The following is a 72,089-nucleotide window of genomic DNA, read 5'->3' as shown; positions in this document are numbered from 1 at the left end:
TATTTGAAAAGACGTTTTCAGTACACCTAAAAATTTACCATTATACTGGGAGACTATACATTAACAACTCTAATATATGAAAATCTTTATGAGTGCTGTAAAACAAGGGTTAATTGATTTTGACTAAGAAGAGGAACATGGAAGGCTTCATTCTGAGATGTCGTGTGTAATGAGTATGATATAATATGCCATACAAACTCCATATGAAAAAACTTTTGAAATAATTATACCTAAGACCTTTCCAAAGCCCCAGTATACCATCCAGGATTCCCAATAGTGGATATTTTAAATTGATAATTTTAGAATAAACTAAGTTACTTCAGTACTTCTTGGATTATTTTAAAAATTTTCCCTTTAGTTTTTTGGATTTTTGTTGTTTTTGTTGGAGATACTTACTAATTTCATTTTTTAAAAGATTTTAATTTGATATAGAAAGAGAAAGAGAGAGAGGGAACACAATCGGGGGAGTGAGTGGAAGAGGGAGAAGCAGGCCTCCCATTGAGCAGGGAGCCTGATGTGGGGCTCAATCCCAGGACCCAAGGATCATGACCTGAGCTGAATACAGATGCTTAACAACTGAGTCACCCTGATGCCCCAACTATTTTCAAGTAATAAGTGGGCAAGATGTGATGAATAGGAAAAAAAATCCCACCAAAAGTCATTATAGGATATCCAGTAAGGTTTACGTTATCCCCATGTAGTCTACAGTAACTTTTCTCCCTCCAAGAAGGCATCTGCTGAGATAGTTATGTTCCCCCTGTACCCATGTTGCATCTGCTATTGCATCCAATTATTTAGATTGGTAAAAGTCTTTTAGTTTTCCTATTCTTTCTTATAAGTTCTCTCATCTATTATTATGCATTTTTGGGGTTTGCAGAAATCAGTACAGCTGGCTTCCCCTTCCATGAAACTTCTCTTTGATATTGGCTCTGCTTGTGCCAAGAGTTCAAAGCAGTATGTTAGACTCTTGCCAGCCAGTGTTCCAGATAAGACACCTAACACCAGTGGCACCTATTTGTAGATCCTCCATGTTATCTGAGAATTTCACCTCCAGGCCCCTTCCTCATTCTAGAGCTAGTGATGGTGGGTGAGTAGGTACAACATTCAAACTCTACTGCTCCAACTTTGTTATTCTCTTCCAGTTACGTGTTGTTAGTATGTCCTTTGGGAAAGGACAAAAACAGTCTCAGAAACTTGTTTTTAAATATATTTCTTAGTATAAGACCAGTACTACAGAGTCCAACCTTGGTTTCACTCTGGCAACTCCTCAAATCAATGAACAACTCCAATCTATCTTGCTAAATACCAGTAATTTTAAGTGTGTAGAGAAAGAAGCTTGATGGCTGATATGTCAGAATATTATCTCATTAGGCATCTAACTTGGGCCTTGAAAGTTGAACTTTTTTCCTAGGGTAAATAAAAGAAAGTTCAATTTCAGCAGAAGTGTCACCATGCATAAAATATGAAGATGTGAAAATACATGGCATATTTGGGTAATAGTCTGTACACTTTGCCTGGGCTCATGTTAATCATCTCCTACATCAAATACTTCAATACTTTTCAATACTTCAATACAACAAATACTTTCAAATACTTAAAAATATGGCCAAAAATTCATGTCATGAAGGAAGTAGTTTTCAACCCTTTTATTAAGTCTATTAATCAATCCCAGTAGTCTCACCTCTATCAGTGACAAATAAGCATTAAAAAGAAATGATATATACTCTCTTTTTACTCCTCCTTCAGAACATGGCTTACTTTTAGCACAAGGGGAACAGAGTAAATCTGGACTGGCTTTTTCAGATTTAAGCATTATGAAAATAGCTTTGAAAAATGAATGTGGTGGAATTGGACTGCCAGTCTTGGGTTATTTACAATATGTCTTCTTTGATGTAGTTGCTGGTTTGTTTTGTTAGTTAACACAGGCAGAAAGAAAAAGAAAGGAAGTATTTGTCCTTGCCAATCTCTGAAAGAAAATGTAGGCCTGTACACTGATTGGTATCTGTGTCAGGTGAGAATGTGGGGCAGGGGATTTGTCATATTGTTTTTGTTGTTGTTGTTAAATTTTCATTAGAAATACTCAATGATTTTCTTATTTTATGTTCTATTCAGTTAGATTGCTCCATTTTTTTTGTAGGTGCATGTTATTTTAAACAACTTTCCAGTTCTTTATAGTAGAATCCTACTCATATTAAGTGTGATTGCCAGATAACAAATGAATGATACGCTTCTTGAAATAATACCCATTGGAAGTCAAATGGTTGTCAAATGAATTATTTTATCAACAAAATAGTGTATTCCTATAATTTAAATATTTATTTCAGTTGTTAAACATCAAATCACATGTTCAGTAATGATTTCAGTGTTTACAATGATGGAAAACAATTGTTCTGCAGAAGGACAAGAAAACACCAACACATTTCCTTTAGAAAAAGTCTCATAAGACAAGAGCAGCTGTCCATATAATCTCTTTTCTCCATGAGTCTACTTATTATTTATTTATAAATTAATTCTAATGTAAAATAGCTCTGTAGGAAATAGTATTCCATTTTGACAAAGTCTAGAATAAAAAATTATATCATACATTAATTATATGTATATTAAATATATTTAAACATGAAACTAAGTAGTTATATTGTGTAACTTAAATCAAGTAAATTATTTATAATTTATAAATTTATAACTAATTTATAATTATAGTTTATATTTTATATAGTTTATAATTTATATAATTATATAAATTATAATTTAAATTAAATTATGTAAGTAAAGACTTATATTGGAAGATTTTGCCTTTTATTTTAGTTGTCAGTGTTCTATTTTAGAACTATTAAATGCAATTTAGAACTAACCACTGATAGTCATAATAAAATAGTATGAACTATTTTCCTAAGTATGAACAATAATTTAATATCATAAATGAAACCTATAATACTTAGATTTTTATAATGAAAGGTGATACATTTTTGTGAGAACTTAAAGGTTCCTATATGTCAAAGGAAACTAGAAATAAGCAGAATTTTTTTCCCTTTGTTGTCAAAATGATGGGGGGAGCGGGGCGGTGTGTGGAATAAATTTGCTCCACAGAGAAAGAAAGAAGACAAAGGATGCCTGAACTGATAACTAGATAATTCCCTGACAATAAATAAAATGAGTAAGAATGTAGAAATTAAATTAATAAAAGTATGCATCTAAAATATAAGTCGGTAGGGGCACCTGGGTGGCTCAGTTGGTTAAGTGTTGACTCTTAGTTTCCCTTCAGATCATGATCTCATGACATGACATGGAGTCCCCTGTAAGGCTCTGCACTCAGTGAGAGTTTGCTTGTCCCTCTCCTTCTACTCCTACCCCTGCTCACACTCTGTCTCTCAAATAAATAAATAATTTAAAAAATAATAAAATAAAATATGAGTGGGTAAGTGAAAAATACATTTTTTGTTCCCCTGTTCTCCTTTTGCCTGCTTCCCACCCCTAATCTAGACACTAGTCAGCAATTTCTAGTATTATTCTTAGAAATGAGAATGAACTCAATCCAGTGAGATATAGGATGCTAATCAATTGACAGATCATATTCAAAATGAAATACAGAAAGAAAGAATGTCAGCTATGTGAGTCATTCTAAATCACTCTATGTATTTATTTTTCCGGGATAAAAGTCTTAAGTATGAAAAAATTCATGTGATATAAAAGTTGTTTACTCTTTTACTCATATAGATATTTAATGTTTATTTTATTTTTTAAAAAATTTTATTTATTTGGTTTGACAGAGATAGTGAGAGAGTACAAGCAGGGGGAGCAGCTGAAGGAGAATGGAGGTATTATAAATCCACCAGATAAACTCACTATACACATTTCATTACACTGAATATGTGAGAATTATTAAAGCCTATATGCAAAATTATTATACTGATTTGGATCATGTAGAGCTCAATAACATCAAAACAGGCACGTTATTTGTTGAAGCTTTATTTAAAATATAGTTGTGGGTATTTTTAGTTTCAATGTTTTTTGTTTTAAGTTTTTATTTTAATCCCAGTTGGTTAATATACAGGGTATATTAGATTCTGGTGTCCAATATGATGATTCAACACTTTCTTAATACTCCTGGTGCTCATCACGAGTGTACTCCTTAATCCATTTATGGATTAAGTAACATTGCATATGTAACATTCTGTGTCAACTATACTCAAAATAATAAAGAAAGGAGAAAAAATACACCTGTCTTAATCAAAAGACACACCACATCCACAGAAACATAAGGGTTTGCCTTTTGTAGACAAATACACATGCACACACATACACAATTAATGTATCCTTCTTGCACATAAACTTTAAATAAAATTTTGAATATTTATTGACTAATGTACATCTTTTAGATGAAAAATACCAATTTTTAGATCACACAGTTGAATAAAGGCAAGATTTGTAGAGATATTTTAGTTATATTGACATTGGTAAAGAGTTTACCAATATTAAAGAAATGAATATTTGAATGTGAATCTGCTTTCCATTTGTCCACATGATTTTTAATTAGACTGCATCTCAAAGCATCACATGGTTAACTGGGAAAGGCAAAATGAAATACTAATTACATATGCAGTCTTACATATGCAATAAAAAATAAAGAAAGAGAGAAATGTATCGATTAAATAATAATAATATAATACATGGTCTGGAAATTTAGATGAGCAGAGATCACTAAAACGATTTAGATATAATACCACCTTTTGTACAGTTTCTATGTACCTAATATCCTAAGATATAAAAAATGGCAAACTTCATCAACTGTCTGGTTCTTTTTTTAAAAAAATTTTAAAAAGATTGTATTTATTTATTTGACAGAGAGAGAGATCACACATAGGCAGAGAGGCAGGCAGAGAGAGAGGAGGAAGCAGGCTCCCTGCTGAGCAGAGACCCACCCCCCCCAACAAGGGTTTGGATCACAGGACCCTGGGATCATGACCTGAGCTGAAGGCAGAGGCTTTAACCCACTGAACCACCCAGGTGCCCCATCAACTATCTGGTTCTTAAAACAGATAGCAATTTGGATTAGAATTGGAATAAACACTCTGTCTCATTTTTTATTTCAAATTTTAATCAATTCCAACAGGAATTATATTCACAGTGTCATGGAGATTTCTACCCTTAAAGTGTTACGCCAACACCAATACCTATAAAATATGGTGTTAGGACTATTAAATTCAATTGGGGAAATATGTTACATTTGCATGTAATTCAGTGAACCATACTCAACTAGGTATAACCACCCATTAATCAATATAATGTAATGTTTTCAGAGCTTGACTAAGGGAAAATGAATTAATAAATTTTATCTGGCAATGATTACTTCTATAGTTTTTCTAATTTCATGTTACTCAATATTGTAAGTGTTATCATTTAAATTCAGATTTTATATAATGTTTTACAACTTTCTTAGTCTACTTCAATGCATCTAATATTTTGGTTTGTTCACTATATGTACATATGTATATATAGATATGGAAATACTGATAGACTCCTATTCTGAGCCTAATTAATATGTTTATAAAATATATTTATTCTTATCCCCTCTGTACTGAAATTCACTGCAAAATTACAAAGCTATTACTCACAGTCTTGTGTGATTATGCATAAGGGGTATCAGGTAAATATAATAATATTAAGTTAAGGTATGTCTGACAATCTGAGGGAGGATTTTAGGATAGAGGGCAAAGTAATTTCTTTTTGGGGGGTGGGGTAGGAGTAATAATAGAGAAAACCAATGTTAAAAAGAAAATCAGATTGTTTGCAAGATACAGCAGTAAACAGATTAAAGCAGGCAAGACAAGAAGAAAGATCTTGGAACCTTACAACAAATGATTTTTTACAACATTGTATTTCTGGACAAAATTTACTTACTTGTCCCTGTCATAAAATTAGCAAGTTTATAAACATCTTGCTTTAAGAGTGATGCCATGTCTAAAGGGCATATTAACTTATTATAAATGAATGAAGTCATTAATGAAGTCACTTAAATGAGTGGCTGAAGTTTTCATAAGAGACACATTAGTGTACTGCTGGTAATAGTATAAACAAATGCAATATATGATGAAAGCAATTTGGCATAATGTAACCAGATAATTAAAACTTTTGATCCTTTAAGCCAGTAGTAAACCTGTTAAAGATGATTTCTTAGTAAATGGAAATTTAACAATGTGTCAATTGAAAAGATACTTATAATAATATTTTTATAGTAAAAATTTTTTAGGGGCACCTGAGTAGCTCAGTGGGTTAAGCCTCTGCTTTCTGCTCAGGTCATGCTCTCAGGGTCCTGGGATCAAGGCCCTCCTTGGGCTCTCTGCTCAGTGGGGAGCCTACGTCCCCCCTCTCTCTCTCTGCCTGCCTCTCTGCCTACCTGTGACCTCTCTCTCTCTCTGTCAAATAAATAAATAAAATCTCAAAAAAATCTTTTATAGTAACAAATCGAAATGGAAGAAAAAATCAAATCAAACCAATGTACTACATAGAAATAATTCTTTATATATATAATATATATAATGTATATATAGAGAATATATATACATTATATATATTATTAGAATATATATATTCTCTATATATTTATATTCTCTATATATATATTCCTGAAAAAATATATATCCATTCCTGAAAATAATTTAATGATAGAGGAAAATTCTTTGAGGGAAAAATAAAAAACAGGACATAACATTTTGCACACAGTAACACATAAAATTTTGTTATTTTATAAACACACTTATATATATATTGAGCTAGAAAATTTACCTGAAGTCATAGGTAAAACAGATAATGGCATTTCAGTTCTGAATTCCTTTGATGGATTAATTTAACTATTCTTATTCTTTTTGACATCTTTGGTATGATTTCTACTTTCCTTTCAGTGTTTATTTAATAGTCATGTGACTCTAATCACAGTTTCTCCCTTCCGTTACGCAAATAGTTATTATAGGTCTTCTATGTTTGGGGAACATTTTAGTCCTGTTACAGTGATGAATAAGATAGATAAATGTGCAGGGGCTCATAATATCGTTTTCTGTAAGTGCCAGATAGTAAATATATCTGCCTCATAGTCTTTGGGGTTTTTGTGTTTGTTTTGTTTTCTTTAAACTTATTGCAAATGTAAATAAGCTCATGGGCCATACAAAAGAGACTGTAGGTCCAATCTGGCACATCAGGCTACAGTTTACCAACTTCTGCTTCAGTTCAGTGCTATCTCAGTGGTTGTTTTGGTTGTAATTGTAAAGACTGTGACACTTACCAGGAAAGGGTCAAACATAGAAGACATCCTACATGTAGTTAGTGTGAAAAACTGAAGATTAATCCTGTGTGTCCAGTAAGTCATTTGAATGCTTTGCTGCTCATCATACACATGAAATACTTCATCCTAATGACCTGGGTCTAAAATGTAACTTCATCCTACAAATAAATAGAAATTACTTTTAGAGATTTTAATATTTACTAGAATGTCTAAGAATAAAACTAGTATATTAAAAAAGAAGAATAACTCATTTTGTTGTGGCTGTTGGGAGTCATTACTAAAAATTGTTCATCAGAAACCCTGCACGTAGAAACTGAATTACAATAAAACACACTTGAATCGGGCTACATTTATAACTGTCATATTCACTCTCATTTTTTATTAGAAGCAAAAGTCTGTTTCTTCTAATATAGCATTATTTTATTTTAAATTACTCTTATTTTATTTTTCTTTGTAGTATAGTTGAAGAATCATATACTTACCCACTGACATATGCACACAGATTGAAAGTGTTATATCATTTCTGAATTTCATTTTTCAATGTTTTAATTATTATTATTATTTTTTAAGATTTTATTTATTTATTTGACAGACAGAGATTACAAGTAGGCAGAGAGGCAGTCAGAGAGAGAGGAGGAAGCAAGCTCCCTGCTGAGCAGAGAGCCCGATGTGGGCTCCATCCCAGCACCCTGGGATCATGACCTGGGTCAAAGGCAGAGGCTTTAACCCACTGAGCCACCCAGGCACCCCTGTTTTAATTATTTTAAAGTAAATCAGATTCTATCTAGGCTACTCTAAAATGAATGGGATTGGTGGAATTAAAAAAAAAAAGATGGATTTCTATGTTCCATCATTCTATATGTATATATTTAATAGATTATTTTTCTATAGTTACACAGAACTGATTATAGTTTGAATTCTTTACCCAATAAATTGGTCCATCAATGAGAAACAATAAGTGATCTTCTAATATTCAATTATTCAATTATAATGAGGCCTCACAAAATATTTTATCTTATTGTATGCTCATTTTTCTGAAACTTTCTGGTATTAGGTCTCTTTTCATTTCATCTATTCATTTATTTGAAGTTTATTCACTTTCTTTGTAGCATTTGTGAAATAAATACTTAATTATAATGTTTTATATATTAGAAACATGACAGTATCATAGAGTTTACTAACTTAAAATCATGCATAGTTTGCTAGGTAGACTTCTTCAATTAAATCCTCTCTAATGAATGATAAATAATTTTGGTTGATAATAAAAGTTATCAACTTTGAGGGCCCCTAGGTGGCTCAGTTGGTTAACCATCTGTCTTTGGCTTGGGTCATGACCTCAGGGCTCTGAGATCTAGCCCCACATTGGGCTCCCCTGTAGGGACCCTGATTATCCTTCTCCTTCTGCCTGATCCTTCTCCTGCTTGTTCTCTCTCTCTATGTAAATAAATAAATAAAATACTTAAAAATACATAAATGAATTTTAAAAAGTGATCACTTTTGATATGTAAGTGATAACTTTGACATTCTTTTCATTCTTAAATTTATTAAAAAAATGCATCCCTGAGCCAGAATAAATACCATCTCACAGTGAATTCAAGCTTGTTTCTCTCTACCTCAATATTTTATTACTTGGTTGGATACTTCCACATGAAATCATGAGGTCTTCATTGGGATTAGCTTAATATCCTTGCTTGAAGCCTTCTAGTGACCTCAAGAGAGATGGAATTACAAGAAAGTTCAGAGACAAAGAGCCATTAGGTGAAATAAGACTCATGTGGTTAAAAGTAATTACTATTATGAAATTTATAAGGTCAGGTTCTTTTAGAATTCTTTTTTGTTTCAGTTCCGATTGAAAAGAAAACAGTATAGTTCAAGGTACTCTTGAAACTATCCTTGTGATTCTCAGCTTCTGAGTCAATTTAATATCCATTCTAAAGAATGAAATCATGTTTCTTCTTCCAACACTTCTGTCACATATTTTCCTAGGTCCTAGCTATACATTAGGGGGGGAAAAAAGTTTTGATCTTATAGGAATTATAGTAGGAGGTGGAGATAAGGAAACATTTAATGCACATATAATTTTAAATTAAGTTTAATATTACATTTTTCTTTAAGTACATATGAGAGACTGGAAGCCCTAATAATTAGTCAGGGAAGGTTTCACTGAATCCATGACATCTGAGCTTAGATGGAAATACAGAAAGGGACCAGCCATAACAAGACCTCCTGTGCAGAGGGAACTGTCTATGCAAAGGCCCTAAGGCAGAAAATAATTGCAGTGTTCTAGAAACAGAAAGGCCTGTGAGGTTTCAGGTCAGTGACTGAATTTGAGAGTTGGGGGTAGGAAATGTGTTTGAGAAGGTAAAAGGTGAGACTACAAAGGTCATGGAAGAGCAAAGTAAGGAGTTTAAATTTTATTTTAAGTAAAATGGGAAGTTATCAATGTATATTGAGCAGTTAACTGTCATAATCCAGAAACAGTTTGGGGAAATTTTTATCACAGAGTAAGAATGGAAAAAGGAAAGGATTTAGTAGTCTACTATTATTGATCAAACAGAGAGTTTTGACTTAAGAGAAATGGTAGCTCTGTAACAGGAGTGAATTGAAATTTTGGTCATAAAGTCATTAAAATTTGCACATACATAAAAATACATAGGCTCCATAAAAATGAAAAATATCAGCTTATAAAGATTTGTAAAATGAACAAGTATTTAGATATAGATAATGAAGAAAAAGATAATTCAACAATAATTCCTAGGTTTGGGACCTGAAAAACTATGTGAGTGATGATGCAATTTACTAAGAAGAATACAGGACTCTTCTGCAACCCTTTCATCTTTTAGAGTGTGACTGCTATTCCATTGTCTTCTGATTTCCAGAATGGGAGATATTGGAACTGAAAGGCTATTTATTTTAGTATAGAGATAATTTGTTCTCTTCAATGAATGCTCCTAAGATTTTTCCCTTTTTTCCTAAGTTCATGAATTTTATCAGGATCTGACTATTTTTAAAACTTTCCACAGCAATCCTGTCTGGAACTAAACAGAACCTATGAACTAGAAGACTCATATCTGAAAGTAGTTTATTCCATAAATTATGGATAACAAGAACAGAAAATTTTCAACTAATACCAGAATAACTGAACAAATTAGGATTTATTATTACTTGAAGAAATAAATTTACAAATATATGTTTATTAAACTGCAAATAAATGATAAACAATGGGAAAGTTATCTTAATTCACAGGATTTATTTTTACATGTGTATTTTAAGTATTTTTTAAAAAGATTTTATTTATTTATTTGACAGTCAGAGATCACAATAGGTGGAGAGCAGGCAGAGAGAGAGAGGAGAAAGCAGGCTCCCAGCTGAGCAGAGAGCCTTATGCGGAATTTGATCCCAGTACCCTGAGATCATGACCTGAGTCGAAAGCAGGGGCTTAATCCATTGAGCCACCCAGGCACCCTGTATTTTAAGTATTTTGATACATAAAAATACACATATAAAAATCAAACTCTCTCTCTATTATCATATTAATATGTTGAAGATTACCAAAATTAGTAAGATCTTATTCAGTAAATGAAGACCATGGAAAAAAAATACCCATATAAAAATGATGAATATTTATGGGATCTTGTAACTTCATATGTATTTTAGAGATGTTGGAAATACTTGTTTTGGAGTTTAAAATTATAGTTCCCTGGAAGAGTTCTCAAAGAACACATTCCATGGAAGTAGTAAGTAGAAGAAGTTTATAGTGGTATGTTCTTTGTTTTCTTTTCTCTCCCAAAATTACATCAGCTATCTTCTTTATTAACTTTAAAGTTTTGCTGTATGAAGTTTAGACTATGAAACCACTTTTCAAAAAAAAAAAGATTTAGTCATTTTTTTTGAAGGGGGGACAGGAAAGGGGCAGAGAGACAGAATCCACTAGCAGACTCCCTGCTATACGGGAGCCTCAATGTGGGGCTTCATCTCATGACTCATGAGATCATGACCTGGGCCAAAACGATGAGTGAGATGCTTAACTGACTGAGCCACCCAGGCACCATGAAACTACTTTAATGGATTATGTTTCTCTTTTGTATTTGTTTTTATATATAATAATTACTCTGATATTTTCCCTGTATTTTTTTAAAGAAGCAGTTTTCAGAGACATCCCTTGTGAAAATAAATTAACTTATAAGTGGGTGGCTTATTTCTTTATTATTAGTATATTTAAATTTAGATAAGTGGGGAAGACCAAACTGTTATTAAGTATAACATGTTGGCATTTTTCCCCATGATTTCATAAAAAAAAATCAATAACATTGTATGTTGGAAAATAGCTAAGAATATGAAGTAGAACAAGTGTGGAAACAAATTTTTGAGAGCAATGCAAACCAGATTTCTCATTAAAATTGAAGAACCAAATTGGTTGGAAAGAAGTAGTATAAATAGAAGAAAAAACCCTGATTTATGAGAAAGGCCATAAAATATGGGCATTTGTTAAGTTTCCTCAACATTTATCCACCAAAATACCATCAGTTTCCCTTTAGGAAAGTCAATCATTTTCTGCTGTGTAGAATTCAAAGTATCAGTTTGGATGGCGGTAAGAATTGCTGTTGAGCTCACTCAGAGTTCCCTTGGTTAGTCTCAATTGGGAAAAGAAAATAAATTCTTCAACTCTTTGGACATAATAGTCACTTCATTTCAAGACAGGTGACACAATTCAAGCCAATGAAAGTAACAATCCCACTGTTTGCACAGAAGATTCAAGAAATATTATCTTTTATCATTTGGATGTGAAAGAAAAAATATGCTTATTAACTGAGGCGAACTTAAGATAAAATCAGAAATCATAGACAAGGGCACCTGGGTGGCTCAGTGGGTTAAGCCGCTGCCTTTGGCTCAGGTCATGATTCAAGGTCCTGGGATCGAGTCCCGCATTGGGCTCTCTGCTCAGCAGGGAACCTGCTTCCCTCTCTCTCTCTGCCTGCCTCTCTGTCTACTTGTGATCTCTCTCTGTCAAATAAATAAATAAAATCTTTAAAAAATAAAAAAAGAAAGAAATCATAGACAACAGTGAAGAGGAGAGAAATTCTTCCTCATTAGTATCTTTTAATAGCTGTATCAGAACTTTCCAGATCACCCTCCTGTATAATTTTCACAGCTTTTAATGTCTTTTTTTTTTTTTAAAGATTTTATTTATTTGAGAGAGAGTGCATGCAAGTGCCTGTGCAGGAGCACAAGTGGGGGAAGAAGGTGGTGTGGGCAGAGGGAGAGGGAGAGGGAGGCTTTGCACCCCATTGAGCAGGGAGCCCAAATCCAGGACCCTGGAATCATGACCTGAGCTGAAGACAGCCGCTTAACTGACTGAGCCACCCAGGTGCCCCTCAGAGTTGTAATATATTTTTTTAGGGTTAAAATATATTTGGCTAGGTTTTTGCTATTAAATGCATCCTAATTTATACAAAATTTCAGGTAGATAGAATATCTTTGAGGTGTCTGTCTATCATCTATCCAACAAGAGAATAGTATTGAAAAAAACCTCTGGGTCACATACCAGAGAAATAAGATAGGAATAATAACAGTACATTATAGAAATGAAAGAAAGGGGAGAAGTAGAAAGATACTGTGAAATAGAAGACAGAATTTAAAGCACATCATAAGAAACACAAGAAAGATAAATATGGAATATAATAAAGAGAATTACGATGTTATACAAAGAAGATAAAATATGACAGTCCTTCAATATATGTACTATTTTGAATGAATGGAAGAGGTATTCCTCCAACACTCCTTTATTTAATGAACTATATCTCATTTTACAGGAAAAAAATTCACGTATGATCATAATTCCAGCTTTTTAAAATGTTTAAGCTTGTCAAATATTTGTTTTATTTCTTAAAAGAAGTATTCAGGTTGATGATGAATAGAAATATAATAATGAGTAGAAATATAATTATTATATGCTTTTATATGGCATATATTTTATATATGTTTATTATATACTCTGTATATGTGTGTATATATACATACATACACATACATATATAGAGAGAAAGAGAGAGAGAGAGAGCTGAACTAGATTGTATATTGTAGTAAAGTTGTAAAATATAGTGGCTTACAATATTTTCTTCTCAATAAGGAAATGCTAAAAAAGAAATATCCTTCACTAACAAAATACCACTGTTCTATTCTAGGCATTAACAGACACCATTTTCCATATAGAGAATAAAATTAGAGCAAAGTGCCATATTTTCCAAGTATAAAAGATGACTAGGATAACTCCAGAGCACCAGTAGTTTCTTTGCTGTCAGCAAAATCAGCAGGGGTGCCAGACAAGAGCACTGAGGCTAGTTAAAAGCATAAATGTTTCTAGAAAAGACATATTTTGAAGTGAGATATTTTAGTTCAACATTCTTCAAAATTTACCTTCTAAATATGGACATAAGTAAGACTTGGCTTTAGAGATTACTAAATAGAATACGACAAGGAGATTGGAGACCTTGTATATGTAGTAAAATTATTAATGACAATAATTAAAGTCATTCTGTCAAGGGAGTCATACTTTAGGTGTTATCTTCAAGGTAATATACTTCAAGGTATATTGTATATCACTCTAAATTAGAGATAACCTTTGAGTATAAATGAGCATATTTTACCTGCAGAATCATGTTTTAAAATAAAGATATACAAACATATATACATTTAGATATACATAATCATATTATACTTTATATAGTATTTCATGGAATAACCCACATTTTAATAATTATAAAAACTTATTTTACAATTCATAAAGCATCAATAGATTACTAACAGGCAGTAGGACAATGAAAATAATTGTCCTATATAGTTATTTTTAAAATACGGTTATCATAAAGGAAAATATTTTAAACAAAAGAAGAAAAGTTTTTTAAAAAGACTGGTTATTATGATCTTAAGATTGAAAACTGCAAAATACTATTAATTTTAAATTTTGTATTGTTTAAGACAACTTAAACATTAGTAAAATATTATTATGGTCAAAAGTAATAATATGTGATCATCTACGAACGTTAGCTTAGGGACAACAAAAGTGAGGGGAGTGTGAGTTTTTGAAGAGTCTAATATAATTTGGGAAATTAATTTTAAGTGTGTACCCAGCAAAATATTATTTTTAAAGAAAAAAAAAGACAAAACTGGTTGTCTACTTCATATAGCAAATGTCTTAAATGTCAGAAACCAAATGTAAAGATTTCATTTATTTCATTTGCTTTTGTGATAGCATATCTAAACCTTCAAATTTTTCAATTCTTTCTTTTCTTTCTATATAGATTCCTGTAGGCAGTTTCATTTTAATCCAAGTTGTTTTGATGTAATTATTAGCAGTCATTAACTATTTACTTTCTTCTTATACTGATTAAGTACTAACTAGTATTTAATGCCAATAAATACTATTGCTTATTACTATTATCACCAATACTATAAAATAGGCATGTGTAAGTTAGAGTGGGAAGTAAGGATAAGGAGCATATGAATCTGCAGAGGTTGGGAAAGGTGCAGTAAGTATATAGATATGTACATGTTCATGCATATGATATTATGTATATATGTATATATTTGTGTAGAGAAATTTATAGAGGGGAAGATTTCATTTAGACATGTAGTCATAAAATAACTTCAGGGAGGAATTATGATATGAGAAATAACACATAAAATCATAAAGGGATAAGAAATATATTAGGACATCTTAGATTTAAAGGGGTCTCTAACCTTCTCCCATCCTCCTTGCAACACACCCAGTTATAAAGTTTCAGGTTAATTATGGCAAGGGTACAGAATGCAAGATCCTTAGTCGCTATACAGAACAGAGACTGATGCAGCACATATCTGTGAAACTTTCTAAGCCCGTTTTCCATATCACTGTCCTGTAGATAACACTTTCCTGCTAAAGTGGAAAAGGACGCTAATTTCTTGCTTTGTCTTGCTCTTTAAACTCTGGGTAATTTACCACTGAAATACTTTACAAAATTCCTCTTTGGACTTTCTCTACCAACATGAACTTCTGCTGGTTTACCAAAGCAACACCTTCATGTTTGAGAGGATAAGAAAATGTGGGGACATCATCAGTGCCCAGGAGTCTACACCTCAGAACTAAACCTCAGTCTTCACTCTCCAGTAGACTAAAAGCTGATCTTGCAATTTGTGACTGCACTCTAGATATTAAGTGATTGGAATGGCCGAATAGACTGAATAAGTAAGGAAAAGAGGTAAAGGAGTTGCATTTAAGTCTGCACATGATGGGAGCTACTGAAATTAATAATTTTATTATTAATAAAATTCAAAATTAAAATAACCTTCCCTCCTGGAGGTATAGAGGACAGAATGGCAGGACAGATTAGGAGTAAAGGGAGATTTGCAAGGATGCTATGCCTTGGTTCAGGTTGAGATGGTGGTAGTCTGAACTAAGGAATAGGTGTTGAAGGGCTGTTATGACTTTGTCAAATTAACAGTCATTAAGGTGCTGGGCGGTGAACCACGGTTCAACAACAGACCATAAGATAAATTCAAATAGAGATATTTCTTACTTAGAGATCCTGAGCAAGTACCTGGGATGCTTGGAGGGGCCATAAGAGGAAAACAAAGCAGAGTTCAGACAGACAGAGAAAGAGAGAAGACACAGAGCACATACCTTTATTAGGTTCTGTGGGTAGAGTGCTTTTGGGTTCCTGGGCTAATGAACAGAGTGAGATTTTGGTTAGCCCCATGGGGGGTCTTATCTTAGGGTGTGTAAGGGGATGGCCCTGGGAGGCAGGGAAGGCTATTGAACACAAGGGTGATTGGGGAAATCAAATCAGGAACTTACATATTTGAGACTGTCAACTGCTATCCAGGGCGTGCATTTGCTGAGGGGCTACTGTCAGTTTAAGGTCACTGCAGGCTGCTTAGCCAAACAAAATAGATGCTGAGGAAGCAATACTAAGCATAGCTTAGCTGAGCTCTGGACAAGGCAGGGAGCTATATGTGGTTGTGGGTAGAGAGAAGCTGGGATAGGCAGTCGTCAGAGATAGCCCCATTGGAAAGAGATTTTATTTTATTTTATGTATATATTTTTATTTGAATTCAATTATTTAACATATAGTGTATTATTAGCTTCAAATGTAGAGTTCAGTGATCCATCAGTCTTATATAATACCCAGTTCTCTTAACATCACATGCCATCCTAATGTCCATCACCCAGTTACCCCATCCACCTCTCCCCTCCAGCAATCCCCAGTTAGTTTCCTATGATTAAGAGTCTCTTATGGTTTGTCTCCATCTCTGATTTCATCATGTTTTATTTTTCCCTCCCTTCCCCTATGATCCTATTTTGTTTCTTAAATTGCACATATGCACGAGATCATATAACTGTCTTTCTTTGATTGACATATTTTGCTTAGCATAATGCCCTCTAGTTCCAACCACATCATTGCAAATGACAAGATTTCAATTTTTTGATGGCTGAGTAGTATATCTCACAACTTCTTTATCCATTCTTCTGTTGATGGACAACTGGGCTCTCTCCATAGTATGGCTATTGTGGATATTGCTGTTATAAACATTGGGGTGCAGGTGCCCCTTTAGATCACTACATTTGTATTTGTGGAGTAAATATCCAGTAGTATAGTTTCTGGTTGTAGGGTAGCTCCATCTTCAACTCCTTGATGAACCCCCACACTGTTTTCCAGAGAGGATTTAACACCTTACATTCCACCAAAAGTGTAAGAAGGTTACTCTTTCTCCACATCTGCACCAACATCTGTCATTTCCTGACTTGTTTATTATAACTATTCTGACTGGTATGAGATGATATCTTATTGTGGTTTTAATTTGTATTTCCCTGATGCCAAATGATATGGAGAATTTTTTCATATGTCTGTTGACCATTTTGTATGTCTTCTTTGCAGAAATGTCTGTTCATGTCTTCTGCCCTTTTCTTGATTGGATTATTTGTTCTTTGGGTGTTGAGGTTGTTAAGGTCTTTATAGATTTTAGATTCTAGCATTTTATCTGATGAGACATTTGCAAATATCTTCTCCCATTCTGTTATTTTTGGTTTTGTGGACTATTTCTTTTACTGTGCAAAAGCTTTTTATCTTGGTGAGGTCCCAATAGTTATTTTTTTGTTTTTGGTTCCCTTGCCTTTGGAGACATGTCTAGCAAGCAGTTGTGGCAGCTGAGGTTGAAGAAGTTGCTGCCTATGTTCTTCTCTAGGATTTTGATGGATTCCTTTCTCACATTTAGGTCTTTCATCCATTTTGAGTCTATTTTTGTGTATGAGGTATAGAAATGGTCCAGTTTCATTCTTCTGCATGTGGCTGTCCAATTTCCCCAACACCATTTGTTGAATAGACTGTCTTTTTTCCATTGGAGAGTCCTTCCTGCCTTGTTGCAAATTAGTTGACCATAGAGTTGAGGGTCTATTTCTGGGTTCTCTGTTCCATTGATCTATGCATCTGTTTTTGTGCTGGTACCATACTGTCTTGACGATTGCAGCTGTGTAATAGAGTTTGAAGTCCGGGATTGTGATGCCATCAGCTCCGGTTTTCTTTTTCAACATTCCTCTGGCTATTTGTGGTCTTTTCTGGTTCCATACAAATTTTAGGATTATTTGTTTCCACTCTGTGAAAAAAGTTGATGGTATTTTGATAGGGATTGCATTGAATGTATAGATTGCTCTAGGTAGCATGAATGTGTTCAAAATATTTGTTCTTCCAATCCATAAGCATGGACTGTTTTTCCATTTCTCTGTGGCTTCCTCAATTTTTTTCATGAGTATTCTATAGTTTTTTGAGTACAGATCCTTTGTCTCTTTTGTTAGGTTTATTCCTAGGTATCTTATGGTTTTCAGTGCGATCATAAGTGGGACCCATTTCTTAATTTCTCTTTCCTCTGTGTCATTGTTAATATATAGAAATGCAACTAATTTCTCCATGCATTCATTTTATATCCTGCCATGTCGCTGAATTTCTGTACGAGTTCTAGTAATTTTTAGGTGGAGTCTTTTGAGTTTTCACATAGAGTATCATGTTGTCTTCAAAAGTGAGACTTTGACTTCTTCTTTGCCAATTTGAATACCTGTATTTTTTTTTGCTGTCTGATTCCTGAGGCTAGGACTCCTAGTACTATATTGATCAACAATCGTGAGAGTGGACATCCCTGCCATGTTCCAGACCTTAGGGGAAAAGCGCTCAGATTTTCCCTATTGAGAATAATATTCTCTGTGGGCTTTCCACATATGTTTTTTATGATATTGAGGTATGTTCCCTCTATCCCTACACGGTGAAGAGTTTTAATCAAGTAAAGATGCTGTACTTTGTCAAATGCTTTTTCTGCATCTATTGAAAGGATCATATTGTTTTTGTCCTTGCTTGTATTAATGTAATGTACCACATTATTTGATTTGCAAATATTGAACCACCCTTGCAGCCCAAGAATAAATCCCACTTGGTCATGGTGAATAATCCTTTTGATGTACTGCTGGGTCTTATTGGCTACTTTTTTGGTGAGAATTTTTGCATCTATGTTCATCAAAGCTATTGGTCAGTAATTTTCCTTTTTGATGGGGTCTTTGTCTTCTTTCAGTCTGGAGGTGTGTTTGGGTCTAAAATGAAGCTCTAGCAGATAACGTATCAATGAGTCTTGCTTTTTTATCCAATCTGATACCCTGTGTCTTTTGATTGGGACATTTAGCCCATTTACATTCTGAGTAACTCTTGAAAGGTATGAATTTAGTGCCATTGTATTACCTGTGAAGTCCCTGTTTCTGTATGCTGTCTCTGTTCCTTTCTGGTCTATGTTACTTTCAGGCCTCTGTTCACTTACAGAATCTGCTTTAATATTTCTTACAGGTCTGTTTTACTGATCAGAATTTTTTTTTAGTTTCTATTTGTCTTGGAAACTTTTAATCTCTCCTTGTATTTTGAATGACATCTTAGCTGGATAAAATATTCTTGGCTGCATCTTTTTCTCATTTAACACCCTGAATATGTCGTGCCAGTCTTTTCTGGCTTGTCAGATCTCTGCAGATAGATCTGCTGCCAGTATAATGTTTCTACCTTTGTAGGTTACTGACCTCTTATCTTGACCTGTTTTCAGGATTTTATTTTTGTTTCTAAGATTTGCACATTTCACTATTATATGTCAGGGTGTTGATCTATTTTTATCAATTTTGAGGAGAACTCTATAAGCTGGCTACGAGGAAGTAATATAGCAGTGGAATGCAAAATCAGAACTTTTAGAAGTCTGCCCCAGTGAGGGGCATCCCTGCCTGAAAGGTGCTCAGGTGGTGAAATGGGGTGAAATCCTAGATAGGACAGTGTAGGTCAGGATCCCTGGGGTCACAGAAAGAATAGGGGTGCCTGAGTGTGGTAGAGTTCCCAGGCATTGGAGTGGGGAACCTGGCATAATCAGTGGGCCCAAGAAGCTGGTGATTCTTTAATTTTCTTCCTGTTTGACCAGAATAGGATTTTTGAAAACTATTTCTTAATGTACAACATTTAATTAATATTTCACAATATTGCAGAGTTAACAACTAGTGCACCTATCTCTCTATTGGAATTCTTAGTTATGCCATAATCAGTATTCATAAACTAAGCTATAGCTAAGTCTCTGTTCATTTTTGGACATTCTTTACATATGAGTAATTAATCCTGGGCATTGTTCATATTCCATCCCACCGTATTTTAAAAATTTGTTTACTCACGGTGCCTGGGTGGCTCAGTTGTTAACCATCTGCCTTCGGCTTAGGTCATGATCCTGGGGTCCTGGGATTGGGCACCGCACCAGCCTCTCTGCTCAGTGGGAAGCCTGCTTCTCCCTTTCCCACTCACCCTGCTAGTGTTCCCTCTCTCACTATAAGTGTCTCTCTGTGAAATAAATAAAATCTTTAAAAAAAATTTTTGTTTACTCAAAAGTACCAGAAATGCTAAAGATCCTGAAATTAAAATTAAGAACAAAATGGGAAATTTACTTATACATCTAACCTATATAATTTTTGCCATAATCTGTGTTTAGAACAAAGGGTTCTTATACAAGATTGTCTTCTCTTCTATTCTTTTTATCGTTATTATTGTATTACCACTTGTTGAAAATAATACCTTAGCTGATTCTAATTTCATCTTTATTTATCCATTCTAGTTCTCTTACTTTTCTCTTCTATGGAACTTTTTATTCTTGTAAAGTTTAATAGTTTAGAACCTTCTCCACAGACTACTTGGTTGTCTCAGACTTATGGTTGTAGTGGTCGTAGAAGAATTTGTATTATATTGGTGGATCCAAAATGTATTCTCTAGCCCTGAGTTTTGTATTAATTGTTCTAATTGCATACCTAGATAATCTAAGCTTATTTGTTAAAAATTAACTCACCATTTAATCCTACAGAAGTAATGATGGTCCTATAAACCCTTATTAGTATGCTTTGTCCCTTGGTAGTATACTTAAATTACCCAGATCAGATCTGAGAATAATTCTACACTTGATTCACTTATATCACTTTATTCAATAAACATTATCTTTTTTTATTTTGGCTCATCTGTTGCTCTCAATTTTATCACTTTTTCTGTAGTAACTACCACTTTATTATTTACCCTTTCTCTAAAAGTTTTTATTAATTACAAAGTCCAATAAGGTTGACCTATAGGTAATAACATCTCTATGCCCCTATTTAATAAGAAGTTGCCGAAGATAAGACTCTTTACTCTCAACAAGCTTAAAGATTTTAGGGTGAAAATTGTTCTAGGGGGAAATGAAGAGGAGAATAAAGGCAAAAGAAATGTAGATAAAATGAAATTCCCTTACAGTTTGCAGCCCATTGATAAAAGAACTGATACCAGCAGAGTCTGAGATTCCTAAGGGATCTCAGGTTAATAATGCCTCAAGGTTAATGTTTTGCTAGTGGCAAAAAAGCAACCTTAGCCTGACAATAGCCAGACCTTCAGGATCTTGTGTCTTCTTTAACATATAAAAAAACCTTTTGAAAGGCATCTGGGCTCCTTCCACAGTTTAGGAAGAAATCAGAGAGGGAGACAAACAATGAGAGACTCTGGAGTCCAAGAAACAAACTAAGGGTTTCAAAAGGGAGGAGGATTGGGTAGTCAGGTGATGGGTATTAAGGAGGGCAAAAGTTGGGTGTTATACGCAACTAATGAATCATTGAACACTACATCAAAAACTAATGATTTACTATACGGTGACTAACTGAAGATAAAAAAATCCTTTTGGAAATTTCTTTTATCTGTACTCTCCCTACTTAAAAGTATATAATCAATTGCTCCTACAATCAGTGCAGGTCTTTCTGCCCATGGGTACACTTATTCCTGTGCTTTAAGAAGGATACCTTTTTGCACAAAGTAAATAAATATGTAAAAAATAAATAATGGATGAACTATAATAAAAATTTTCTTTCTTAGATAAAAAATTAAAATAGTTGTTCTGGATTAACACATATTTCTCAAAACTCTCATTTGAGTTTCTAAGTTCCTTATATTTTTCCTTTCCATCATTTACAGCTGGCTTTCAGGGTGACTATTCTTATCTATATCACACTCACAGAAATGAAAAGAGCATGGAGAATCATTCATGGGACATTTTTAGTGGCAAAACCAGAAATGATGTTTGCCAGTTCAGTTCACATATAAAAAGTGATGACAAAATAGACTTAAAAACCATAGCTTCTTAATTGAGGATTTGAAACATAAAATAAATATAAAATATTAAACAAGAGTCGATGCAATAAACTACATGCAAATTCTCTGAAACCTGTGAAAACATGGCAATTTCAAGAAACTTCATTGAGCAAAACTCTGATCAGTCTAAGAATGAATAGAAACATCAACTTCTCTGTCTAGCCATTATGCCCAAGGTGTTCCTTCTAAGTGTTTTCTGCCTCAAATGAAAAAGAGAATTATGGGAGCACCTGGGTGGCTCAGTCAGTTAAGCACCTGACTCAGGTCCTGACCTCAGGGTCGTGATACTGAGCCCCCTATATGGATGGGCTACCTGCTTGGATTCTGTCTCTCCCTCTCTACCCTTTCCCCACTGTCTTTCTCTCTCTTAAAGAAGAAAAAGAAAAGAAAAAAGTGTGGGCATATCTGCCACCTTTACTGAAATCTTCAAGAAGATGTTTGTTTCACATTCAGCTTTTTTTTTTTTTTTATGTTTTTCTGGCACGTGGTAGGAGGTCCAAAAATATAGGTAGCATGAATTAATCCTATCAGACAAAATAATTGTAAAGAATATAAATTACAGATTATATTTTATAAACATTTTCAGGAATTTCAGGAATTTATAAACAATTTCAGCCACACTGACAATCTTGTATAGGATTTTATGCAACTACAAGGGTAATAGGTACAGAGGTTTAATCAACTGTCAGACTTCATTGAAAAGAACCCTGTTGCATTTCACTTTATGTTAATTATATCTCAATAAAAATAATTAAATACAGATCTCTATGCCTAGGCCAGAATTTGTGTACACTGAGATACAGTATGCAATGTGTGTCAGATGGAAGGAACTCTGGATTACATGGAGAAATAGGTGCTAATAAATAGATAGGTTACTTTTCACGGGTCTGTCAGCATTTTATAGTTCCATCATGTAAAAAAGCTAAAGTGTGGAATCAGGAACATTATAGTTTGAAAATGATAATTTTCTCCATTGTTTAATAAGATAAAGCAAATTCTGATTCAGACCAATTCTTGCTGACTCAACAAAGTCTTTTGTTAATATTAAGCATTTGTGGGGGGGGTGTCAAGGAAGAGCAGGTACATGGGGATTTACAGATGCAGCTGAGGTAACTTGCATACTCTTGATTTTGAACACAGGTATGTAAATCTAGAAGTGAAAATATGCTGTGATTTCTTTCTCTTTTTTTAAATACACAAAAATGATTAATAAAAGTGCTAGCTGACATTTTAATTATCTTGTAGTTTTAGACGTTTACAGAAGGATTTTGTGGCTTGAAAAGCAGGGACTATTTTCTTAGCTGTGTAGGAGAGCTGATTGATTTTCAACAAACAGATTTTCTTTGATGAAATCAACAGTAATTTTCTCTTCATAGACTATTTACCTGTCAGAGTGAGCAAACATTCTATCAAATGATTGCATCACTTTTCATTTCATTCTTAGTAGAAATAATATATTGTTGAGTGATAAGGTGGGAAAAAATTGTATAAAAAAAAACTACCTTCAACTAAGAGGCATTGATTGAATATATAATTCCATTACACATTTAATGCTCTCAATCATGTATCAACTATCATTTCATTCACTCAAACACTTTAACTTCTTTATCCCATATTGGAATGAGTTAAAAGGTAGTGAATATATGAGAGAGGAAAGTCATCAGTTAAAATCATTTGCATTTAGCTAAGAGCACAGTGACTGACATAGTGAGCACTACAGATTTTATAATAACATATTGCAAAAATATACATGTATGTAAAGATTTATGCATATATGAACTAGTACGTATGTATGTACAGACACACATATAGTGCACAATATATGTGCATATATATGCACCATATATATGTGTGTGTATATATTTAGTGCATATTTATGTATATGTACATACATACACAATTCACAGGCTTTATACACACACTTACATGTATTCAGAAATAGTATTAGTTAAATTTTATTTTCCAGTCAATTGAAAATTGCTGTTAACTGGCATTTACATAGAAATAGTATTATTATTTTTAAGATTATTTTAAGCATTGTAAAATCCATAGCTGGCATTTTCTCTGAACATTGAAAATCAACTGTATAAATTTTATAAATTTTAAGGAAGAGATATGTTATTAATATCACTTGGGAATATGTGTGACAATTACATATTTATTTAATTCCTTAAAACATCTTATTCCCCAATCTTTCTAAATAAAATGAAGTTCAAAATGAAGATTTAGTACATACACATATCTTCAAATTTTAATGCAGAGCTAGTCATGACTCGCTCCAGAAATAGCAACAGAGTAAAAATATATAATGTTGCAAGACTTAGTGGTTGGAGAAATCAAATTTTGGAATGGAAATTTGATTTTAAAGTAAATGCTAAAATCCTTGCTATGACAGATGGACTCAGCAGCTTCAGAGTGGGCCCCTGCTGTCTCTGTCACACTCTTGGCTGCCTTGTGTAGGCTCCAGCCCTTAAAGCAATAACGGTTCCTGTGGAGGCAGAGGGATAATGTACACCTCAAATAGATACAAATGGTATAAGCCTGACTAATTAATATGTACTGTCAGATTCTTACCCACTAGTAATTCACCTTAAAGTTATGTCAACTGTTAAAAAAAAAAAAAAGTTGGCTAAGCTATAATAAAATGCCATATGAAAAAAAATTGCTCTATAACTTTTATACAGATACTACATCTTTAAATAAACTTCTTCTCTCTAGCTCTCCACTCCTATCTGTAGTGCTTCAATTCTTCACAAATAATAGGTCTTTAAAACAGAGGAATTCATGTGTTACTGTTGCAGTGAATGAAACTGTAGCTTATATTTAGCAGTTTGGGAAATAGCAGTGACTGTACCTATTTCTGAGGGAAAATAGAATTAGCTTATACAGAATTGTTTCATGTTTTTAAACTTCTTTTTAATATTTTCAATCGTGTTTACCATCTAAAACACAGAACTTATTACTTGACACACTAATGATAACTTGAACTATATCCCATACAATATCAAACAATTTGCCAATAAGTAGAAAGCAGAAAATCAAAATAAAACAAAATAGAATTCTTGGCATCTCTGTGGAAAAACTAAGTGGTACCTCGATAGAATCTATCTTTTTATAAAGTAGTTGCCTATAATTATGTAGATGTTATCAAAGATGTGAGAGGCAAGGTGTAAGGAGAAAAAAATTAGCCCCTCTCTGAAATAAATACTTAATAGTACTTTAATTGATCTTTCTTTTACTATTTTAATAAATTATGATATAATATGGTCACATACCTAGAATGTGACACAAAAATGATGAATATACTTGATAGGTAAATAGTAGTCACAAGGCAAAAGTAGTGTTCTGAGCACTGATATCTTCCGCACAGGCACTTTTCAATCCTTCCAGCATCCCACAGAGTGTGATGGGGCACACAATGAAAGGACATATGTTCTAGTGGCAGATTCTGTGCTATCTTTCTCATTCTCTTACAGGGTACTCAGATACTTAAATAGGGTATTCATGAGAACAATATCGCCAGTGGGGAGAGAATAGCTTACTTGGGTATCAGGCAATATAGGTTTAGATACCAACTGTTTATAGTAGTTGTTTGAAAAACATTAGGTACCCAGCACCCAGGGGATGAGTATGTGAAAACCTGAGTTCAAATGAAATTGTCCAGGCAACCCTGAGTAAGCTTTCTGGGTCAATTTCAGACATTATTGAAACCCCTGAAGTGATCTGCTGTCTTTAGAGATTACATCAAAATGAACATAGAGGTACTTATTATAATCTAAAATAAATGTTTTGATATTTAAAAGCAAAAAACTTGGGATGCCTAGCTGGCTCTGTCAGTGAGACATGGGGCTGTTGATCTCAGGTTGTGAGTTGGAGCACCACTTTGAATTTTGAGATTACTTAAAAATAAAAATCCCTTAAAAATAATAATAAAATAAAAGCACAAAACCTAAAAGTCTGTATGTTTATATTTTCAGAAAAAAAATACTAAAAACACACAAATATTATTAGACAGTTTAAGTAATGACATCTTTACAACCTATTATTCTACACTACTAATTAAAAAAATAGTCCCTTGAACCACCTTCAACATTATCCAATTTATATTTTATATTTATGATTGTATTATTACAGAAATTAAAATATGAGAGCTTATATATATATTTTTAAGTTATTCATTTATCTATTAAACTGAAACATTTATTTTCTCTTATACATGTTCATCAGTATTACTATTTCTATAATGGCAACACTCATAACTACATGTTAATTACATTATTTTTATTTATTGACTATTAATAAAATAAATGCCGTTTAATTGTTTTCCCATTTCAAACATTCAAAAAGAAGAAATTTAAAAAAATAAAATAACCTCGAGACCCTGAAGAAATAAAGGAATATATATTTCTTCCCAGGTATTGCTGCTTACCTAAAAAAAGGAAAAGGTATAAAAAATCTTGCTTATGTGACTTTCCTATCCCTTCATCTGATATATTAAGAAAGTAATTTAAAATTGTATAAAAGTGAAAAGGAAAAAAAGAGAGTGAGATGTGCTGTCTTTAGAGATTACAACAAAATAACCATAAGGTTAAATTTATTAATATCTAAAATAAGAATTTTGATTTTAAAAACACAAACTTAAGTAAATTAAAAATACATGAATATTATAAAGGCATTATTGTCTTATTTTCTGTATCATGCATTGCTGTGAGTCATGACTGGGCTTTCTGAAACCCAAAAATATAATCCTTACCTCTTCTTTTACATAGAATTAACCAAGACTTTTTTTTTAAATAAATTGAAGTAGAATTTAATTGTTAGCTATAAAACCAGCCACACACCTTGACTGTCTCTTTAAAATTAATTGATTGATTAAACCTCAAATATAAAAGACACAACTACTCTAAAAGCACCATGTACCACAATTTTAAGGAATTATAAGGCCAAAATCTACACGAAATCAGAAACAATGAGAAATTAACTAGAAATAAAGGAGAAATATAAATTTATTCTGCTGTAGGGGTATTTTTTTACTATCTTGCAATTGATCTTTTGTTTAATGGACTTCCTTAAAGAAGAAAGAAGAAAAATGCAAGCAAGACTATGGCCAACTTGGAAAAGTAATATAAGCGTCCACAGTTCATAAATGGAGAACACAAAAAAGATCACTCTCAAGAAAAAAGTAAGACAGAAAAAGCCCCTTTTCCACAAGAAGAAAGGAACAAAAGTTATTGTATCACTAAATAGAGGAAGGAAGAAACTAACTCATTCCTGAGAATTAAGCCAGCCTTAACACAGACTTGTTAAGTTTAAATCCCTTACATGATCTCCTGCCCCCAAATTCTCAAATTGTGAATTTTGTTTTAAAGTTGGCAGGACTGGTAGATTCCTTAAGTCTCTAGCAAAAAGAAACAAAATAAATTCTGAAGAAACATTCATGATATACTTAAAAGGACCTCGAATAATTTTTCAAGGAAAATGAGCATCTCAGGGTGTACAATTAAAGGTAATACAAGAAAATAAGGCATATGAACAAGAAACATCAGAAAGAGTCTTAATTGTAGCTCCACAATTATTTTATATGTTAGAATTTTCAGATACAAAAAATAACGGTGAATTCACTATTTTTAAAAATAAAGAATAAACATAAAAGAAATGGTCTAGTTAATGAGCATTATGAGGATATAATAAACTAACCAAGAATGCTGAAAAATAGCTAAATAGATATATAACTATATAATCCATTTAGATATGACCTCTATATAACATATATACTATATAAAATATAGAAAAGATTGGAAAATCTACAATAGGAAAACAAAACAATAGATATTTCTAATTCTGGATTCAATAATACACTCAGTTGGGAACTGATGAACTGAAAGTAGATGTTAAAGTGCAGCACAAAAACATAAAGAAATGAAATATAGAAAGACATAAGGGAAACAAAATACAGAGTGAAAGGCTCTAGCTTCTAACTAATGAAAATTCCAGAAAGAGAAGTAAGAATGAGAAAGAGACAAGACAATGTTCACTGAATAGTCATGAGTTGGTAGACTAAAGGTAAAGCACACTATACTCAAAAGACTATTTGTAATATAAGAAGTAACATAATTGTCCAGTTGTAAACTTAACAATATCTTTCATGGCCAAGGAAGAAGAGAAAACATGGTTTTTAAAGAAATTTCCTTGATATAGTAAATGAGAGAGCTAAAATGCTTTTAACTTGAACTGAATAAAAAGTTATTGTATGATCTTCAATTGTGGAATAAAAGTCAGTGGGTTCTACTTTGAGGGCATTATCCTAAGTGAAATAAGCCAGACAGAGAAAAACAAATATTATGTGATATCACTTATCTGTGGAATCTAAAAAAGCCAAACTCAAAAAAACAGAGTATAGGGGTGGGGTTTGAGGGTGGATGGGGGAAACAGGGAGATATTGATCAAAGGGTACAAACTTCCAGCTATGATTAATAAATTTGGTACATGGTGATTAGCAAGATGATTATAGCTTAAAAATACTGTATCATATACTTGAATATTGCTAAGAGAGTAGATCTTAAATGTTTTAATAATTTTGTAACATCTTAATTTATCAGATTGTATATCTTAAATTTACAAATGTTATGTGTCAATTATATTTCAATAAAGCTGGAAAAAAAGAAAAGAAAGTTAGTGCTACAGTTTTGGGTAGCTCTTAATTTCTTCTAAAATACTAATGAGTTTATCATCATTTTGGAATTTTTCAGATTAATTTCAATTTGTATCTTAATATCTTACTGGGCTTTAGAAATTAGAATTCTGTTACATTTATTAAGATGTTGGTATGGATTATGATAATTCATATCATATATGTATTCTTTTCATTCCTATATTGTTAAAATGCAAAGGTAGAAGGTGTTATTTTATTTATTAATCTATGTATTATCTAATCTATATATTATCTATGTATTATCTAAAAATTTATGATATAGATATAAACAAAGTTGATTCACAGTTCCTTTAATGATAATGAAGCACTGCTATTTTGTTCTAATGATAAAATAAACTAACACAATAAATAAAGCTTAGGATTAGATCTAGCTATTTTCAGAAATATATTCAACAACATTCAGGTTGTGTTTGAAAAGCAACTAATATAAAACATATTTCGTGATAATTTTCCCCAGTGTGTGCAATTATAGTTTTGAGAACTTTGTACAATAACTTGTACTCATTAATTTATGCAGCAATAACAGCTTTGGCATGAGGTTAATACTGCAGGCAGATGAAACAGATGAGCAGGCAAAATTTTCCCTGCCTGTGAAGACAATAAGCCTCAGAGGACTTTAAGGGAAAGACTAACTGGTAAGTATTTACAAGAGTGACTTTGACTTTGACTACAGTTAGTTTATCTGTCCTTTAGGTCATTTGTGCTGGAAGAGTCTCCGGAATAGGACTTAGATGAAAAAGTTTACATATAATCATATTTTATGCAACTCTTGCCATATATCTCACATACTTTATATTAAGGTCTGGTCACAAAACATTCTATTACTATACTCAAGTTTATGTTTAATGTTTATTTATTCATTATCAACCATGGTTTGAAATTTTTAGCCCATTCTCCTTTTGTATTTTAGCTTTTGATATGGCAGTGTGTTCTAAAGAAACACTAATTAGGGTATTTTAGCTTTTGATATGGCAGTGTGTTCTAAAGAAACACTAATAGGGGTGCCTGGGTGGCTCAGTCATTAAGCTTCTGCCTTCAGCTCAGGTCATGAACATAGTGTTCTGGGATCGAGTTCTGCATCGGGTTTCCTGCCCAGTGGGAAGCCTGCTTTTCCCTCTCCCCCAGCTCGTGTTTGCTCTGTACTCTTTCTCTGGGAAAGGAAGGAAGGAAGGAAGGAAGGAAGGGAGACTAATGAGTCACATACAAATCTCTCTCACACACAAATATTATAGATGATTAGCTTTTTTTACTTACAGGAGATTTTTACTATTTTAAACATCAGCATATACACTGATATCTCTTCTGCTACTGTCAGATTTTTTTTAAAAAATCCCTTAAATTTAGTATGTTGAGCAGCCACAAAATATCCATTAAATACCTTGGTAGTTGGAAGAAATCAAGACAGAGTCTAAATAAATCTGAGACAATGAACAAAATGAACCTACGGTTGAGATAAAGAAAATGTCAGTATGTAAAATCAATTATTTATGCTTGGACAGAAAGACTATGGAATTCAGTTAATGCTCTCTATAAGTATATACTCTTTAGCATAGTCATAGGAAATATTGTTTAAAGTGGAAGACCTGTAGGTATCCTTAGTGTTCATTTTTGCTGCTGTCCATCCCCACACAATCATGACCTCCAGCCCCTGTTTCCTCCCTAACCTAACCTCCCTGACCTCCTCACTCCTATAGTACCCCTGCCTTGCAGTGCAGACATAGATTATCATATGAGAATTCAGGAGTGGTGTTGTTATGGTTTCTATCTCAACCTTATTTGGACTTTTTATATAGATCAGGGAAATCAAAAAGGGTAAATAAAATAATTAAATAAACTAGAAGGATTTACATTATAAAAGAAGACCAGTGATTACAAAAAGATGAAAATATTTCACAGAAGAGAAGGTTAGGTGATTAGAGACTGAATTGTCTAAAACTATGGACTTTATAGAATTGAGAGGCAGTTTATAAAAAAGTAAAATGGATTTGAGAAGAGAAAAAGGGAAATGGATTTGAGAAAATCATTTCCAGACTTGGAAATGGTTTTAAGATGACCAGGGTAGGGGAGATTTTTATGAAATTATTCTTGTTTCCTATAATTTCTTCTAGGGACTCAGGTAAATATTTTAATTGTTTTCTAAATATCTATATATTTTTCTTTTGTATGTCTAAGGGCCAGCCTAGAATCTAGCTAAAGGAATAAAGAAAATAAAAGCCAGAGAAGATAAATAACTTGTCCAAGATCACTTCGCTAATGAAGGATAGATCTGTAACTAGAGCAGAAGCTTCCAAAGCCCTTGTTTTGATTCCTATTTCACTAAGCTACTCTCCAAACATAACAACAGATTGTGTGAAACTGCCCTTGTTTCCTCTTCGTACTCTGTATTAGAGAAATATTTATTCAGCTTTGCTTCTTGGAATAATTTCAACACATTAACACTCTATTGTCCCTGAGCAAACTATCCCTAGGAATTTTTTATTTCCTCTGCTAGTAAATTGACTTATAGGCTGTGGACCACTTTAGACAATTAAATAGAGTTCAGAACCTAGCACACAGTGGTGGTTTCCATGAACTTCTGAGACTGATTATATCCTACCTGATACAAATGGTTTTAAATTCTTTTTAAAGATTTTTCCCACAAAATCATTTTCAGAATATCACACAGATTAATGATGTTGAAACTGAATGTATCCCCCTTTTTCTGAAATCTGAATTTTTTTTCTTGTGTTTACAGTGACTAGGATTAGGATCTTGGGGTCTACCTCTCATCTCTCCTTCACACTTAATAGCCAACCATTTTCCAAAGCTTACCTCATAAACATTTATTTGATCCTTCACTTAATTCCAACAACTTCTAAACTCTATACCAAATAGTGATTATTCCTTGCTCAGATTAGATACTGTTAACAACCCTTCCCCCGCAAAAAACACACCCCCCCTAACAACAGCAAACCATTCATTTAATGTTCCCAGCCTTCAGGTCATTCTCTACCCTATTATCAATATTTTGTTTCATAAACAAAAATCAAGTTAATGACATTCTCCTGTTAAAACTCTTCATATCATTCCTGTGACCTTCAGACAAAGTCCAAATCCCTGACTATGGCCACTGCCTACTGCATGGCCTCATCTCTCACCACTTAACCTTCACTGTCTTCACTGCATAACCTCCTAACGTTATAGGTTCTAAAAACTCTGCTGATGCTCTTTTCTGTGATGAAAATGTAGTCTTTTTCCCCATGATACCAGGTGTCAGTTAAGTGCTTCACTTACAGTATTCTTCTATACCTTAAACTTTCCTATTATAATACCCATCATGACTTACCATATGTTTTTCATTGTATTTTATATTCTTACCCTCCCTTCCAATGGATTTTAAAATCAGAGAGGGCAGGGATTATTTCTACCCAGTTTATTCTTATAACTCTCAGTACATAAGATCCTTGGTTAATAGTTTTTGAATGATTAATCCTTGGAATAGCTTAATACCAACAAAATATATGATTTAAAAATAAAACTTTATTTGATAAGTGAAGGAGCTGTTGTATCTATACCTCCTTTTTATCCTCTTGTAAAATAATTATTCCCTTTGCTCACAACTGATTAAGTAAGCAAGCACACTCAACACACACAGCATAAGTTTTGTGGGCAGAGCTAAAATTTTCTACCCTGAATTTGGCTACGACATTTCTTTCAGTACTCTAGATCATTAGCCAAATATCCACAACTGCAGCACACTTTCTGGAACAGATGCATTCTAAAAATTCAGTTTCTGTCAGTTGACTCATGTTCACATTGATTTGTATACCAATTTTAAAATCACTTTATTTTTATTTTCTAGCTATTTTCAATGGGCATTGATTTCTAATATCTTGCTACTTTTTCTCAGCCGATTAAATAATTATATATACACCTACCTGTGTGCAACTGTATAAATGGTTGCCAACCTTTAAAGACACTGCTTTTTAAAGTTTATTCATTTAAACAATCCTCCTGATCAGATAATATTCTCCTTCATTACAGTAAAATTGATTATTAAAAATCAGACTTAAAATGCAGAATGTGCATTGTTTACTATTCTACAACTTCTGGAAAATTGTCACTGAAAGTCTGGATGACCAAGATTCTGAGTTCAATTTGTTTAGGAAAGATCAAATTCTTGTGGTGCCTGGGTGGCTCAGTTGTTAAGCGTCTGTCTTCGGCCTCAGGTCATGGTTAAGCATCTGCATTAGGCCTCAGGTCATGATCCCAGGGTCCTGGGATCCAGCACTCCATTGGGCTCCCTGCTCACCAGGAAGCCTGCTTCTCCCTCTCCTATTCCCCCTACGTGTGTTCCTGATCTAGCTCTCTCTCTCTCTGTGTCAAATAAATAAAATCTTAAAAAAAAAAAAAAAAAAAGTTATCCTATTCCTCCACCCCTTCTGTAACCCTCTGTTTGTTTCCCAGAGTCCAGAGTCTCTCATGGTTTGTCTCCTTCTTTAATTTCTTCCCATTCAATTTTCCCTCCCTTTCCCCTATGGTCTTCCGCAGTATTCCTTATGTTCCACAAAAAAGTGAAACGATATAATTGTCTTTCTCTGCTTAATTTATTTCCACTTCCTTAATCCCTCCAGTTCCACGATGTTTATGCAATGGTGGGTATTCATCCTTTCTGATGACTGAGTAATAGTCCATTATATGTATGTACCACATCATCTTTATCCATTCATCTGTGGAAGGGCATCTTGGCTCCTTCCACACTTTGGCTATTGTGGACATTGCTGCTATGAACATAGGGGTGCATTCAGATCACTGCATTTGTATCTTTGGGGTAAATACCTAGTAGTTATGTAAATGGTGGAGATCTGTTTTGGATCTTTGTAGCTTCAGTAGATGTATCCAGGTAGAAAATAACTACAAAAAACCTTGCATTTATATACTATTTTAAACTCTGTAGATTACTTTCTTTCATATATAATTTATAAGATTTTCACAGCAATCATTTCAGGTAAACAAGAATTTTGCTACTAGTTTACAAATATGTTAATTACTCTAGAAAAACAAGTATTTTTTAACATCACTCACAGGTTAAATATTAGAGGGTAGATATACTCAGGGTTTTTATATACTTAATTCCATTTTCAGTGGTTATTCTACTATAAAATGTTACCTATTTAATGTGGAAAAGGCATTCTTAGACACTGGGCATTAGGAGGTGAATATGTCATACAATATCTAATTGACAGGGAACTTACATAAAAGTAGGAAGAATTAGAAATATAATATTTAAAAAGACTTTTCTAGACAGAAAAGAGATGAAAGCAAAAAATCTGTAACGTGAAAATGTCTTGAGAGAGATAAGTCATGATAACAAAGGGAGACCCTATTTATAGAGGTGATGTTTTAGCTGGATAAAGAATTTCAGAGGTCCTGAGAAAGGAGCTAACTTGGCTAGTTTGAAGAACCCAAAGAACGCCCAGATGCTTGGTGTATGAGAGAACAAGGTATCGAGAGAAGAGATCAAATATGTAGGTAGTAAAAATAATGTAGGGTATAAAAGCTATGATAACAAGATTCAGTGTTACTAAATGTGCATTAGAAAGCTATTAAACAGTTCTAGGTGAGGGAATTATGTGATTTGCTTTATAGTTTAAAAGAGATCATTCTACTGTTGTATATAGAATGGATTGAAAAGTAGAAGTAAAATTGGAATCAAGGAGATGAGCTATTGTATTAGCTCTGAAAAGAGATAAAGTAACAAGTTTAGCATGATAGAGTGGAGATAAAAACAAATTAAAGTGAGTAGATTAAAATAGACTGTGAAGGTCGACTTAATATAGTGATTTACTGAATATGGACTATAAGGGAAATAGAAGAATCAAGGCTAAAAACAATAATTTATTTAAGTCAATGTGATTGGTGGTTTGTTTCTTAGGTGGGGTCCATTGAGTGAAGAACATTTCTAGGGTGTGAGAACTGATAATATTTTGCATGAGTTAAGTTTGACATTTATTAGAAATCAAACTGAAATATCAATAGGAAAAAAAATTGGAACTTAAAGTAGGATTCTGGACAAGGCTTAAATATCAGTGAATGACTTACACATATACACATATGGCACATAATGATGTAATGGCATTAGATGGGTTGTGATTATGTAAGGACAGTGTTTGATTGATAAGTGCAGGGGAGTGCAAGCTCCAGAACACTTCAATATTAAGGACAGAATAGAGGAAACTGATTCAAAGAAGGTAAATTTGAAAAAAAAAAATAGGCCATACTATTATACTGTGACCTCACAGAAGCTTTCTTATTAAAAAAAGGAGAAGGAAGCAAAGAAAAATATATGATTAATTATTAAACCATTTCATAGCTATTGATTGCAAATCATTTTGATTAAATTAATTATCTTTACAGTCAAACTAGCTGTGCATGTGAGGATTCTAGAAAATTTTCATCATTCATTCTTTCATGGGAAGGTATTAAGCTCTGTGTTGACCCTTTACTGAATAAAAGAAGAATGTCCACTCTAATAGGCTATCATCTGTTACGGGAACTAAAAGTTTATTAACACATATTTACAATAAAATGCAGTACATGTAATGATAGAAATATAGAAATATGTGTCAGTTAACCCAGTCTAAAGCTTAGACAACTTGTAGAAGCAATCAAATGAGTGCAGAGAGTAGTGAAATGCATTCATTTCAAGTGAAAAAAAAATTAGGCAAATGATTAAAGGCACAGCAAACTTACAAGATAATAAATAGCATTAAGTGAGTCAAAATCTGTAATTGCTGGAGTTAGCATTAAGGATTGCTATGACAAGGAGCTTGGGATTTTTTTTTTTTTTTTTTTTTTTTTTTTGATCTTGGGTTGTATATGATGGTCAATTAAGAGACTTCAAAATTTAGGGGTTAAGACTGAATGGCCTATATTTGATTTGAGATAAACTAAAATTGGAATTGCAAGAAAGGTAGAAAGTTGTCTGACCTGAGTCTGAAGCTTGTTGTGAGCACTTTTTGCAATAATTCTGGTAAAAGACTGTAAGATCCCAAATCAAGATTTAAAAAAAAAAAAAAGTGCTTTGAGGAGAAGGCACAGGTATTATAGAACTAGTTGGAATAAATTTTGCAGAAACATTTGATTGCCTATAAAGGCAATATAAGAAGAGTCCATGATGATTTTTGGCTTGAGTATCTGAATAATGTAATTACTATCATTGAAGAAATTTTAGGTAGTTGCCCAGTAGTAATGTCTACTGCAAGTAGACCAAGATTGTAAAGAAAAGTATAACCAGTCATCATTAAAGATATTTTGTTCAGGTAAAATATTATTTTTATTTAAATCAATAAATGTAGATATACCCAATTCTTTTCACATGGAATCTCCTAAAAATTGATGCCACTGTTGTTCACTTATTCTTGAATAGATTAGATTGTTTTTGGCAAAATTGAAAAGTTTGTAAGACAAACACTATTAGCTTATTAGTTATTAGTTTATTAATAACAAACATTACTACCTCTTGCCTCTTCTAAGCTGGCAAACACTGCCTCCAAAGTCAGAAGCTAGAAATTTCTTCTTCATTAGTCATGAGATTTGGGACAAATCTTGAGAAAAGATTTTGAGAAGCAAAAACCGAATCAAGTAGGGAGACTTCTGGTAAAAGGTTTTTTCCCAGATAAAAATACATAGGTACCTAAAAAGTATACTCCCAACAATTAGTCCTTTCTCTTTTATTTTTTGTATATCGTTATATAAGTGCATTATTTGTAGGTTTTGTAGCCCTAGTAAGATCAAAAGTGAAGTTATGGACACCAGGCTATGAATGGCAAAACAAAAAGAAGAAAGAACTCTATCCTTGGTAATAACATTGAGCCTCTGATCCAACCTTACAATTATCTTCCTACAGACTTCTTACATCAGTTAACTAAATGTCATTCTTATATAAGCCACTCTGTATGAGTCGGGCATTCTTCTACTTTGTGCTGGAAGCATTCTAGTTAATATAGCAAGTAAATATAACTACCAAAGAGTCTTAACTTAGTGGAGTAAAAACAAAAAATAATTTTAATGATTTCTAAATACTGCATTGAACCGAATGATGTTGAATTTACATTCCAAATCTCTTAGGAGTATCTTGGGCAGACCCATAGCTCTATTGTCACTTTGAGTATTTATGAAGTCCAATTCATTTTAGTTCAATTTAAAAGCTCATGTTCTTATTTATTGCAGCTCTTATTTCCCTCACCTATCTCCCCAAATAGAGGCCAAATTTCAAGAATGAATACTAGTTCCATGGAGTTGGAAGGTGTGGACTTGTCTTTTTTTTTCCCTTAAAGATTTTATTTATTTATTTATTTATTTATTTGACAGACAGAGATCACAATAGGCAGAGAGGCAGACAGAGAGGGAGGAGGAGGCAGGCTCCCCGCTGAGCAGAGAGCCCAATGCAGGGCTTGATCCCAGGACCCTGGGATCATGACCTGAGCCAAAGGCAGAGGCTTTAACCCACTGAGTCACCCAGGCACCCTGGACTTGTCTTTTATTCCTCCATCTCTCCTTCCAACAAGCCTGGAGGTAAGGCCTGGGCCAACTTTGTTAAAGGGGCAGAGGTATTTTTCACTTAGTTTGGTTTTAAATATGAACCTACAACCATTTAGGCTACCATCTCTCCGCTAGTGTTCCCTAGGAGAGCAAGGAAATGTGTTCTACTGAGTGCCCTAAAGCTACTGCTCTCCATTATAAGAGGAAGCAGCTTTTTTGGAGGCTATTGTTGGGCATGTCAAATGAAAACAAATCCAGATTTAGATAAAACGAGTTTAATTGGAAAGACTATTGCAATAGGGAGAATCCTTTGGATATAGGAAGTATCTCAAAATCAAACAGAAAAAGGTATTTCCTTTAATGGGAAACAGTAAGCAGTAAGTAAGGGGAAGATGAGCAAATAAGGGGAAATTACAAGCAGGTATGGTAGGACTAGCATCTGGCTCTATAAGGCAGTTCTCAGGATAGCTGATAAGCTGGCAAGTTCAGCTTTTTTATGCTAGCTCAGGCTTCAGGGTAAGCAGACTTCAGGGGACTCCAGGGAGGACAGAGGCCTGACTAAAAGTTTTGTCTAGAGAAAGCAGATTAAAAATGGGCAATTATGAACACTGGTCAGGTGGGCTAGTAGTCAGGGAACCATACATGGTAGTTCGCTTAGTTCTCTCCCAGCTTGTGTCTTTTGTCTGAGTAATTATTAGTGGTGACCCATTTTGCTCTCAAAACTGCCCCATATAGGACAATAAATTATATAGCCATCCACAGTATCAGCAACATTGCTGATCCCTTGCTACTAGCCACTCTGCCTACTTGATTCACAGAAAATACATAGTCTTGCTAAAGCAGATGCTGGGGATGGACTCAGATCCCTGGAGGCTCTTACTCTCACCCTGTCTTCTCTCCATTTCCTTCATCAGATAGGTACAGTCTGGTCAGCAATTTTGTTCCCTAAGTAGGCTGATATCTAATTCAAGAACGATTTACTGCTATTCCTTCGTGTCTGTCTCTGTAATGTTTTTGGTAGTTTTTTGTTGTTTTTGTCTTTATTGTTTTGTTTTGGTGGTAACCTATCCTTTGGAGAATTCTGAAAGTTTTCTCTCCCTCCTTCTCTAGAATTCTATATATACAGCTTCAGGGGATTGTGTGTCTTTTTGGTAGATACAGCATTTTTTGCCCGATTCAAGTGCTGATTTCCAATCCAAATTAATAGAAAAATATCCTTTAAAATTATATGAAATACATTAGTTATTAGAGTATGGATTTTTTAGATAACTTAGCATTATTTTTGAGGGTATATAAGAAACTTAAAATTTAAAATATAATTAGTAACAAATGAGAAATCAACATTAAATGCATTCAAATGTATTCTACAGTAATTATTTTAATTAGAAAATGAAACTAATGGAAATAATCATGTATTTGTCTATGTGATCTTGTTTGTGCATAAGTATGTTTGCACTTTAAGGGAAATCAAGTAATGATAACTATAAAACCAAGTGTACATACAAGTATGATCATTTTCATTGCCAGCTTAAAAATAAATAAGTTTACATACTAGTACTAATTTAATCAGCCTATAATGTTTGCTTGCTGAAACACAATGTTTGCAACACATTATTCCAGTTGCTTTAAAAAATGTAAATTTAAGAATATGCAATTGACATAACATTATAATGGATGTTAATTGTAACTCTTTGAGATTGTGTGTTATTTTCCTGACAGCTTCAAGGAACAAACCACACCTTCAAATAAACAGGATGAGTTAAGAGAGAAGCAAAACAAATAGTATTTTTAAGGGGTGCTCATTCATCAGCCATTAGCAGGAGACAATCAGCTGGTAAATAAACCTAGATCCCTCCTTATATTCTTCAGGAATCCACAAAGAAAGAAGTGCAGGCAATTATTAGAAAGCAAAAAGCCGACTCAGCATCAGTAGCTGAGTTGGGCAACTTATCAGGTAACTAGGAAAGTCCTGAGTGGCATAAATTTACAAAAGGTATCTAAATTTATTGTGGTGAATAGAAAAGATCCCAGTGGCCAAATCCAATCCAATTAGGATAAAAACATTTTCCTCCTTAACTGCCAGCTTTTGTATGAAAAATTGCTTCTTCTCAAATTCAGTCAATTTTAAAATGTCTGCTAGCTGGGCTTGCCCAGCAGGAGGCTAAAGGGTCTATTACGCTGACAGATGCTCTCTGCTTTAAGAGTGTACAGAATTTAAATGACATTTATTTTCTATTTATAGCCATTTAAGTGGAATGAATATGAAAATAAAACTAAAATTTGCCATTTAAAACTTTTCCCTTTTAGATAGCACTTTAAATGATTACAGATGCCACTAGTAGTCTATATTTTTAATATACCAAGTTATATTTTCTGTTTTTTATTTGTCAAATTCTTTACAATGTAATCAATATTTATTACAACTTTGCAATCTACAGTTTTGACAAATGTATCATGTTTGCATTATTGTGGTGGCAGTCAGATGAAATGGAGGACCAGATACAATTATATACAGCAAATTCATGAGAAAAAAAAATTCTATTTATTTTTAGTTTGTTATTATTGTTTAGACATTGAGTGGTAGAGCCAGAACTATTTCCCAGAATCTTTCCAATATAGTTCAGAGTACATCATATTACGCTTTCCTGACATTATATAAATTCAAGTGAAAGCACATTCATTATATTATATATTCACAAAATAAATAAAATGAAAATTTTGGAGCAATTTTTCATATACATAGAAAAATTTTAGCCTTTTGGGAGTAGGAGGAGAGAAAATGCATTAGTCATCTTCATAAATTATTTAAACAGAATCTTTTATTTTTCTTTATCTGTATATTATTATCCCTCTGTAATGGTTTGCTGGGACTGTTGCAACAAAGTATAGGTGGCTAAATGGCAGAATATTATTGCCTCACAGTTTTGGAGGCCAGAAGTCCAAAATCAAGGTATTGGCAGGTTTGGTTCCGTTTGAGGACTGACAGCTCGGATTTGTTGTAGGACTCTGTCTTTGTCTTGTAGATGGCTGTTTTCTTCCTGTGTCTCTTTACAGCATCTCTCCCCTATATGTATGTTTCTGTGTCCAGATTTACCCTTTTTATAAAGATACCAGGCACTCTGTATTATAACTATTTTAATGATCTCACTTTATTTGATTTCCTCTGCAAAGACCTTATGTCCAAATAAAGTTGCATTCTGAGGCACTGAGTATTAGAAAATATAAAAGAAGAAATGTTTTAATCCAATCCTCCATTCCCTAAAATACCATTGTTTCCTTTTTTTCCTAGGACATTGATAAATTGTCTCTACTCTTACTATCTTCACAGTAACTTTGACTGCATCACTCAACTATGCTTTTTTTTTTTAATCTTCAAATTTTCCTTTATAAATTTTATGCATTTTAACATTTTCTTGATTACTTTTTTAAAGTTCTTAACCTCAAGTTATTTACTGGCCATAGTCCTATCATCTCTGCCATTCTTAACAGCTGGGGTCCTTAAAAGTAAGGAAGGTCTATGCCTACTAATCCAATTGGTCATCTCTTTCCCATTTTTCCCTCATCTCATTGCTATTCAGTTTCTACCCTCACAGTTTCACCAAAACTACTCTGAACAATCAACCACAACAAAGAATAAATTGAAAGTAAATTTTCATTTTGCTTCTCATATTACTTCTCTTTGGTATTTGTTATTATTAGTCATTTTTTTTCTTGAACTTTCTTCTCTTTTGCTTTTCTCTCATTGCCTCTTGCTTCTTATAATTTTCCTCTTCCAATCATCTAAATATGTTGATGTTTACTCTATCCTGTTGGTCTTGTGCTATTTTCATTCTAAATTGATATTTTATTTAAGTTAGTCCAGCTCTTGTTTGAAGTGCCACTTGTGAACTTCTGACCTCCAGATTGATATCAACAGATCTTTGAGACCTCCACTTTTAGAGTCCCTAAAATTTCTCAAATCAACATTAAAGGATGAACCAATCATCTTCCATGCTCTTTTCCAAATCTCTTTCATGTATTTTTTTATTGATGTGTATAAACCTTTAACTTCAAATAAACTTATGATTTTTGCTTCTTATAGCTCCCAAGATAATAGAAACCTAAGTTATTTGCTACTCTAAATTTCTTATCTAAATAACAGCTATTAAAATATGACCCTTTGCGTTGGTCCTATTGATAAGGATCATCTGTATTCATCATTTCAAAAAAATATGCAAAGAATTGATGTTGATCCTATGATGGAGTCCATGGGAGTCACTGGAAGACAAGAAGTACATTTGGAGGTCTAATCTGGAGGAAAACCATTATATTCCATTGTATGAAGAATACATAATCTCTTATGGGTGATAAGATGGAGTGCTGTTCCTGTGCTCATCCATATGTCCAAAATATAAGAGATAGAAAATTATGCTATATTAAGGGGATGAAGAATGAAATAATAATTTAAGAGCTTACAAAAGGATACTTGATGATAAATAATTAACATTTTTAAAATTGCTTACTAGAAAGGATTTTCTATAAATGTGTTGATTAAAAAATTCTAGCATATAGAACTAGATGGCACACAGTTTTTATATTTTTGCTATTTTGAACTTCCAGTATATCCTAAATATGTCCATACTACCCACGGGCACCTGCATGGGTTAGTCAGTAAAGCATCTGCCTTCACCTCAGGTCATGATCCCAGAGTCCTGGGATCCAGCCCTTCACCAGGCTCCCTGCTCAGTGTGGCATCTGCTTCTCCCTCTTCCTCTGTCATTCCCCCTGCTTCTGCTTTCTCTCCCTCTCTCAAATAAATAAATAAGTAAATAAAATATTTTAAAAATATCCATACTACCCAAAGCAATCTACAGATTCAATGCAATCCTTATCAAAATACCAATGGCATCACCAGCATGGAAAGTACAGCACGGAGAATATATTCAATAATATTGTAGTAAGATTGTATGGTGGTAACTAAACTTACGGTGAGCATAGCTTAATGTATAGAATTGTTGAATAACTATGTCATACACTTGAAACTAATATAACATTGTATGTCAATTATACTTTTATTAGAAAAAATATACAAATGGTATTTTTCACAGAACTGAAACAAAAATATCCTAAAATTTGTACAGATCCACAAAAGACCCTGACCAGGCAAAGAGATCTAGAGAAAGAAAGATAAAGCTGGAGGTATCATGCTCCCAGATATCAAACTATATTACAAAGCTATAGTAATCAAAATAATTTGGTATTCAAACAATAACAGAAATAGGTCAGTGGGACAGAATAGAGATCAAAGAAGTAAACCCACACTTACATACTCAATCCATAATAATGGAGGCTATAATGTGCAATGGATAAAAGATAGTCTTGTCAATAAATGGTGCTGGGAAAATTGGACAGCTACATGCAAAGGGATAAAATTGGATCATTTTCTTATACCATATAAAAAATAAACTCAAAATAGATTTAAGACTGAAATAAAACCTGAAACCATAAAATTTCTGGAAGAAAAGATAGGCAGTAAGCTCTTCGTCATCAGTCCCAGCTATATTTGTTTAGATCTGTCTCTTTAGGCAAGGACAAGAAAGGCAAAAATAAATAATAGGACTGGATCAAATTTAAAAAAAATTGCACTGTGAAGGAAACCATTATCAAAATGAAATGGGAGAAGATATTTGTAAATGAAGAATTTATACAACTCAATACCAAAATCCAATTTAAAAAATGGGCAGAGGACATGAATAGACACTATTTCAAATCTATCTATGGACATTTAGATTGGTTCCACATCTTTGTCATTGTAAATGATGTTGCAATGAATATAGGGGTATATATTCTTTTTGAATTAATGTTCTTGTTTTTTTCAGATAAATATCTGTAAGTGGAATGAATCAGTGGATTTTATGGTAGTTCTATTTTTAATTTTTTGAGGAATCTCCATACTGTTTTCCATATTGGCTGCATGGATTTACATTTCCACAGCAGTATGTGAGGTTTCCTTTTTCTCCACATCCTCAACAATACTTGTCATTTCTTATCTTTTTGATAATAGCCTTTCTGACAGTTGTGAGGTAATACCTCACTGTATGTCTTGACTATCATTTCCATGGTGCTGAACATCTTTCTGTGTGTTTTGTGACCGTCTGTGTATCTTCTTTGAAATGGAATACCACTGGGCGCCTGGGTGGCTCAGTCATTAGTGTCTGCCTTAGGCTCAGGTCATGATCCCAGGGTCCTGGGATTAAGCCCCACGTTGGGCTCTCTCCTCAGCAGGAAGCATGCTTCTCCCTCTCCCACTCCTCCTGCTTGTGTTCCCTCTCTCGCTGTGTCTCTCTGTCAAATAAATAAAAATCTTAAAAACAAAACAAAACACCTCTTCACCAAGTGAAGGGACAATGATGGCATGGAATATTACTCAGCCATAAAAAAGAATGAAATCTGGCCATTTGCCAGCACGTGGATGGACCTAAATGGTATTATGCTAAGTGAAATAAATTAGAGACAAATACCATATGATTTCACTTATATGTGGAATCTAAACAAACAAAACAAATGAACAAACAAACAAAACAGAAATAGATTCATAGATATAGAGAAAGAGCTAATGGTTACCAGAAGAGAGAGGGGTGGGAAGATAAACAAAATAGATGAAAGGTACTAAGAAGTGTAATCTTCCAATTATAAAATAAATAAGACAAAGGAATGTAAAATAGGGAATGTGAAATAGGGAATATTGTCAATAATATTATAACAACTTTGTATGGTGGCATGGTAATTAGATTTATTGTCATTACCACTTCATAATGTATAAATTCAAATCACTATATTGTATACCTACAACTAATACAATAGTTTTAATATATTATAATAATAAAATATCAGTTATTCCTCAAATTAAAAAATTGACAAGCTTGACTCAGTATTAGATTTAAAAAACTTTTTTAAGTCCATGCTTTTTTTTTTTAAATCATAGAATTTAATTCATAATGAAACAAAAAATTAATGCTGAATAAAAACCTACTCACTGTGCATTTTGTTTAGCTTTCTTTGGTCTTATTAATTTTTTTCTATAAACTGAAGTGTCAGTTTTCTCTGTATTTTGACACCAAAACACTACTCTGATTTTCATAACCAATGATGACTGAATGGATTTCAGTACCTACCTTGTATGTTTTAAAACTTAGCAGCATTAGTCAGTTTTATTGTCTAAAATGTTAAATTAGCAGTTTTACTTTTAACATCAAATTAGAACTGTCATTTAGTATTAGATGTAAAGTTAACATACCAGAAATTATTCTAATTTAAATTATTCTAATTTTTTAACAATTTTTGTATAATTTTGGGAAGCAATATCCAAAATCAAGTGCTTTACTGTATAGTCATATCTACTTTGAGATGTGTCTTCTAAGTCAAAATTTTCCTTGCAAACAAAATTTATTTTATGATATTTTTATAGAACTATTTGGATATAGAAACACATTCTTTTTCCCCAGAAGTAAATATTTACCTGGTAGAATTAGGATTTTCAGTTCTGGGAGAACAACTAAAAAATGATGGGGGGGATTACTTTAATTACGCCAACCAATTTGGCAGAGTAGTTTTAAATATTAATAATTTTCGGTAAATCTTAAGAAACAGCTGCCCCTTGTTTAACTTTACATCACAGAAATAAGCAGATTGGAGAAAGGGATTTCAAGGAATAGAATCTTTGCTTGGTGGTTGTTCTAATTTTATGGTGATAAATGACAGCGAAAAAGTGAGTGAGAAAGAAGAGACCCCTGTTGTGGGGCATTGAGGATTTAAAAAAGATTCTGAAGCAGAAAATAACCACTAGGGAATAGCGAAGTTATTCTTCAGGAGTGTAAATTAAATTGCCCTGAATTATTTGCTGAGGTAAATATCAGAATCCTTTGAATATATGTATACTGTATGTATAGTCTGTGGATTATGTTAGTTTAAATCCGATATTATTTTAACAAAGGATCCTGGGATGAAACACATTGCTTAATAACATATAGTGGAGGATACTAGACAAAAGGTGAGTAGTAGTGATGGACTGCAGATAGATAAAACTATATTACTAAATTCCAGTTTTTGTACCTCTAAGATAATGGAATCAAGTACAGACTTAATTAACTTTCAATTTTATAAACAGTTATCAAGAATTTTTTAGCTCGGAAATTTATATTTGATGGAGAAAATCTGTATTAAATGTTCCAATAGGCCTATTACCTTTGCTTTCATATAATTAGATTAAGGAAAATTGGACTTAAGGAAAATTTATGGATACTTTTTCAAATAAGAAATATGAGTATTGTCAGTACTTGAATGTTGCAATGTGACCTTTCCAAAGGTTGTGAGTAAGGAGACCAGGAAAGCCACCAGAAAGGCACAGCTTACTGGATTTGATGATAGCCTGATTGAATACATTTACATTACTGTAGAAACAGTATTCCAGTCAGATATAAAAGATAACTTCAAAAGTATTCTCACCCACAGAAACTTTAACACTATCCACCCAAGCCCTGACCAGGGAAAATGAGGTCTTGACCAACTGTCTTCAAATTATGCAGGTCCATTATTCTAAGCCAAAGTATATTTGTGTGCATACTATCAAACATACATCGATCTACTTAGCTTGCTTTATTTTTATGACATGCCCACATAAAGCTTTAGGAACAGGGATTGGCTTCTCATCTAATCTAGGTATAGGAAGAGATTGCAATGACTATAATGAGAAGAATATTCTGATAGATTTGTTATATTTACAATAGAAAATGAATAAATTAACATGTCTATTAATTAAACAATTTCATGAATTTTAGTTATGTGAGTCTATCTGACTGCACTTATAATGCCAGACTTTTCTGAATGTGCAAGCTAGAATGACAAGAATCCAAGCTGTGTTAATTTAACAAAATAATAAATTTCAGTTAGTAAGATCTCTGACAGCCTATCTATGTGATCCTGACATTAAGAAAGTTTTATTCCTTTTTTATTTTTTGCTTTCAACTTTAGAGAAAAATGCTGGAATACAATACTTAGTTCAGATATTATAAGCCACTGGATATTCCTTTTTCATTGAAAGGACTTCCTTTCAACCCTGTATTTTTGGATGTTTAACTCTGGTTTATTGTCCTTTCTTAGACAATATTGGAGTTTCCATAAAACAAAGCAAAACAATAATAATAATAAAAAAAAGACAAAAAGGGAAACAGGAGAACCTTGATTTAAGAAGTTTGTCAAGTGTCTGAATTAGGAAAAAATTGTATTGCAAATTTTTCTCCTTCAAAACACACTAAATTAAGACAAATGACACATTGTACTCTAATACCCAATTTCCATAAGTATTAAAAATCTAAATCTTTTTATATATCTTTTTAAGATCTGTAAGATATCTTACATTTACAATATGTAAGTTAACCATATACATGCATAATAATGTAAAAAATCTAAAATATCATTATTGCCTAAAAATATTATGAATAAGTGTATTTGACCTTTCATTATTATCCTGCAATAAACTCTTACATAAATGCACTTATTCTTATAAAATATCCTTACTGATTGAAAGCCCATTTACCTATCTAACCTATCATCTATCTGTCCTTCTAATATGATCATCTATCTATCACATTCAAATAGCATGACAGACTGAATCAGACAAAATAATTGATGTGTAATACTTTTGTTTCACTCTTTTAAAGTTTGAAGAGTAGAGAATAAGCATTTATTCTCATGATATGGAAAAATTTTGTAAGACCTTCAAAGTACTCTATCCATTCTGCCATTATTCTGGTCACAAATCCCATAGTGGACTTGTACAGAACTGTGATTTCTGTTGGATATATGTCCTTTCTTAACACCAGTAGTTTATGAAATAATTAACTGATTTGAACAACAAATAGTAAACTTGGGGTTTGTGGGTAATATTGGTCAGGGAATTTCCTTCTCATCCATAGCCACTGATGACATCACTAGCCATCCCTCTCCCCCCGACAAATATCTTACAGATGTGCAACAGCCGGGACAATAATAAGTTGGAAAAGATGATACAAATTGATCAATAGAAATATCCTGTTATCTTTGAAAAAACATTTTGAAGTGTATATATATATATATATATTTAAGATTTTATTTATTTATTTTTTCAGAGACAGAGAGAGAGAGAGAGAGAGAGAGCAAGCGCACTGGCAGACAGAGTGAAAGAGGGAGAAGCAGTCTCCCTGCAGAGCAAGGAGCCCAATGTGGGACTGTATCCCAGGGCGCTGGGATCATGACCTGAGCTGAAGGCAGCCGCTTAACCAACTGAGTCACCCAGGAGTCCCTGAAGTATATATTTATTAAGTAAATAAAAATGCTATATTTTTCTTGCAAGGAAGTCAATTAGTTAATATTCATTTTTATTACTTAGAACTTTCCATATTATCCTTAAGACTTGGTAAAAGGCATAAGTTCAAATAATGCAAATTTTATATCAGAATCAGTTTTATAACTGTGTTGCCAAATTTTCTTTGTCATTCAATTATATCTCATGGTAACAAAATGCTGACATTTCAATGTCCATTTTGTTATGACCATTGAAAATCAGTATTCAAGTAGCTACTCATGAATTATATCCAATCTAAAGTTTAAAAAAGTATCCAAATTGTAACTTAAAAAATAACTTTTCTCCTACTGACCTTTTAAGAGAAAGCAGGGAATAACAGGAGCGCAAAAGAAATTTTTGTCATTGAATGATTTCAAGCCCTTGAAAGGAGATGATCCATACTACTAGTTTTTAAATTAAAGTTTCTTACAAAATTCTCTATTGTTATAAATGTTCCAAGCTAACATATTACTAATTTTTTTCTTATCAGGATAATGAATTATCTCAAGTGTAATTGTGATATGACTTTAAAATACCAGCCACCTATTTTAGTGTAAAATTATTTTTTAAATATGAGATTTAATCTCTTGTTTTTTAATCTAGAAAATTCTTACTTTACTATAATTCCATGTTGCAGATGTAGAATTGTTTTTTATGGGCTTCATTCAGGTGTTTTAGAACCTATTTAATTTTTTTAGGACAAGAGTAGATTTTATTGTTTGTCCACCTCACACTAGTACCTCATTACTGAAACTGTCACATCCCTATAATATAGAAATTAAACACAATAGTGGTATACCTGCTGCTGACAGTTATGCATATCTGTGCAGCATTCATAGTGACATCTGCACAATTGCTACCTCATCTAGTCCTCAATTAATGTAATCAGGAAGGTGTACAATTCCCAATGCACAAATCATTGAGAATTTTAACTTTTACCTGTCTTTTCATTACCTAAGATTAATAGCATGCTTTTCACATATTCAATAGATTTGCATAAATTTCCATAGCATACCCCTCTGTAGTTGCTTTCCTGTCATTTTCCCTAAAGGGGTGAATATAAATGCCTTTTCCTTATTAAAATTAGCCATAGGACTTAAAAATACATTTTTATTCTAGAATAAATTAATTTCAGTAGCTAGTGATATCTTTCACATTATATGTATTTAATGAAGTTTCCAATAATTAGTAGCACATAACAAAGTAGTAAGTGCAAACTGCAACCTTTTTATTCATTTACTAAAGTTTCTCCCATCTTCTGGTTTTAGTTGTCTCTTCACATTGCACTTGCTCTTAAAACATAAAATGTGATTGCACTTTGTATATTCTGAAGTATCTGGTAATTATTCTAAGACTCGTTCTATTAATTTCAATTTTAGAGATTAAAAATGCTGGAAAAAATTCGTTTAAATCTCTGAAAAAATTACTTAACAAATTGATTTGTATGACTATCATGAATATTTCAATGTCACAATTAATTATGAAATTAACATTATAATGATTTTAAATCTTTATTTTATTTAAAGCAATACAATGTATGTAAAGATTGGGCTGCTCAGTGCAGAACAATAGACAAAGACTAAAATATAATCAACTTAGTCCATGTGGAGATTTTATTGTTTCATTTGAAATTTAAAAAAAAAAATTGTCTGAAAAGGACTACTGCTGGGGCTCCTGAGTGGTTCTACAGTTAAGCATCTGCCTTTGGCTCAGGTCATGATCCCAGGGTCCTGGGATGGAGTCCTGCATTTTGGGCTCTCTGCTCAGTGGGAAGCCTGCTTCCCTTTTTCCCACTCCCCTTGCTTGTGTTCCCTCTCTTTCCGTGTCTCTCTCTGTCAAATAAATAAAATAAAAATCTAAAAAATAGAAAAGAAAAGGACTACTGCTGGAATTCTATTCTAATTTGGAAATGACATTTCATTCATATTTTTATGATGTTTCTAAAGTCCTTAGAAAATGTTAATTGTAAAGTGGAAAAACAAATATCTGCTTACCATTCTTAGTATATGAGATAGAAATTTAGTAGTGTCCAAACATGGGCCATTCAGTTAGCTTCCCTTTCTGTACTTGATATGGTTGGAGTCCATTGGAGGTGAGGAGAGGAAACAAGGATATGACATGAGTAATAGATTTTTAAAGTATAGTTTGAGGGTTAGAAAAATAAAGTAACATTTTCTGCTGAATTTAATCTCCTTTTATTCCTTGCTTTTTTGGGTGGGTGTTAAAGGGTAGGGAACTAAAGCAAAAGACAATCAGAAGTGAATGAGAAAATATGGCAACAATCTTTGGTAATAAAATTAAAGCCATGGAAACAAATTTTATATCATATTCCCCATGAATATTTCTACCTCAAGAAATGGAAGTAAAAGGAACTTAAAAAGTTTGGATGTAATAGTATACTTTAGAGTTAGAACATGATATTGTGGGGGCACCTGGGTGGCTCGGATGGTTAAGCATCAGCCTTTGTGGCTCAAGTCATGATCCCATGGTCCAGGGATCAAGCCCAATGTCAGGCTCCTGGCTCAGTGAGAAGTCTGCTTTTCCCTCTCCCTTTGCGCCTGCTTGTGCTCTCTCTGTTTCTCTCTCTCTTAAATGAATAAATAAAATCTTAAGAAAAGGGTAATATGGTTAATGTAATATGTTTAAGCATCAGCTGACAATGCCAACAATTTCAAATTAATTAATTATTAGATATACCTTTAAAGAATTGTAAGCACTTTTGTGAAAAGATTAAAAATGCAAGAGTGTGTTTTTTAAAGTACATTCTTTTAACAACAACAAAAAAGCTGTAACTTGGTATCAGAGAGAGATGTTTAAGAAATGAATTAAATTACCTCAAAAAATACTCAAAGCAATTATTTTCATGTGTTAATTTCTATTATTCAGATAATCAATATTAAGCTATTTTAATGTTGCTTTTATTATATGGAAATACATGTTATGTTTATTCTTTAAAAAGAAACTTTCATTTTGGAACAATTTAGACTTAGAAAAATTCCAGATATTACAGGGAGTTCCTGTACATTCCTCACTGGTTGTGGTAGTTAACTTTATGTGACAATTTTTAGCCTATAACACCTAGTTCTTTGGTCAAACATTAGTCTAGATATTACTATGAACATAGTCTGTGGATGTGATTAATATGTACAATCTTTTGACTTAGAGTAAAACAAATTATCCTCCATAATATGTGTGCTCCTCATTCAATCAATTGAAGGCCTTAATAGTAAAAAACAAGTTTTCCTAGATATAAAGGAATTCTGCCTCAAGCTTATAACATAAATTTTTTTATCATTAATATAGTATGAACAATCACCTATCCATTTTGTGTGGACATAGTTTTCAAATCATTTGGGTAAACACCTAGGAGCATGACTGCTAGGTGATATAAAAAGACTATGCTTGGCTCTATAAGAAACTAACATCTTCCAAAGTGGCTGTTAAATTTTGCATTCCACCAGCAGAGTGAGAGTTCTTATTGCTCCACATCTTTGCTAGTATTTGTTATTTTCAGATATTAGCCCTATATGTGTAATGTGGAGCATCTTTTCTATGCATATTTACCACATATGTATTTTCTTTGGTGAGGTGATTGTTCAAATCTCTTGTTAACATTTTACATTATTATTGAGTTTTCAGAGTTCTTTGTATATTTTGGATACAAATCCTTTATTAGATATGTATTTTGCAAATAGTTCTAGTTTGTGACACTTTTTATTCTCTTAACAGTGACTTTTGCAGAGCAGAAGTTTTGTATTTGATTTGGTTTTATTTTTTTAAAAGATTTTATTTATTTATTTATTTGACAGACAGATCACTAGTAGTCAGAGAAGCAGGCAGAGAAGGGTGTGTGGTGGGGGGAGAAGCAGGCTCTGGGCAGAGAATCCAAGTGGGACTCCATCCCAGGACTCTGGGATCATGACCCAAGCTGAAGGCAACGACTTAAACCACTGAACCACCCAGGCACCCAAAATTTTGTATTTTAATGAAGTCCTACTTACCAGTATTTTTCTTTCATGGATCATGCTTTTGTTGTATCTAAAGAAATCATCACCATGATTAGGAAACTGCAAATTAAAATGACAAGGAGATACTTTTACACATTAATTGATTATGGGAATTTAAAATGATGCAGTCACTTTGGAAGACAGTTTGGCAGTTTCTTTCAAAATTAACCATTTTCTTACTGTTGACCCAGCAATTACACTCTTATATTTACCCAGATAAGCAGAAAACTTTTGTTTAGCCAAAAACCTGCAGACAGTATTGGTGGCATATTTGTGAGCATAGCTACCTTCCAAAAACCTGCCCACAAATGTTTTTATCAGACTCATTTATTTATTTATTTATTTTATTTAATTTCAGCGTAACAGTATTCATTGTTTTTGCACCACACCCAGTGCTCCATGCAATACGTGCCCTCCCCAATACCCACCACATGGTTCCCCCAACCTCCCACTCCCCGCCCCTTCAAAATCCTCAGGTTGTTTTTCAGGATCCATAGTCTCTCATGGTTCACCTCCCCTTCCAATTTCCCTCAGCTCCCTTCTCCTCTCCATCTCCCCTTGTCCTCCATGCTATTTGTTATGTGCCACAAATAAGTGAAACCATATGATAATTGACTCTCTCTGCTTGACTTATTTCACTGAGCATAATCTCTTCCAGTCCCGTCCATGTTGCCACAAAAGTTGGGTATTCATCCTCTCTGATGGAGGCATAATACTCCCATAGTGTATATGGACCTCATCTTCCTTATCCATTTGTCTGTTGAAGGGCACCTTGGTTCTTTCCACAATTTGGCGACCGTGGCCATTGCTGCTATAAACATTGGGGTACAGAGGGCCCTTCTTTTCACTACATCTGTATCTTCAGGGTAAATACCCAGTAGTGCAATTGCAGGGTCATAGGGAAGCTCTATTTTTAATTTCTTGAGGAATCTCCACACTGTTCTCCAAAGTGGCTGCACCAACTTGCATTCCCACCAACAGTGTAAGAGGGTTCCCCTTTCTCCACGTCCTCTCCAACACATGCTGTTTCCTGTCTTGCTAATTTTGGCCATTCTAACTAGTGTAAGGTGGTATCTCAATGTGGTTTTAATTTGAATCTCCCTGATGGCTAGTGATGATGAACATTTTTTCATGTGTCTGATAGCCATTGGTATGTCTTCATTGGAGAAGTGTCTGTTCATGTCTTCTGCTCATTTTTTGATATGATTGTCTGTTTTGTGTGTGTTGAGTTTGAGGAGTTCTTTATAGATCCTGGATATCAACCTTTTGTCTGTACTGTCATTTGCAAATATCTTTTCCCATTCCGTGGGTTGCCTCTTTGTTTTGTTGACTGTTTCCTTTGCTGTGCAGAAGCTTTTGATGAAGTCCCAAAAGTTCATCTTCACTTTTGTTTCCTTTGCCTTTGGAGACATATCTTGAAAGAAGTTGCTGTGACTGATATTGAAGAGGTTACTGCCTATGTTCTCCTCTAGGATTCTGACGGATTCCTGTCTCATGTTGAGGTCTTTTATCCATTTTGATATCCATTGTGTACGGTGTAAGAGAATGGTTGAGTTTCATTCTACATATAGCTGTCCAGTTTTCCCAGCAACATTTATTAAAGAGACTGTCTTTTTTCCACTGTATATTTTTTCCTGTTTTGTCAAAGATTATTTGACCATAGAGTTGAGGGTCCATATCTGGGCTCTCTACTCTGTTCCACTAGTCTATGTGTCTGTTTTATATCAGCCTCATTTATAATTGCAAAAATGTGGGGCAAAAAACCAAGCTCGCCATCTTCTAAGTAAGCATATACATAAACTAGTAGTACATCCATAAAATAGAATGTTACTCAGTGCTAAAATGAAATGAGCTGACAAGTCAGGAAAAGACAGGGAGGGACATTAAATGTGTATTACTACGTGAAAGAAGTCAACTCTATAGTATTATATATAGTCCAACTCTATAGTATTCTGGAAAAAGCAAAACTATAGGCACAACAAAAAGATCAATGGTTGTAAGGGTTAGAGTGAAGGACAGCTGTACAGACAGAGTACAGAGGATTTTTAGGGCAATGAAACATGCTATTTTCACATTTGTCTATGTACATAGAATGTACAACACACCAAGTCTGAACATTAATGGAAACTAAAGACTTTGATAATGATTTGTCAAAGCAGTTTCACCAATTGTGATAAGTGTACCAGTCTGAAACAAATGTTGATAGTGGGGGAGACATGTATGGGACCAGGGAGTTTATGGAAACTCTCTGTACTTTATACGCACTTTACTGTGAAATTAAAATTGTTCCAAAAGTAAAGTCTATTTTGGAAAAAATGTTATCACCAAAACAAGGTCACCTAGATTTCTCCTATGTTATCTTCTATGAATTTTATAATTTTGTATTTTCCATTTAGATATGCTATAAAAGGTATTCTAAAATGGATTTAATTTTATAAAAGATGTAAATTCTGTGTCTAGATTTTCTTTTTTAATACATGTGGCTATCCAGGTATCCTATTACCATTTGTTCACAAGAATACCTTTTCCTGATAAAAATGCCTTTACTCCTTTGTCAAAGTCAGTCGACTATATTGTGTGGGTCTATTTCTGGACACTCTATGTCTGTTGCAGTGATTTATTTCTCTATTCTTTTGCCAATACCTGACTGTCTTGATTATTATAACAAGTCTCAAATTTCAGTAGGGTCAGTTCTAAAGTTTTGTTTGTTTGTTTTCAATTTTGTTTTGGCTACTCTGAGTTTTATGACTTTCCACGTAATCTTCAAAATCAGTTATTCAATAACCAGAAAGTAACATGCTGGAATTTTGAATGGGATTGTACTGAATCTGTATAACAGTTTGGGAAGAATTGGCATCATTGCTTGTTGAGTAACTATTCATTATCCACCAATAAGGAATATCCCTCCATTGATTTAGCTCTTCCTTGATTTCTTTGATCAGAGGTTTCTAGTTTTCCTCTACAGTTTTAGAATATACATTGGTAGATTTATACCCAAGTATTTCATTGGGGGTTTTTCATATATATGGTATTAATTTAAAATTCCAATTATTCATTGCTGGTACATAATAAAACAATGAACTTTTGTATGCTAACCTTGTGTCTTGCAGTCTTGCTCAACTCACTGATTAGCTCCAAAAATTATTTTGATTCTTTGAAATTTTCTACATAAGGATGCTGTCTGCAAAGATAGCTTTATTTCTTCTTTCTTAATCAGTATATCTTTTATTTATTTTTTAAATTACATCACCTAAGCTTCTGATATGATGTTCAATAGGAGTTGTGAAAGGGACGTACTGGTCTTGTTCCCATTTTTAGGGGAAAGGTTTAAGTTTCTCTCCATTAAGTATGATGGTAGGTATAGGTTTTTCATAGATGTGTGGCAAGTTGTGGATGTTCCATTTCTAACTTGTTTAGTTATTTTTATTATTATTATGAATGAGTATTGGGTTTTATACAATGATTTCTTTGTAGCTAATGATATGATTATATGACTTCTCTCCATTACCCTGTTCCTTTAATGAATTACATTTATTGATTTTTGAATATTAATTCAGCCTTATGTACCTAGAATAAATCTCACTTGAATGTGGTATATAATTATTTTTATGCAGTGCTGAATTTGCCTTGTTAATATTTTATTGAGGATTTTTGCAGTTATGTTCATGAAAGATACTGGTGTGTATTTTTCCTTCTTGTAATATGTTTACTTATTTTGGTATTAGATACCATGGAATGAGATAAGTACTATTTTCTCTGCTTTTATTATCTGGAAGTGATTGTAGGGAATTGGTATCATTTCTTCCTTAAATATTTAGTAAATTTATCAGTGGATCCATGTGGGTCTGATGCTTTCTGTTTTGGAAAATTGTTGATTATTTAATTTTTAAAATAGATATAATTTTATTCTGATTATCTGTTTCCATTTGTGTGAGCTTTGCTAGATTATGTCTTTCAAGGAATTGGCCTATTTCATCTAAATTATCAATTTTGTGAGTATAGGGTTTTTATAATATTCCTTTATAACCCTTTTGATCTCCTAAAGATCACTAGTGATGATCCCTCTTTTATTTCTGATATTAGTAATTTGTGCCTTCTCTCAGCTTTTGATTTGTTGACTCTTCTCTGTGGTTGTCCCATTTTCAGTTTAATTTATTTCTGCTCTATTTTATATCATTAATTTTCTTCTGCTTGAATGGATTTTTCTTTTCATTTTTTTCTCTATTTGACAAACCTAGAAGCTTGGATTTTTTTTTAAAGTTTTGATACCTTTGTTTCTAATATATGAATCCAGTGGTGAAAAATTCCCTGTAAGTACTTCTTACATGACACCCACAAATTTTATAAGTAGTGTTTTTGTTTTATTTTTTCAAAGCATTAATTTCTCATGAGATTTCTTGTTTGACTCATGTGTTATTTAGTAGTGTGTTGTTTAATCTCCAAGTACCTTATGATTTCTCAGCTACTTCTTTGTTATTGACTCCTTGACATATACGCGAAATAAGAGAAGAATATTCAGTACTTGATGAAGTCCCAAAAGTTCATTTTTACTTTTGTTTCCTTTGCCTTTGGGGACATGTCTTGAAAGAAGTTGCTGTGGCCAATGTCAAAGATGTTACTGCCTAAGTTCTCTAGGATTTTGATAGATTCCTGCCTCACGTTGAGGTCTTTTATCCATTTTGAGTTTATCTTTGTGTATTGTCTAAGAGAATGGTCAAGTTCCATTCTCCTATACATAGCTGTGCAATTTTCCCAGCACCATTTATTGAAGAGACTGTCTTTTTTCCACTGTGTATTTTTTCCTACTTTGCTGAAGATTATTTGACCATAGTTGAGAGTCCGTATCTGGGCTCTCTACTGTGTTCCACTGGTCTATATGTCTGTTTTTGTGTCAGTACCATGCTGTCTTGGTGATCACAGCTTTGTAGTAAAGCTTGAAATCAGGCAACGTGGTACCCCCAGTTTTGTTTTTCTTGTTCAACATTTCCTTAGCAATTCTGGGTCTCTTCTGTTTCCATATAAATTTTAGGATTATTTGTTCCAACTCTTTGAAAAATGCCAGTGGAATTTTGATCAGGATGGCATTGAAAGTATAGATTGCTCTGGGCAGTATAGACATTTTAACAATATTTATTCTTCCAATCCATGAGCATGGAATGGTCTTCCATCTTTTTGTGTCTTCTTCAATTTCTTTCATGAGTGTTCTGTAGTTCCTCAAGTACAGATCCTCTACCTCTTTGGTAAAAGAGGATCTTTTTGTAAAAGATCTTATACGTCTTAGGTTTATTCCCAGGTATCTTACGGTTTTTGGTGCTATAGTAAATGGAATAGATTCTCTAATTTCCCTTTCTATATTTTCAGTGTTAGTGTATAAGAAAGCAACTGATTCCTGTACATTGATTTTGTATCCTGCCACATTACTGAATTGCGAATGAGTTCTAGTAGTTTGGGGGTGGAGTCTTTTGGGTTTTCCATATAAGGTATTATGTCATCTTTGAAAAGAGTTTGACTACTTCTTTGTCAATTTGAATAGCTTTTTATTTCTTTTTGTTGTCTGATTGCTGTTGCTAGGACTTCTAGTACTAGGAACAACAGTGGAGAGAGTGGATATCCTTTTCATGTTCCTGATCTCAACGGGAAAGCTGTCAGCTTTTCCCCATTGAGGATGATATTCGCTGTGGGTTTTTCATGGATGGATCTTATTAAGTTGAGGAATATTCCCTCTATCTCTATACTTTGAAGGGTTTTAATCAGGAATGGATGCTGTATCTTGTCAAATCTTTTTTCTGCATCAATGGAAAGGACCATGTGGTTCTTCTCTTTTCTCTTACTGATTTGTTCTACCACATTGACTGATTTGCTAATGTTGAACCACCCTTGCATCCCATGGGTAAATCTCACCTGGTCATGGTGGATAACCTTTTTAATGTACTGTTGGATCTTATTAGCTAGGATCTTATTGAGAATCTTGGCATCCATATTCATCAGAGATATTGGTCTAAAATTCTCCTTTTTGGTGGGGTCTTTGCCTGATTTGGGAATCAAGGTAATTCTAGGTTCATAAAAAGAGTCTGAAAGTTTTCCTTCTGTTTCTATTTTTTGGAACAGCTTCAGGAGAATAAGCATTATTTCTTCTTTAAATGTTTGATAGAATAAGGAATCTGTCAGGTCCTGTGCTCTTATTTTGTGGGAGGTTTTTGATTACTGCTTCATCAAGGTCAAAAGTTTCTGTACTGCAAAGGAAACAGTCAACAAAAAAAAAGAAGCAACCCATGGAATGGGAGAAGATATTTGCAATGACATTACAGACTAAGGTCTGATATCCAAGATCTATAAAGAACTCCTCAAACCTAACACACACAAAACAGATAATCTCATTAAAAAAAAATGGGCAGAAGACATGAACAGACACTTCTCCAATGAAGACATACCAATGGCTATCAGACACATGAAAAAATGTTCATCATCATTAGCCATCAGGGAGATTCAAATCAAAACCACATTGAGATATAACCTTATACCTGATAGAATGGCCAAACCAACAAGACAGTAAACAACAAGTGTTGGAGAGGATGTGGAGAAAGGAGAACCCTTTTACACTATTGGTGGGAATGCAAGTTGGTGCAGCCACTTTGGAGAACAGTGTGGAGATTCCTTAAGAAATTAAAAACAGAGCTACCCTATGACTCTGCAATTGCACTGCTGATATAGATGTAGTGAAAAGATATAGATGTAGTGAAAAGAAGGGCCATCTGTACTCCAATGTTCATAGCAGTAATGACCACTGTCTCCAAACTGTGGAAAGAACCAAGATGCCCTTCCACAGACAAATGGATAAAGAAGATATGATCCACATATACAATGGAGTATTACGCCTCCATCAGAAAGGATGAATACCCAACTTTTGTATCAATGTGGATGGGACTGGAGGAGATTAGGCTGAGTGAAATAAATCAAGCAGAGAAAGTCAATTATCATATAATTTCACTTACTTGTGGAGCATAAGGAATAACACAGAGGACATTGGGAGAAGGCGAGGAGAAGTGAGTGGGGGGATATCAGAGGGGCGACCAACCATGAGAGACTGTGGACTCTGAGAAACAAACTGAGGTTTTGGAGGGGAAAGGGATGGGGAGTTAGGTGAGCATAGTCGTGGATATTAAGGAGGGCATGTATTGCCTGGAACACTGGGTGAAGTGCATAAACAATGAATTTTGGAAAATTAAAAAAAATTTTTTTAAAAAGAATATTCAGTACTGTCTTGAGTTAAAATAAGCTATTACTTGAATGAAAATTATTTATAGATTATTTCTATTGAGGTATATCATACAGAGAATAAATTTCTCAGAATTGTAACTCAGAGTAGTAACTATTTTTACTGGGCTTTTTTAGTGATTATACAGGGAGTCATTCCACTCCTAAAGTTAATACTTTTCACTAAACTGATTCTTCATTAAATGCAGCATTTTATTAATATTATAATCCTGAAAGGACAATCTATTTTTTTTTCTAAAATACTCCAAACAAATTGCTCAATGCCTTAATGAATCATACTGAAACTCTTGTAATATTTAAAATATCAAGACTTTGATGTGTAATCATTTACATAAATAGCACATATCTTGGGTATTTTTCAGTATATTAGGTTTTATATATAAAGTATTTAGTTAGTTATGCCAGAAATCTGGCCTAAAATGGATTTCTAAAACCCTTCATATTGTGCATCATGGTAAGAACCTACATATTTCTAATTTCAACCTCAATCACTCAATTCCTCAAGAAGAGAACAGCAGCTTAGAAACATAGTTTCTAATAGTGAAAAGCTAATTAGCAGCAAACAAACAAAAAACACTTTAAAAGCATAGTAAATAATTAGAGATGGTGCAAATTATGTCACTCTTTGTATCATTGCTACATTTTAGATACAGATAAGATATTCAAAAGTTTTAAGTTTAATTTATGAATAGACTATTATTTAGCATAAAATGTTAGAGTAATATGTCAGGCAATTTTAAGAACAAGGAATAACTATTATCATTTAAAAAATAAATAAAGCCAATTTCTAAAAATACCCAGGATTTGAAAAATAGTAATTTTTCACACAAGAAACAATGTTCAAAATGTAATAGAGAAGAGAGAATAAGAGTACAATGGTAAATATGAAAAAAATTTTAAGGTCCACAGACTGATCCAAAATTCAATATTAGAGCAAGTTAGATTACCTTTTCTGGAAATCAGATGAGAGCTTGTGAAATGTAATGTGATCAGAAATAGAAACACCATCAATGGTTATGGTAACATATTTATTCATTCAACAAATACAAAGGAGAAGATATTCTGTGCTGTTTGTTTCTCTGACATGGTTACAAAAGAGAAAACATGACAGGCAAGTTCCTGCACTCTTGAACCACATATTATGGTAAAGGATAAAAGAACCAACATAAAATATAAGAAATAACTAAAAACAATAATTAGAGGTTGTTATTAAAGAAAATAAAAATAAATATGATGTCCTAATGTTAAATGTTATTACAAAAATTTGAGCTCTTTGTTTCAGTTATAAGATAAACAAACAAAAAAACATGAATGTTGTGAGATGAGAAATGGTATACTGTGTTCAAGGGAATCATAGGACACTCAAGTAACTGGACTTCAGTGAGAAAGATTCAAAGGAGAGGAGGCTTCAGGGTATCACACAGAACTGTACTGACTACTGACTGTCTGCCTAAATTACAAGTACAACATATTCATTTTGATCAGATTTAAAGATATATATGTACCAGTTTGGAATGATTTTTCCACTACTGTTGCTTAATCAAATAATGTGCTTGATACATGCTGTATTTGATATATCTTGTATTTCAATCTCTAAACAAAAATTTAATAAATAAATATGTTTATGCTCTCAAATATATTAATTCATGGAATATAAATATCTGTGATATTAATGGATTCCTTAAGGAAGATGAATAGGACCTATATGTAATTATCACAATGTAGTAAATTCTCTTCCTCACCATCTCTTATATCTGTATTCATGCAGGGCCCACTAAAGATCAAAATCGTGAGAAAAAGGAGAAAAACCAGATGAGTCTGTATAATGCATTAGTTTACTCTTCTTCCTAAACTCTTCACCATCAGTGTTGGCTTTTAAGTCATACTGATGATTGCAAATAAGACTCCTAAATGATTCCAATTCTGTTATATTAGTAGATGCAAAAACCTTTTGTCATTGGTCATCCAAATTTACTTGTTTGGAGTTTTACAGTGATTGAATTTTAATATTAAGATATAATTCATGTTATATAAGTCCCTGTCGCTCTCGCCAGCAAGAACGACCAGGAGACCTCAGCGAAGCAAGCTTTATTTCTGTGTAGCTGTTGGGATCTCTCTCTCCCCCGCCCGTGCATGTCTATATATACCAAGGTTGCACAACCAATCACTCGCAGCCACATAGATACAAAATCCTAAGTTCTGCCTACTGGCTCGCATCCAGCCGCCATCTTAATGGCGTATTTACTTTCGGGCACCGAAAAAGTCGTGTGGCGTCCGGGGCCCCCCGCGGGCTCAGCCAGAGCAGCTCCGCACCGTCGCCACCCGGTGGCGGCGACGGCTTGAGGCAGCGGCGGCCGAGGCAACGAGCGGGCACGGCGGAGCCCAGAAGCATCACCACGCATGCGCTACAAGCCGCTCGGGCACCGACATCTCCCCCTTTTCTTTTATATTAGGCATGCAAGGCAGGAGATTGTGCCTGTCTTAGGTTGTCAGCTGCCATGAACATGCTTACCCGTCATCGGATAATTCCCCCTGGTTGGAGAACTCCTGGCTTAGGTTGCTATGTGCATGCAGCCAATCTTACCCGTCATTGACTACCGATCTAGCGCTGCCAGCCAGATTTGGGGAAATGTACCAGCTTCCAGTGCCATGCAAGCTTGTACTAGCGCCAACTGTTGCCTACATTGTTGTTCACATAATGATGCAAAACAGCGGAACATAAGGATTTACAACAGATACCCAATCCCGTAATGGAGCTATGTCAATCTTATCTGCTTAACTCTTTTGACAGATTAGCAGCAATAGAAAGGTCATTATAGGCCACGGAGGTTATGCAAAGTCCAGAAAGTGATTGGATGCATCCGGTCGTCAATAGTTTCTGGAGAATGTCCACTTGTTACAGATGTGGTGAGAGCTACAGCCGCTGCAGTTGCTGCAGCTGCGGAGGCCGCTACAGCAGCAATAATGGCTGCAGTGATCCCAAAGTCTCTTTTATGTCTTGAGAGCAATACAGGCGAATTGTTAGGATTTACAGAAACGGGCATGGGAATGAAAGTAGGTATACAGGAGGGAGGATGGCGGACTCATTCGTCAGTGGCATGGGGAACGGCCAGGCTTTCACTATTGCCCATTGGTGCATCTGTTGAAGGGATGCTGGTGTCGCCAGGATCACTATCAGGCCGAGCATCAGGATGGGGCGGGCCATGTTGATCGATTCTTCTAATCAGTCGCTCCGGGACCCAGATAGGCACTTGGGCATCCTGTGGAAAAGGACAAACAGAACCTCGGTGCCATCTTAGGATCAGGTCAGGGCCTCTCCATTGGCCCGTGAGTATATCCTTCCACTTTGCCTGGGCTAGAGTGCGTTCGGTAACCGCCGCATGCCTGTCTGCTGCAGATGTACCATGCGCTACAAGCCGCTCGGGCACCGACAAGTCCCAGCTCTAGCAGGGGGGCCTTTAATTCAGGCTGCCCTCCATATACAGCCAGAGTCTACTCTGAAGAGTATAAGTCTGATTTTCACTAATGGGAAAGATAGTGATCCATGTGGTTTGTGGTATTGGCCTACTGATCCCCTTTTCAAAATAAAGATTAAAAAAAAAATAAGTTTAGCAGCAGATCTACCCACAGAAACTTGACAGGTCAGAAGACAGTGGCCTGATATATTTAGCATGATGAATGGGAAAAATCTGCAGCCAAAAAAATATTCTTTCCATCAAGGCTGTCAGAATAGAAGGAAAGATAGAGTTTCCCAGACAAACAAAAATTAAAGGAGTTTGTGACAACTGAACCACCCTTGCAAGAAACACTAAAGAAAACTCTTTGAATGGGAAGACCAACAGCAACAAAGACTAGAAAGGTACAGAGAGAATCTCCAGAATTAATGACTTAACAGGTAATGCTATGTCACTCAATTCATGTGTAGCAATAATAATTCTGAAAGTAAATGGACTAAATGCTGCGCTCAAAAGATATAGGTTTTCACAATGGATAAAAATACAAAACCTGTCTATATGCTGCCCAGAAGAGACTCATTTTAAACTTAAGCACACTTGTAAATTGGAAATGAGGGGATGGAGAAAACTTTATCATGCTAATGGACATTAAAAGAAAGCCAGAGTAGCCATACATATATTAGGCAAGCTAGATTTTAAACCAAAGACTGTAAAAAGAAATGAAGAAGGGTATTATACCATAGTAAAAGGGTTCACCCAACAAGAAGAACTAACAATTGTAAATATGTATGCCTCCCAGGGCACATGTTAGCTCAATTATTTAAGCCTCATTTAAGCCTCTGACTCTTGGTTTTGGCTCAGATCATTATCTCATGGGTCCTGAGATGGAGCCCCACTGAGAGTTCCTGCTCAGTGGGAAGTCGGCTTGAAGATTTTCTCTACCTCTGCCCCTCCCCCCGTTCATATGTGCACACGCTCTCTTTCTCAAATAAATAAATAGATCTTAAAAAAAAAATTATGCCCCCAATTAGGGAACACTTGAATATACACATCAATTAATAACAAACATAGAGAAAGTCATTGATAATAATACACCGTAAACAAGGATAAACTCAAAATGGATAAAAGACCTCAACGTGAGACAGGAATCCATCAGAATCCTAGAAGAGAACATAGGCAGTAACCTCTTCAATATCAGTCACAGCAACTTCTTTCAAGATATGTCTCCAAAGGCAAAGGAAACAAAAGTGAAGATGAACTTTTGGGACTTCATCAAAAGCTTCTGCACAGCAAAGGAAACAGTCAACAAAACAAAGAGGCAACCCACGGAATGGGAAAAGATATTTGCAAATGACAGTACAGACAAAAGGTTGATATCCAGGATCTATAAAGAACTCCTCAAACTCAACACACACAAAACAGACAATCATATCAAAAAATGAGCAGAAGACATGAACAGACACTTCTCCAATGAAGACATACCAATGGCTATCAGACACATGAAAAAATGTTCATCATCACTAGCCATCAGGGAGATTCAAATTAAAACCACATTGAGATACCACCTTACACTAGTTAGAATGGCCAAAATTAGCAAGACAGGAAACAGCATGTGTTGAAGAGGACGTGGAGAAAGGGGAACCCTCTTACACTGTTGGTGGGAATGCAAGTTGGTGCAGCCACTTTGGAGAACAGTGTGGAGATTCCTCAAGAAATTAAAAATAGAGCTTCCCTATGACCCTGCAATTGCACTACTGGGTATTTACCCTGAAGATACAGATGTAGTGAAAAGAAGGGCCCTCTGTACCCCAATGTTTATAGCAGCAATGGCCACGGTCGCCAAATTGTGGAAAGAACCAAGGTGCCCTTCAACAGACAAATGGATAAGGAAGATGAGGTCCATATACACTATGGGAGTATTATGCCTCCATCAGAGAGGATGAATACCCAACTTTTGTGGCAACATGGACGGGACTGGAAGAGATTATGCTCAGTGAAATAAGTCAAGCAGAGAGAGTCAATTATCATATGGTTTCACTTATTTGTGGCACATAACAAATAGCATGGAGGACAAGGGGAGATGGAGAGGAGAAGGGAGCTGAGGGAAATTGGAAGGGGAGGTGAACCATGAGAGACTATGGATCCGGAAAAACAACCTGAGGATTTTGAAGGGGCGGGGAGTGGGAGGTTGGGGGAACCATGTGGTGGGTATTGGGGAGGGCACGTATTGCATGGAGCACTCTGTGTGGTGCAAAACATGAATACTGTTACACTGGAAAGAAATAAAAATTTTAAAAAAATTTAAAAACCCTTTTTTCAGGGGTTTTCAAATTGAATCCTACAGTACATTAAAAGAATCATTCACCAAAATCAAGTGGGATTATTTCTGGGCTGCAGTGGTGGTTCAATATTTACAAAACAATCAACATGATACATCACATTAATAAAAGAAAGGATAATGAGGTGGCTTAGTGATGGATATTGGGGATGGTATGTGTTAGGGTGAGCACTGTGAATTGCATAAGTCTGATGAATCACAGACCTGTACCCCTCAACAAATAATACATTAAATGTTAATAAAAAATCTGCAAAAAAATATAGAAAAAAAGATAACCAAATGATCCTCTCAATAGGTGCAAAAAAAGCATCTGACAAAATACAGCATCCTTTCTAAAAATGCTCAACAAAGTAGGGATACAAGGAACATACCTCAACATCATAAAGGCTGTATACAAAAGACCCACAGCTAATATCATCCTCAATGTGGGAAAACTTGGAGATTTTTCCCTATGGCCCAGGAACAAGAGAGGGATGTTCACTCTGACCATTGTTATTTAACATAGTATTGAAGACCTAGCTTCAGCCATCAGACAACAAAAGAAATAAAAGGCATCCACATCAGAATGGAGTAAGCCAAATGTTCACTATTTGCAGACGACATGATAATATACCATGTAGAAAACTTGAAAGACTCCATCAAAAAGTTAATGGAACTAATATATGAATTTAGCAAAGTTGCAAGATACAAAATTAATGTACAGAATTCTGTTACTTTTCTATACACCAATAATGAAGCAGCAGAAAAAGAAATCAAGGAATTGGTTACATTTACCATTGCACCAAACCATAATAGACCTACAAACAAATGTAACCAAAGAGGTGAAAGATCTGTAGTCTGAAAACTATAGAACACATATGAAAGTAATTGAGGATGACATGAGGAAATGGAAAAACATTCCATGCTCATCCACTGGAAGAAAGAATATTGTAAACATATACTACTCAAAGCAATCCAAACATTTAAAGCAATCCCTAGCAAAATACCACCAGCATTTTTCACAGAGCTAAAACAATCCTAAAATTTTTATGAAACTAGAAAAGTACCTGAATAGCCAAAGCAAATTTGAAAAAGAAAAACAAAGCTGGAAGCATCACAATTCATCATGCTCCATCACAAAGATGTCATGCTCTATCACAAAGCTGTAGTCATCAAGACAATATGGTACTTGCATGAAAACAGATACATAGAGCAATGGAACAGAATAGAAAACCCAAAAATGGACCCAACAACTCTATGGTCAACTAGTCTTCAACAAAGCAGGAAAGAATATCCAATGGAAGAAAAAAAAATAAAAGCAAACAAAACACAATAATCTTTTCAACAAATGGTGTTCAAAATGGATGAAATATCCTAAAACCATCTAAAACTATGAAAATCTTAGAAAAGAACACAGCCACCAACCTCTCTGATCTTGCCTATAGCAACTTCTTACTAGGCATGTCTTCTGAAACAAAGAAAACAAAAGCAAAAATCAACTTCTGGGACTTCATCAAGATAAAATGTTTCTGCACAGTGAAGGAAATAATCCACAAAATTAAAAGTCAGATTTGGAATGGGAGAAGATTTTTGCAAAGGTCATATTGAAAAATGTTAGTGTACAAAATCTATAAAGAACTTGTCAAACTCAACATCCAAAGAACGAATAATTCAGATAAGAAATGGGCAGAAGACATGAACAGACATTTTCCCCAAGAAGATATCCAGATGGCTAACAGACATATGAAAAGTTACTCAACATCACTCATCATCAGGGAAATACAAATCAAAACTGCAATGATATATCATCTCACACCTGTGAGAATGGCTGAAATGAACAATACAAGAAATAACAGATGTTGGTGAGAATGAAGAGAAAGGAAAACTCTCTTACATTCCTAGTGGGAATGCAAACTGGTATAGCCATGTGTAAAACAGTATGGAGGTTCCTCAAAAAGTTAAAAATGGAACTTTTACAATCCAGGATTGTGATAAATTAATATTCACCCAAAGGATACAAAATTACTGATTTGGAGGGACACTGATGATAACAATATTATCAACAATAGCCAAATTATGGAAAGAGCCCGAATTGTTCATTGTCTGGTGAATGGGTAAAGAAGTGAGATATATATATACAATGGAATATTATACAGCCATAGGAGAGAATGAAATCTTGCCATTTGCAACAAGGATGAAGCTAGACTTTATTATGGTAAAAGAAATAAGACAAATACCATATGATTTTACTCATATGTGGAATTTAGGAAACAAAACAGATGAACATAGTGAGGAGAAAAGAGAGAGAGGCAAAACATAAACATCTCTTATCTACAGAGAACACACTGAGGGCTTCTGAAAGGGGAGGTAGGCAGGGGGATGGGTTAAATGGGTAATGGGTATTAAGGAGGACACTTCTCATGAGCACTGGGTATTATATTAAGTATTGAATCACTAAATTCTATCCCTGAAACTAATATTACACTATATATTAATTAGACCTTAAATAAAAACTTGAAACAAACAAACCAAAAATTTGGTTGTGCTGATTAACATTCCAACCAGAGATTTATGAGGAAAAGTACTGATAGATGTATACTGCAACATTTGGTATCATCAGCGCTCTAACATGTTGTAATCAAATGTTTGTAAAATTAATGGTTTGAGTTTGTCCATATTTCTATGGGATTGTTTGTCTTTGTTAATTGATTTTTAGGAAAGTGTGTGTGTGTGTGTGTGTGTGTGTGTGTGTGTGTGTGTGATGGGTGTGTTAGTGTGCTCTTCTTGACATTATTCCCTCTTATTGGTTATAAATATATTCACCAAGATCATTTTTTATCTTTTTATTTTAGTGTGGTAAACAGAAATATTAATTTTTGTTTACCAAAAATTAATAAAATTTTGTAGAGACGGTATTTCTGGATCTAGTTTAAGAAATTATGCCCTTCACATCAGAAATATAATAACATTCATTTCCTACTCCACATTTTGATATTTTATAACAAATTTTAAATAATGGACATTATATATCCCATATAATATTAATTTGGAATTTGATAATAAAATAATTAAGATATTCATTCATTTTGAAAATTTAGAACTATCACTTTTTAAAACTTACATCAATTAATAATAATGGAATTTTGATAAAAACTTAACATTAGAAATATCACATATCCAAATATGTGGGATGTGGTACAAATGAAAATATAAGAAAAAATTGCATTAAATATTTATGCTACTAAAGAAGAAAGAGTAATAATAAGTCAAATGATTTTCATAGGTCTGAAAACATCAATCAAACCTCTGAAAACATCAATCAGGAGGCATACCAAAATAGTCTGTATACATGCCCACACACACATATATGCACCCATACCTTTTCCATTCAAATTGCTGAAACCAAAGACGAAATCAAAATCTTTAACCAGGGGAAAATGATACATTACCTACAGAACATGAAGGAAAACAATTAAAGTAGCTTTTATCTCGGAAACAATGTAAGTAAGAACAAGTAAAAATAAAATGATTGTATTTTTCAATAGTTGAAAAAAAAAAGTCAAACCCCGGTATCAGTGACTGTAGAAATCATCCCCAAAAGTGAATGAAAATTAAAGACTCTCAGATAAAAACAAATTAATGTTCTCTGAGCAGGCCTAATTCACAAACAGTGTTAAAGAAGTTCTTCAGGCAAAAGGGATATAACATTAATAAAAATTCTTGGATGTTTCCAACATAAAAATATTTCAAAATTTGATAAATGACAATAATTCAACTTTTAATTTCAATTCCTCTAAGAGATAACAGACTTAAAGCAATATTAACAATGTACTGTATATTTTGGCAGGGAGTTGCAAACTTTATTTCTAACAGGACAGAGAGTAATTTTAGTCATATGGTCTCTCCATTGCTATTCCTTAACTGTTTCACGGTAGCACTAAAACAGCTATAGATAATATGTAACATGCGTGTGGCTTTGTTCTAGTAAAACAAAGCCTTATTTCTGAAAACAGGTGGCAGTCTTGTTTAAGAACTTCTCTTTGAAAGACACCAGCAGGAGAATGATTAGGAGATAATACCTGACAAGGAACTTTTATCTGATAAGGAACTTATACCCAGAATATTTAATAAAATTTTAAGTATCAGTAATATGAAATCAAATAGCCCACTAAAAAATGGAAATAAGCTTTGTAGATCTAAAGAGTTGTACATAAAGAATACTGAAAGAATACTGAAATAATCATTATGAAAATGTCAATTAAAACCATACACTTATTAACTTGTCTATGATTTAAGAAAGTGACCATATCCAGAAACAACAAAATGTCTTGTAACTTAGAATCCCCTTTTGTGCCCATTTCCTACTCATACCACCTAAGGGTGTTAACCACTATTCTGACTTCTAATAGCATACATTAATTTTATATTTCTACTTCTGATAAATAGTAGCATGCAGTATATACTCTTTGGTGACTGGCTTCTTTAACATTATAATGATTCATCCATTCTTTTTTATGTACCTATAGTGCTTTCTTTTTATTACTGTACTCTATTGTATAATACATCAAAGTTATTTATTCTATCATTGATGGATAGCTTCCAATTATTGACAATCATAAGGAGTGCTGGTATGAACATTATTATAGTACATATATATTTGTGAACATATATGTCATTTCTGATAGGTGTATATCTGAGAATGGAATGAATGGTTACAATGTACACATAAGAGTAACTTCAGTAGATACTACCAAAGGCATTTCTAAAGTGATTGAAATTATTTACACTCTTCCAGCCAACATTTGTTATATATCTTTCTTTAAATTTTAATCATTCTGGGGGCGCCTGGGTGGCTCAGTGGGTTAAAACCTCCGCCTTTGACTCAGGTCATGATCCCAGGGTCCTGGGAACGAGCCCCGTGTTGGGCTCTCTGCTCCGCAGGGAGCCTGCTTCCTCCCCTCTCTCTCTGCCTGCCTCTTTGCCTACTTGGGATCTCTCTGTCTCTGTCAAATAAATAAAATCTTAAAAAAATTAATTATTCTGTTTTTGGTGTGTTTTAAGTGTCATTTCCCTTATTATTAATTGTATCAAATATCTATTACTACATTACAAGTCACTGCAAAAGTTATATATACTATAATAATCATTTATTATTTCTCATATTCTGTTCAGCTTTTTGGTTGGTTTCAGCTGATCCTATTCATGCAGCACCACTCAGCTGGTTGGAAGGTCTCAGATGGCTTCCCTGACATATGTAGCAATTATGCTACTTCTCAACTTGGCTTTGAATCCAATAGTAAATGTGACTGGCTTTCTTACATAGTTGTCTCCAAATGCTTCCACCATTGGAATGCTTCTATCTAGGGGAAGTTGCATGGCAACTTCAATTGAGATCGAGGCAAGTCACAAGGTCTGCCAGATTCAGGGCTGGGGAAAAAGATAAAACCCTCAACAAGAAGAGCTGCAAATAAATTATTATTAAAAATTCTTTTCTCACTGTACTGCATGTCACCTCTATCATAACATAGGAGAGTGTATATATGAGGGTCTCCTTCTGGACTTTCATTCTGCTCTGTTGGTTTATTTGATTTTTCCTCCAAATAATATCACATTGTCTTAATAGTTTACAGTTTAGAATAGCTCCTGATACCAGGGAATATAATTCTGCCAACTTTGCCTCCAATATTAATTTAGTTACTTAATCCTATGAATTCAAATTTCAAAATTGGCTTTTAATTTTTGGAAAATAATGCCAGGATGTTGATTGATATTACTGTAAATATACAGATTAATTTGAGATGAGTTGCTGTATTTATATTACATTTATTTAAAATTTTAAAAAATTTCTTTTAATATTTTTAGGGAGTTCTCAGTGTAGAGGTTTGTAGAACTTTTTAGGTTTGTTCATGGGAATTTTATAATTTGTTGATGCTATTGAAATTGTTATGATTTTGGGGCACCTGGGTGGCTCAGTGGGTTAAAGCCTCTTCCTTCTGCTCAGGTCATGATCTCAGGGTCCTGGGATCAAGCCCCTTGTCGGACTCCCTGCCCAGTGGGGAGTCTGCTTCCTCCTCTCTTTCTGCCTGCCTCTCTGCCTACCTGTGATCTCTGTCAAATAAATAAATAAAATCTTTAAAAAAAGGAAATTGATATGATTTTAAAGTTTATTTCCTATTTTTTACTAATGTACAGAAATACAATTGATTTCTGTATGTAGGTATTCCCTCAAGTGTCTTGCCATGATAATTTATTAATTGAATAGATTATAAATCTTTTTTGAAATTTTAATGTAATCCTGTCGTGTGCAAATAATGACAATTTTATATCTTCTATTTTTATATACTTTTTCATTTTATTAACTAAAAATATAAATTTTTTCTTTTCATTGATTGGTTTTGAGAGGGATTTATTAATTTTATGCATAATTTCAGAAACAAATCTTTATTGTTCTTTGCTATTCAATTTGTTTTCTCTCTTATTAAATTCTACTGTTGTGTATATTATTTCTGTTCTATTTTCTTTTGTTTGATTTTTCTTTTTTTCTTTTTAGTTATTTAGATGGGAGGGTAAATTATTTTATATGCACTTTTTATTTTTCCTAATATATGTATTTACATCTAAACATTTCCCCTTAAACACAGATGTTTTTGCATTATATAACAGGATATTTTATTATTTTTTTGTTCAAAATACATTTTTCTTCACACTTTGATAATTTTTTCTTTCAATTCTGGATTGAAAACATAATGCTTCAAAATAAACAGTCAACAAAACGAAAAGACAGTCGACAGAATGGGAGAAGATATTTGAAAATGACGTATCAAATAAAGGTCTAGTATCCAAAAATCTAAAACTAACTTATCAAGCTCAACACCCAAAGAAAAAATAATCAAATCAAGAAAAGAGCAGAAGACATGCACAGACATCTCTGCAAAGACATCCAAATGGCCAATAGACACATGAAAAAATGCCCAACAACACTCAGCATCAGGTAAATACAAATCAAAACCACAATGAAATGCCACCTCACACTAGTCAGAATAGCTAAAATTAATAAATCAGGAAATAACAGATGTTGGTGAGGATGCAGAGAAAGGGGAACCTTCTTACACTGTTGATGGGAATGAAAGCTGGTGCAGCTACTCTGGAAAACCATATGGAGATTCCTCAAAAAGTTGAAAATAGACCTACTCTATGACCCAGGAATTGCTACTGGGTATTTACCCCAAAGATAAAAATGTAGTGATCTGAAGGAGCACATGCACCCCAATGTTTATAGCAGCAATGTCAACAGTAGTCAAATTATGGAAAGAGCCTGGATGTCCATCGTCAGGAGAATGGATAAAGAAGATGTGTGTGTGTGTGTGTGTGTGTGTGTGTATAAAATAAAATATGAAACCATCAAAAAATGAAACCTTGCCATTTGCAGTGATGACACGGATGGAACTAGAGGGTAGTATGCTAAGTGAAA

The sequence above is a fragment of the Mustela erminea genome, chromosome 8, assembly GCF_009829155.1.
Source record: "Mustela erminea isolate mMusErm1 chromosome 8, mMusErm1.Pri, whole genome shotgun sequence".
Classification (NCBI taxonomy): domain Eukaryota; kingdom Metazoa; phylum Chordata; class Mammalia; order Carnivora; family Mustelidae; genus Mustela; species Mustela erminea.
The sequence above is the reverse complement of the archived record's forward strand: the minus strand, read 5'-3'. Positions refer to the sequence as shown.